The 59,363-nt window shown below is 42.7% G+C and overlaps 1 protein-coding gene across 1 annotated transcript; it reads left to right on the forward strand.

Annotated features, from left to right (window-relative positions):
• Window positions 1-8,390: 8,390 nt before the first annotated feature.
• On the forward strand, window positions 8,391-57,996 carry col8a2 (collagen, type VIII, alpha 2). The gene is made up of 3 exons (XM_085792180.1): window positions 8,391-9,197; window positions 46,212-46,403; window positions 52,554-57,996. The coding sequence occupies exons 2-3, from the start codon at window positions 46,241-46,243 to the stop codon at window positions 54,455-54,457; spliced, it is 2,067 nt and encodes a 688-aa protein (XP_085648306.1). The 5' UTR covers window positions 8,391-9,197; window positions 46,212-46,240; the 3' UTR covers window positions 54,458-57,996.
• Window positions 57,997-59,363: the final 1,367 nt, after the last annotated feature.

A 59,363-nucleotide genomic window follows, 5' to 3' on the forward strand; every position in this document is an offset into this window, starting at 1 on the left:
TCAAAATGCATAAGCAAAACAAGGCAACTGTCATTTTCCGCTCTTTGTGACTGTGAATCAGTCAAATACAGCAGGGAATAAACAACAACAAGCCACAGTGAGCTGTTAGATGAGGAGTCCTCACGCCATTTGCAGCATAAAATCAGATCATGGCTTCAAGTTCTATGTGACTGACTACTTTATTAATACAAGATGAAATTGTTTGGCTGCACCGTAAACAGATTCACTTGTTGCTCCTTTGTTGTATTTCTGACAAAGTACCTCCTCGACCAGTGTTTGCTGTAGCATTAAACCACATTTGTTGTTACCACGGTAACCATAGTAATTCCCAGGCTTGCTTGGCTTCATTATGACATGGCCACATTTCCATTAACTCCCTTTTATGTCCTCGGCCGTTTCTCTTACTTTCAGCTGTTTGTGGCACATCTGTATCTGACTCCTTGTCCATCCATGCATGTCAGGCTCTTTATCTAGTAGCACCCTGATCCAAGATGCTGGTTTTGGTCTTCGTTGCTCACTTGCCACCTCCATGGGTGGTCCTTGCTGCAGTTTTCCTGCTGTGGTGTTTGTACAGTTCACAGGTCTTTGTTTTTCTGGCATGTCTCTCCATGCTATAACCAAAGCCGGAGAGCCTGCTGCCTGTTTTCTTTTGCGAAGCTACATATCTGCAGGCTTTCGCAGAGAAACTGGGCGAAAAGCTGAAAAACAGAAGGAGGGGGGAGAAGCACAAAGGCAGAGAAACAAAAACGCTTTGCCTCAAAACCAAGTTGTCCCTTTGTTCCCAGTAGGTGTATGTGAGAGTGAGAGTTATCCCTGCTCTGCTGATATAAACTGTGGTTTGTTGGCAAAGGCCTGGCACACATGTTGACAGCCTCATTTTTTATACTGCATTTTGACAGCTTGTTTTATGTCATGCACACACACATATTTCCATCCTCGCGTGGACCTGTCTTCTCAGTTTCACAGGAATAAGTCAACTTAATGAATTTTGCATGAAAAAACTGTGTTTCCCCAAAGGGTGCATTATGGATCAAACAGTCACTCAGTCACCAGTGCTTAATGGCTAATTCCCCAGACTCAGAACAAGGTCATATTGTTCCCTATTTATACTCCCAGAATGATCAAAGGTGAAAAATGATCCCTTCCGACAGTTAATATTTCTAAACGTCTCACTGAGAACCAATTTTGTATTATTCAAACTGGTTTCCCAGATGTATTTATCAGGACATATTACCCATTCAGGATTTGAAATTCATGATGTGATATCCACAGACTGTGTGTGAACAGAGCCCTGAGACGGTGAATACAGTCTAATTTCTCCATTTCCTTGTGTTTGGAGGACGGTGGGTGGTGGGACACGTGGAAACAGCTGTTTAGGGAGGAGGTTCCTGTGAGCATCAAGGTCAGGTCACATTCACAAAGCTAGACAGGAAGCCAGGTGGGACAGGACGCCAATATACTGTATATGAGTGTGTATGTGTGTTTTGCACAATGCACGTGTGTATGTGCATGTGCCCTCTCTCAGACAGTACAACTGACAGCTTCACCGTTAAAGCTCAGTGGGAATATTTGGCTATGACGGGATTGTAACACAAAACAAACAATACTAGAAAGTTCTCCAGGGTCAGCAAGTGGTCAAGTGAGTAAATGAGTTTGTTATAATAGGACTAAACTTACAACAGAGGGTTTGAGAGGACCGCACTGACCTCCTGAGGCATTTGCACTGGGAACACAGAAGCTACTTAGTGTGAACACAGAGGGTAAAGGTTAGGAAAAGGATTGCTTCCCCTCAAAAGGTCATAACCCAGGTTGATGGAGGGCCCTGTGAGAGCAGGACCCCCAAGTCTAATACAGCTGTAAAACTTGTCTCAGTGGGATGCTACCTAGGAATTTACAATGACATTCAAGCAGCAGTTTATTGAATGTGAATCCAATGTTGGATTGGCTTATCAAATCTGAACCCTTTATGGGATCCATCTGTGTTTTTAACATTTGATTTATAGGCGATCAATAAAACATATACATGTAATTGAGTGCTGTAACTTTTGTGGACTAAAAAGGTAAAATATATCCTAATATGCATCTCAGCAATTAGCCACGGCCTGAGAATAGGATGAGCCGACACCTCAGTCACTGTTATGAAATGAATTAGAAGTGAAGGCACTGAACTTTTGATGTATTGTTGATTAATCATTCAGTCAGTCGATAAATAGAAAACCTGCTTGGTGATTAGTTGATCAGATGAGTTGTTTATTCAGGCAAAAATATGAAATGTTCTATTATTCCAGCTCCTCAGATGTGATTTTGCTGTGTTAGATATGATTCCAAATCTTAAGGTTTTGTGTTGCTTGTTATGAGATTTGAAGAGGTCACTTCAGGTCATGACACTCAATGTGAGCATTTTTCACTATTTTGATTATTATTTTGAAAAAAGAAGAGACTGTGAAATAAATTGAGAGAGGTTTGACCACTGATGTGATCAGACTCATGTCTCCCTTGTTAAGCTGAGGAGTGACAGTTTAACTCCCTGTTCACTGTAAGATGTCATTGTGCTCACAGTGCTTTTGCTTATCAAGCTTGTTTGGCCTATTATCTCAAGGTCACAGCTGAATTACCTTGTCATTTATCACCATCAGTATCTCAGTCAACTCTGTTGTCCACTGTATAATTATCTAATTATCTTGAGATAGCAAATGTGTATATTGTGGTGTCAGTTTCCCTAAGAAAATAGTTTATATTATTATCTTGAGATTAAAAAAAAAGAAAAAGTTTTTGTCTCGTGATTATAGAACATAATTAACTTGAAATTGCAGCAGTAATTGGTCTTTAAAGTCTATCCATCAGACTGATAGAATGGACTCTGTCAGTGGGAGTGTGAACACCACATATCGTTTAATACCAGCTCATTTAACATTTGTCTTCCACTTGCAGAAATGACACTGGATCTTTCTGTTGTTTCAAGTCTGTTGACTATCAGCCAAGTGCAACTGTGTCGGTGTACAGGAAATTAAATGAAATTTGTCACTACCATAACATATACATCACAATGATTTATTCAAGGGATCACAAGAAAACACCCTGTCAACATGTTTGACATTTTGCTATGATGTCAAACATGTGTGTGTTAATTAATGGGTTTACAAAATGTAACAATTGGCACCGCAACACTGCAAGCTATTATAACAAGCTAATGAGATAATTGGGTCGTGATTATGAGAAATGGTTTGTTTTGAAAGTGAATGAGATAATTACGATCTGATCTCAAGATAAAGGACCTAAAAACATTAGGAGCCAACTTTGTCACTCTGGGCTTCATTACATTTTGCCTCAAATAATAAACCTCCTGCACTCTACGCGCAAAACGTAACATTTTATTGTTTTAGCAGTAATTCTTGAGGGTTAGGACACTCATGAATGAACTTTGCGCATCCTTGGACCACAGTGCCACCCACTCCATCTAACTAGGGTGGAGTTTTTGGAAGTGCCGCTGAGATCTCTAAACTCTGGCAGTTAGCTTTATTTATTCGGACCTGATTGTTTGGGTTAGGGGATTCTGTTGCTCCTGCTGCGAGGGAAATTGCTCTCGTGCCTGCTGGTCCTGAAACGGAAAACGGTTTCAAAAACTATAACAAAACAAACCTTAATGTGTCTCTGTCTGTCTTTCTCCCTCTCTCTGTTTATGAAAATACACCGTACTCATTGCCCTGTCAGCCCTGGCATAGCCGAGATGAGTCTGTCAACAAGAGGCAGGAAGAAAATAGAATTTGAATTGTTGTAAAGCTGGTGGAGTGATGATCTTATCAGTTGAGTACAGATCGCTGGGTGTGTTTGTTTTTGCATGAGAGAGTGTTGGAAGACTGGCAGGATATTGATTCGTTTAGCGGCCAGGGAAATTACAGTTGCAAAGTGTGTTTGTGTTGGTATGCACATTTGAGAACATTACATGAAAGATGAGGAGGAATAAAGACGTTAGTTTTTGGGACTCACTAAAACCTCACAATTGCCTCATAGAATCCGACAGGTTGGCTGTACCTCAAAGCATCGACGCCCTTTTTGGACTCCCGTCAGTGGGCGTTCTGCTAATGCACGTATCTCATAGCCTTGACTCGTGCTACGGTTAATGCATGTTGGTGTACGCGCGCACACTGCAATGAAAGTGCCTGCGTTTGAGATAAAGCAGCACTGTTGCACTCTGGAAACAATTACCCGGCAATAATCTTCACATTCTTTCATCCCACCACCAGCTCAGCTGATTGGGATATTCACTGGTACGCAAGGCTAACCTCAAACACGCTCACACTATTTTCTACCTTACAGTGCAGTACAGTAGGTGCCCTCGCCCCTTCTCTGGTTACTGACCAGCCCACTTCTCTGTCTCATGCTCACACACACCTGACATCTGATTCCCCGCTGATGATTAATGACCCCAGAAGTCTTTCAGCAGGGACCACCCAGGGTCAAAATAACTTAGCCATAAATACAGAAGCAGTAAATTACCACCATTCAGTCGCCACTCTTCTATTTGCACGTGCTGCGGCGTCTTGCGTGTTTAAGTGTGTGCATGGGCATGCTGTGGGTGTGTATGTGCCAGAGCAAGAATGGTGGGAATTACTCTGCTAACACCTCTCAAACCACACAGCCTCTTCTTCATTTTTCTTCCTTTTCTCTCTCCCCCAGTCTCTTCTTGCCCTTTTCAACAGACGGAAGAATTGCCCCGGCTGTCCTCTAATCTCTCCAGAGAGCTTTTTCCCAGGGTGGAAACACTGCCATCCCTTTTTCTCTCCACTGTCCTCCCTCCTCCCCATTTTATCGGTGTCAAATGATTACCCAGGGGGAAACTGAGCTCAGCAACAATATGCGTCAGGTGAGCCGGAGGAGTCCAGCCAAAAACTCCTCTACCCCCATCCATCCCTCCATCCATCCCTCCATCCCTCCATCCATCCATCCATCGCACCCCACCCACACTCTCCACCCATGTGCCAGCTGAATCCAGTGGAAGAGTCCCAAGCCCATCTCACAGGAATTTCCCTGCTGAAATTTATATCAGTTTCAGAGGCCTCAAGTTTTATCCACAGTGTGTGAAAAACTGAGACTCCCCTCTCCCTCTATCATTCACTTTCCTTCTCTTCCCCTCTTCTACCAACTTCCTTTCCCCTCCTGACTCTCCTCTACTCACTCTCCCCCTGTTTTCACTCTTTCTTTCCCCTCAGCTCTGCTCCCCAACTATACATCTCTATAAAATCCACTTTCCTTTTGCTTTTCTTCTTTTCCTTTCTCCTTCACCACCTTTTTTCACTCACCTTAACAGCCCCATGTAGGCACAGCCTGGTGAATGCCAGGCATTCCTTTGTAAGGTTAGAACAGACAAAGGTGGACCACATCACCTGAGAGAGAAAACGGCTCTTTCAAAGCGTCACCCGGCCGGGGCTGATAGCAAAAGAACGAGGGAGTTTAAAAGCAGAGGAGCAAAGGGAAAAGTGGAAGAGAGAAACACTTGTGTTCTTCTGTCCTTGTGTGAACCTTCAACTCTGACCTCAGTTACACGATATGGATGCCTTGTTTAAATAGAAGGATATTAGCTGGAATGAAGTGCTGTAGGTCCAAACTCCACATCTAGTATTGAAAAACAAGGTGTTTTGGAGTTTTTAAGGTGTTTTTCCCAATAAGACCATTGGGATTTAACACTGCCAAAACCATATTAGCTTATTCTATCAGCACAATCACTACCATACAATACTTTACTCAGAGTGCAGCTGCTAAGTTGAATAAACAAGGTCATATTACAACCCAAAAGTTAATTCCAATCAAGCTCACAAACACAAACAGCTCCACCCTCCCACACACTCCAGCCATTCAAAAAACCCACTCAAGGAACATACATGCTCAATACCCACAAATACATTCACCCCACCACCACCTTTGACAAGAACAGACCCCTCCATGTTGACACATAGTGGGTCTATGTTTGGTGACGCTAGGTGTGGCGTAGGGTGGAGTGTATCGGTGACGCCAACCTGCCTTTTCACAGCTTATTTTTGGGCTTTTGACGAACATCAAGGGCAAAGCCTGTGTGATGCAATGCAACGGTTTTCCAGTCAGTAAATGGCTGCTGTTTGTTTTTGCTCTTACTAATGGAATGGAGTGAAGGGGAAAAGTGGAGTGAAAAAAGAGAAACTTATGACAACCAGGTGTTTTTTCCCTCTTCTCGGGAATGTTTCACCTTGTAAAAGCAAGAGAGTGGGAGGGAACCTGTGTACTGTGCTGAAGTGAATGGTTTGGGGATTTTTCAAGGGGTGTGTGCTGACCAAAAGGGGTTATGAGTAAGAATGAATGTGTGTTGTTGTGTGAGAGTATTAGAGGGTATGCTGAGATATTTTTTTGAGCAGCCAGAGGCATGAATTCTTCAGTGGAACTGTACCATAGCCACAACTGGAGGAGGCAGAGGATTATTTTTGTGTGAGTGTGTGCATGTGTGTGCCTCCACCAAGGCTCATTGAGCTACAGAAACCTGTTGCTTTTGTGGTAAAGGGTGTGATCAACAACACTCTCCTCCACACACACACATTCTGAAACAGAAACACACACCTGGGGGATGAATGAATGAATGAATGGCAGGCCTGACTACCACACAGGGCTGCTATTGATGACATCATTGCTGGGCATCTGGTCACTCCACCCTTTCCATGTTCAGAGAGCCATTCAGTCAACCCCTACTGCACTATGGCCCTTTCACAGACATGACGCCTATTGCTTATTTCTAAGAGATTATTCAATTATGCCGGCTCCAGTCGTGAAGAAAATGCTTTTCTCTTGACTCTGATGGCACAATCAACAATCAGCCAAGTTTATGACCCCACATCAGTACAGTTAAGACATCTGCGAGTAGAGAGAAATTAAATGAACTCCTGCCCTGCATTATTCTTCTAACACATGATGATTAATCACATTGCTATCTTGATATTGATGAAACTTGCCAACAGCAAACCAAAGAAACGCATAAAATCCCATCTGCATTGTAAATCTTACCATAATAACACTCTTCAAACAGCGGGTCCCATTAAATATAGTAGTAGACATTATCCAAAAATGTCTTTACAGAGATGTAGCCGATATTTCGCGTGTGAGGAAAAGCTGCGTTCAGCTTGACTTTGGTTCTAATGTTTGGTAAATTACACAGTCTGGGGACATTTATTAGACTTCATGAGCAAAACATGAATGAAAGGAGTTCAGCAGGTCTGCCAGCTCTTGATAACTAGCTGGAATTTATGCAGTGATTGATGTAATGAATTAGTGGATGTTATTGACATGACAGACCTTTTAATAAATGACTCCCAGCTGGCACAACGTGATGATGAGCAAAGTCACAAAAAAAAAAAAAAAACCTGGACAAATGTTGGCTACATGCCTTTCTTTCTCCTCCTTGCTGCAGCGTTTCAAGATCCACTTGGAATCACTGTATCTATCTGATCTCCAACTCTGCCAATGGCTTAGTCCCAGTGGGTCTTTCAGGAAAAGGCTAGGCCACCTTCCCTCTAGCTCGTCCAATCAGAAGCCCAGAACAGCCTGCTCTTCAAGGTCCACTACCATCACACAGGGCCAGCTAACACTCTGCCAATTAAACACAGAATGCTAAGCTTGTGTTGGTCTTACTAGACCTCTGCTCTATTGGAAGTTACCTGGTGAATGATAAGAAACAACTGTAGTGCGTCCAGGTTGTTTGCTAACGTCCAAAACACGATTTCCAATTACCCATGCTGATGAGAGTGTATGCATTTTCCCAGCATATGCTTGGCACGTTTTAAATGTAACCTCTATCTGATACTTGTAATACATCTTGTAGCAATGAATAGCAGGGCTGTCGCAGTGAAAGGTGAACCCCTGTCATTTACTGCTGTGCTTTGGTGATTAACCCCGAGAGAGTGCTATCATGTAATGATTATACGCAAACTGCAGCAGGTTTTAGGTGACGACACAATGCTCCTTTATGTATTACATGTACCCAGTGTTATGTCATGCATAGAGATTATTAATTGGCCGTTGGAACTACAAGGTAAGAGAGGGGAGAAGTTTCTGTGGGAGTTCTTATAGGATTAAAATCTCTGTGGTGTTTCCTGCCAGTATCTACAGGTTAAATTGAATTTGATGATTCGATTAGGGAGCTTGTCTGAGAAGCAAAAGGATAAAGGGCAGGGTGATTTCTTGGAAGGTGAGTTTGGGAAGGAGAGGAGAGAAGAGGGAGGCAGAACATGAGAGAGAGAGAAAGAGAGAGACGCCTCCCAATTCCCCTCTTCTCGTCTCTTTTCGTTCCCTTCCCTCCTTTCATCCCACCCCACCCCTCCGTGCACGGCTGCTACCCCACCCCTTCCTGCTCACTCCCCTCAGTGCAGCCAGCCACAGACACTTGCTTTTTGTATGAAGGGGGTTAACCCAATGAACAATCCTGTCTGTCTTTCCCAAAATAAGCCAGTGGGAGAGGGATCGGCGAGTAAGCCAGGGAGATTGGAGCAGCGAGGTGCACAGCCCCTGGTTATAAGTCCTGGGAGTGGGAGTGCAGCTTGCTGGGACCCACATATACACTGCCTTGCTGCCTGCCTGACTGCCTGACTGACTTGACTGACTGACTGAGTCTCACTCCACTGTTACTCGCTCTCTCTCCCTCTCTGTCCTGCTCCCTCGCTCCTTCCCTCCTACTTTCCACCCTGAAGAGCGAGAGCGCACAGATTGGGAAGGTGCTCTTCAGACCTGCGTCTGGACAGCGTGAAGACGGCACAGAGAGGATTTTTCCCTCTTCTCTCATCTTCTCCCTCACTTTTACCATCTCTGCCAGATAGCACATGGATGAACTTTTTTGCTTTTTGCCGGCAGCATAAAAATAAAAGTTAAACAGACAATTTGCTCCACCTGCAGTTGAAAATATCCATTTTTTAACTTTTGTTTTTGGTTGTTTTTTTTCCTATCCCTCTGCACTTGTGAGCAGCACTGGACCAGTTCAGGGTGCCAGCTCTTTGCCCAGGAGGACACCTTTCCTCTTTTTTGGCTGCATGTTCATTGAATGTCTGATGCCATTGCATCCCATGGGAGACACGCGTGGCTGAAGCAAGGAGGGAGGTAGAAGAGAGACCCACCTGACGCTCGACACCTTCCACTTCCCTTACCCGCTGCATCCACCTGCCCTTTAACGCTCTGAGGAGAGAAAGGTAAGCCCTACCTGCCCTCACGCTGCCTCTGGCTGTGTTAACAGCCTCCTGTCCTGTCATCTCTTGTCTTTTCACTTTTATCACATGTGGCTGCAGTGTGCGTGGCCAAAAGAAACAGAAGGACAAACAGGAAAGGAGGAAAAATATAAAAATAAAAAACAGACGGTGCAATATCTCAGTCATGGGACCTGCATAATTCTTCTCAGTCCTAAACTAGTGTACAGAGTAACAACTTGCAGATTTAAAGGAACTGGTACAGTTTGTTCACAGAGCTCCTGCCAAGACAACGTATGGTCACTGATTCTAATATTCAAGTTGTAGCTTAACAACCTCTGTTGATCAGGGATGTTTCTTTGCACTGACAAGGACCCTGCCTCATGTACATGAACTTTTCGGGTGTTTGAGCTATAGGACACTGTCTATGCATCCATACCCACATGTGTCTGGGACTTCTGCTAGTGATGTTGAAGTGGTTGTGGTCTGTATTTGGCGTGTGTATCCAGGTGGGGCGGTGTGGTAGTTGGATATGCACAACTGGTTTGGCTCTAGAACAGATATTCTCATTATCCCTCTGAAGAGGAGTGTGGAGCATGTGGAGAGATCTTGTGTTTTTATCTGTGAACCATGAGTGACCAAAACCATGACTCACTGTCACATGTTCTGTTGGCATTGACTGTCAGAGAGTTTGTGGTAGATTTGATAAACAAACCTACTGTGAAGTGGATGACTACTGCACTTTTCTCTTCTCTTCTCTTCTCTTCTCTTCTCTTCTCTTCTCTTCTCTTCTCTTCTCTTCTCTTCTCTTCTCTTCTCTTCTCTTCTCTTCCCCCTGTTGCTTCACTCTGTCCATCCACTGTGACGTCTCTGGCAAGCGACGCTGCATTCCATTGTAACGACATCCCTCCATCGCAAACAAAAAGAGAGGAGAGATAGCGGCGACTGCGACTCCTCAGGTACCCAACGTGACAAAATAACAGAGGACGAGACAGATAGGACGAGATGAGCACAAAAATGAATAGGAGAAGGGACCAACAGGAACACATTAGTGAAGGTAAGAAAACATGTCCAAAAAAAAGAGAAGATTCCAAAATTCATGCTTAGATGTGATGATCACATGTGTTTTGGTGCAGCAGCAGCAGGCTTTTTCAGGAAGGAGAAAGAGAGAGAGAGAAAGGGAGAGAGGTATAGCTTAGGAGAAAAAGGGGAGAAAGTCTGGAAAAGACAGTGGGCTGGAGCTCTGAAATCCAAAAACATTTGGCAGCTTCTCACTATTTCACTGGCTCAGAGCAAGAAAAGTCAACTGGATATGTACCTGTGTGTGCATTGATGCACGTGTAGCCACACATGCTTGCTCCTAGGTGACTGAACCTGTGTGAGTATCAAAGTGCGTTACACAATCTTAAAGGGGAGTGGGTGAATGGATACACACCGAAGCGTAACCCCCTCCCCCCCATCACCAGTAGTGAGGTTGGACAGGAGTATTGTGGTCTGCAGAGCTGCTGGTGCACAGCAGCGTCTGCTTTCCTGTTAAAAAGTAGGATCTGCTCACCCTCTTTGGGCCCTCTCTTCTAGATTTAGTGGTTTGCAGTCAGCTTCCCTCCCTCTCTTTGTTTCTACTGATGTACCTGGAGGTGAGGAGATTTATGCCCGTCTGCCTCTGCCAGCACAACTCCCCTTTTTTCATGGCATCAATTTCAATGTCTGGCACAGATGTGATGACAACATTGTGCTGTGACCACGGCAACCCCAGCGCCACTGACTGGGATTCTGTGTTCTGTAGTGGGTGGCGACTGGTCAGCAGTTGGTTGACTGGTGGTTACACACAGCTCAAATGTGTATTTGTGTGTGTATGGTGCATAATTTAACCACAACCAACAGCCTCCGACCGGCTGCCTATTCCAGTCTTTTGATCCTCGTTGCCAAGGCGTGACCGACCATACACAAACACCAGTCACGCTGGATGCACAGTGGCAGACACATGCAAACTTTATGCCCTGTGCAAGGCAAACATCTACATGGATTTAACACTCCTTACAGATATACACACGCACACACACACCTCAAACAGATGAACACACTTGCACTGTCCGTTGCCAAACCGCCTGCTCATATAGTGCTGAGCTTCTCACGCCCCACTGCAGCTACTTTATAGGCCAGAACGTGTTGAAGTTGAGACTTTTAAGACTCCAAACCTGACATCAGCTCTTCCATTTTTTGAAAATATTTGAGGATAATTCCTGCTCTGATGTCAAGGTCAGTGAACAAGGTCCTCTCTGTGTATCTCTAAGCTTTTTGGTGGAAGTTTTCATCCTCATCCTCATTAGAGCAGCAAAAGAGAGAGAGCTGAAAGCAAAGGGCTCAGATGTAAGCCACTACGGATGTCTCTCGTCTCAGCCAGGTGCCTGACTGTGATTCTGGTTCTTGCTTAAACATCTCTCACTCTTTCCTCATCAGAGGGTAAGAGGTGGACTCGCCCTATTTGTACAAGCTGAGAGCAAAAGAGACTGAAGTAGAGCTGAGGGTATTTTAATTGGACCATCCAACCTCTGTTTCACTCTCCTTGGCTTGTTAAAGAGTTTACACTCTGTGGCCACAAGGAGGCAGAATACCAGGCAGTTCAACATGGATACAAACACATAGCATCTTGTAGGTGAGAGAACCTGTTGTTGTTTTTGTGAATACAGAAGGTTTTAAGAGCTTATTAACGTAACTTTCCACTATATTTTCGGTAACACTTTACTTGAATAGGTATTCATAAGATTTACATAACTCTGTCATAACCATGACATAACAGCTGTCATGAACATCATTGAATACTTATGACGGCTGTCGTTAAGTGTCATTCGGTAAGTTATGTCACTTTTAATGCAAAGTTGACATTGTTTGAGATGTTTTTGTTCTGACAACTTGACATAAAGACAATTTGCATCAAAAGTGACATTACTTACCGAATGACACTTAATGACAGCTGTCATAAGTATTCATTGATGTTTATGACAGCTGTTATGTCATGGTTATGACAGTTTTATGTCAATCTTATGAATACCTATTCAAGTAAAGTGTTACCATATTTTCTCATAACACTAATAATGCTGCTTCTCATTATTCTGCCGTTAGCTGTCACACCACAACATGCAGAACTTTATGTATCACTTGCACATATCTACACTGTGCTCCCCAATAGTCCTATACTTTTTGTTTGTAGGCTATCTGTTTCTGTATGTGTGTGGATCTGTCTTTTACCCATGCTCACAGGAAATGAAGGAGAATGCCACTCATTCTCAAGGAAAAGTAAACGCCCATTTATTCCTTTACTTCCCTGGAACACACACACACACACACACACACACACACACACACACACACACACACACACACACACACACACCTTTTCCTTTTGTTTCATGCATACTTTAACATGAAGAGGAAAGAGAGTGAAAACAGGGCACTCCTTTAAGGATCTCTCCAATAAAGAGTGCATTTTCTTCAAGGGCTCTTTTCTGCCAGAAAGGCCATGCCTGTAATTACACACACGCACACACACGCACATATACTGTACATGCACACACTCTTCAGCACATATTATGAGGCTTGCTAACTGGTGCTGCTGATATTCTCAAATGAGGAATTGCCGTGAAGGGCGGTGGAAACAGAATACAGACCCTGGTCTTAATCATTGCCTGGACCATAACATTCAAGATTAATAGACCGGATTTGTTTTTCAGCTCAAAGGGGGGAGAAGAAAAAAAAGACAGACAATAAAAGACTGAAACATTTTCGCATACATTTCCATGAAGATTTGCTTGTTGTCCCCCTTTGCTTCCTTTTGCCTTTTCTGTTTATTGTCTCTAAGCTGTTTGCACATTTCCAGTAGCCATCTTGGCCTGGATGTGCAGCTGATATGTGGTAGTCAGTCAGCTATATGGCAGATAGTGAATCTACATGGCCCTCCAGAGTAGATGGAGGAGCATGTTATTAATCAGGCCCTTGTATTGAAGGACATTGTTTTGGCTCTGTGCTCTGTATGAGCTGTGAAGAAACAGAGCACAGGACAGGCAGAGGTGGAGGAAAACAAAAAACAGTAGACAGAGAGTTTTCCATGATAATTCTGTTTTATTTGTATGGAAAAATTGGCAAGTTGACTTATTTAGCTCTCTTTCTCTGTGTGTGTCATTCTCTGATTCATTTGTCTGTCTCCCTTTATCTGTGTTTATCTGTCTCCCATTTGCACTTTCATTCTCTCATAACTGTGTCTGGACCAAAGGGAGATTTTCCACTGGGCTGGCAGCAGCAGGGGGACAGAGAGAGAGAGAGAGAGAGAGAGAGAGGGTGACTGAGCAGTGGGGAGGCTTGGCAGACGCCCCCTGTTATTTTTCCTCCGCCTCCCATTGACTCTGTCAGCAGTGCCTCAGTCCTAGAAGAGGCTGCAGACGCAGAGGGGCTTGACAGAATGCCCTCTTCAGCTATCAGGGGAAACTTATCACAGACAAGTCAGAAGCAAGAGGAAGTGTGGACTTGCATCATTGCATTGCTACTTTTTCTTTTCTTAACATTACCCATTCTTCTTGAATTCATTCCAGTTGCATCTGCTTCTTCCTTTCTTTCCGTCCTTTTCCATAATTTTTACTGGTGTAGACTACAAATTCTCTTGAATCAAACCCCTGCTCCTCACCATGTTTAAACTATTACTCCTCTAGTAAAGCAACCTCGTTCTCCAATGCCAGACCAAGGCCTGAACAAGGCGCAGTAACTAAGCTACGGACAACACATTACTAAGCAATGCTTCCTGGAGTCAAATCTATACTTTCCAATGGTGTGTTGGAGGTTTTTGGGACGGCAGCTCGTGTTTTCAGAGAAGATCCAACAGGAACAAACAGGAACGAGAGCCCGAGTGCTCATCCAGCAACACTGCTGTTGTTAGTTAATGGGATGTGACATCTTGCGCTCTTCCGTTGAGGCTGAGTTTTCCCTCGTTCTTCTCTGTACGCAATAGAAGCAAGAGTTTCCCCGTGTTCTCCTCAGGATGTGTGTGACCTTCCGCTCTTCGTTTCAGCTATGGGGAAGAAAAGGGGGAGAATCCATAACACTGAGCAAAGGCAAATGAAGATTGTTTGATGTTTGTATGTTCAGGTAGCTGGTACAAATGAGCATGTGTGCACAGTGCATGTGGGCAGGTTTATTTGCCTTTGGCTTTTGACTCTGCTACCTCTCATTCATTACCCCTCAGTTCACCGTCTGGCAAGAATTTTGTTTGGGGCTTCCAAAAGCAGGACGTTGGGCCAACTCTTAACAGGGGTCAACTCCTCAGTATAAAACTCATATTATCCCTCTTTTCATCTTGTTGCAGACGGGCTTCCCAGGCCAACTGTTTATTTTTATTATTTCACTTCAGATGCAGGATGGATATATCTCTCTCTGATGGGTCAATATTGAGTAAGGGGTTGGAAACGGCTCTTCTGAGACTGTTCGAAAAGCTCCAGACTTTGTTATTGTTCAGTCTGAGCTTGATTTAGACGTGTGCGTAGGTGTTCGTAAAAAGAGAAAAGAGACCGGGGTTATTGTGGTGTTATGGTCCCCTCGGAGCAGGATAATAAAAAGCATTTTATTTCGCAGAGCCAGATATTCTGGAGTAGGAAATGGATGCTTACTAAGTGACACATGTGTTGTATGCTCAGACAAAGCAAAGTTTTTCCTAATCCTCAGTAGCAGACATCATCTCTACCAAGCATCAACAAGTTTCGTTCCACCAAATTCCTCCTAGCGAAGCTAACATTTGTTAAAGGAACAGCTCGACATTTTGAGAAATACTCATACCTAAAGAGAAGATCTGACAACCAGCGCCTCTATAGCTCATCAAGAAACAAGAAATACATTTACTTGTTTTCTGTCTTTGTGTGAAGCTAAACCAACCAGCTGTTACTGGTAGCTTCATGCGTGGCTGACCAACATGAACATTTGTTTTTCATCTAACTCGATAAATTAAAGAAATGCATTTCCCATAATGCTCAAATTCCCACAGAAAACTGTGCCTACAGTAAATTTCTAGTCATGTTATACATAAAAAGAGCAGAATTTATTGCAAATTTATTGAATTTATTGCAAATATTTATTGCAATAGCTTTTGGTCATCACCTTATGTAGTTTGTGTGAATATATAAGCACAGTGTAGTGTATTTACTGTACACACCCAGGAAACACTCAGTGTTCAGTTTTATATTTGTTTTGGTCGTCATCAGCGTCTGAGAGAATAATCTCATTTCTTGGTTGATAAATCCACCATGTTGGTGCTGTAGTACAACATTGATTAGTGCAGTCAGTGGAACTTTGAAGTTAAAGGTGCATTGTGTAGGAATTACTCCCATCTAGCTTTGCGGTTGTATATCTCAAGCAACTCGATCGTATTTTTGACGCTGCATTCACGTGAAATTGGGCAGACCGCAGACGGACGACAGCCGCTGCACGTAACGGCATAAACAAGCCTCTATGTAAACAAGTGGTCCGTCAGCACGAGGCAAAACAACACACGTGACAATATGTTGTCATGGCGATGTGGTATTGTTTACCTGACCCACGTTTTACCGGCTTTCTCTGGACTTCTGTGACTAAAATGACATCTGGTTTGTTACTGACGGCCGTCTGCCTGACTGCAGGTGAATGCAGCATCAGTGTAACGCTCCATTCCTCCTCACTGCGTTACCGCAGTGACTTTTCACAGACGCCACCTCCACCTGAGCCGACAGCTCCGGTGTCTCCGCTGAGTTTCCGTGGTTTCCTACCGTCACGCTGCCACTGAACGTAAAAACATGGTGACACCACATGGCAGCCAGCGCCGAGCTTACCCGCTCCATGGAGATATGAATGATATGGATATATCTCTCTCTGATGGGTCAATATTGAGTAAGGGGTTGGAAACGGCTCATTCAGAGCTGAAAGGAACACTTCAGTTTGTTGATGGGGTGATTAGTGATTAATGAAAAACAGACTTTTGAACCAAATAATCGATTTTCGTGAATAGATAACAGGAGAAGTTACACAATGTCCCTTTAACAGTAGGAGGTTATGACACAAACTAGTTTGATAGGAGATTGCAACATTTACTATCATTGTGTTTGTTATGTCCTTTCACATGTTAATCACTGTGGTGTCTTTCACTAACAGGCGATGACAGGTGCCCACCACACGGCTGCAGACATCTGTGAGCCCTCTTTCTTCCAGCCTTTCACGAACTGGCAGGAGTTGCCAGTTTCTGCCCACATAAACACCTGAAGTTTAGCTTGGCTCACACCGTTCCTCAAAAAGATGGATTTAAGAGGACTTATCCCCTACAGTGGACCACCGTGGGCTTTTGGTTTGTTTCTTCTGAAAATGTAGTTATGTCACACTCTATTACATATCCCAAGAGCATATATTACGCCTCTTGTGGGTCATACAGGCTTTGTGTACAGTACATTGATATATTTACCTTGGCTTCAATCCCATGTGAAGACAGCAAATCGAAACAACTAATTAGACCAAAACACACAAATTTTGCTCGAGCCATTACAGTATCCCATGATTGTTCGATGCAGGGTGCCGGTTCACTCAGACTTTATGTTTAAATGGCTTTGGCTTACAGACTTAATCCTTTCTGTACAGACTTTGAGCTCATTGGGCAACATGTGTTTCATAATGCAACTCTCAGAGGCATTAGGCAGCATACAACACAACCAGTCCTTCAAGGCTTTTGTCCTAATCATTTCCTGTAATCAGCAGCAAAGTAGTGAAACGATGAAATGAAAAAGCGACTTTGTGCTCGTTCCAGCTCGTTTTAGGTGAGCACTGTGTGAGATCGACTGAGTGCATTCTGCCTTGTGTGCGTGCGTGTGTGTGTGTGCATGCGTAGTCCTAACTGCAGTTCTCTTGTTTCTGTTTATCCCTGCAATATATGTAATGCTTCCTGAAGTTCGACAGGAGAGAGCAGTGGAGTCTGGCAGCATTCCTACGTGCTTAAAGAAGCTGTTGAAGAAGAATTATTTTGTTTCATGCTCACAAGACAGGAAGGGTTATTGCTCTGCCTCCAGTAACAATTTAGGAGGGATACAAGCAGAGTAGAGTTTCATAGAGAACATTTGAATGCTGTACGGTGAAGAGTAGGATAAACAAACAGGAGACTAATTGGATGACAACCTCACTGTTTGCCTCTCCATCGCGCATTTGCTCGGTTTTGTCTGTCAATGTGAATTTAAGTAGGTAACATAAGTAAGAATGTGAGCAACTGTGGAAAGTTTTTCCTTATAAAACTGGAGTTTAAGTTAGTGGTGCCTCATTAACCATATATAGCGATGACGCTAAGTATATTTACATAGATCAAGTGCAATATTCAGCGCATTCATCCATAATGAGTGAATTGTTTTTACCCTTTTCCGTGCATGGGAACACGATTAAAGGGTTTAGGAAGCTGCTGCTGACTGTAGGAGCACAGCTGCCGTTGCATAAAGCACCACAGAAGTGAACTGTCTTGTTAAAAACTGAGGAAGGTCAAAGATTTACATGAGCCGAGCTAAAACCCGGACGTTGTGTGGATGATAGATTGCAGAGTGAAAACTTCCAACTCCCTCTACCTGACATTAACCATGCAAGTCTGCAGTTGTTTGGACAATGAACGCTACAGAAGGACAACCACTTCTGGGAAGATGTTCATTGACCAACCAACATAATACTTAATTAGTGAGTGCTTTGAATCAATTACCATGGGCTTTCATGTGGTTTGCAGATGTCTTAACAATCTCTCTTCCCCACTTTTTCTGCTCTTTCCTCTGCGAGCCGCCAGCAAAAAAAAAAAAAGTGCGCTGTTGCATTGCCTCATTGCTAATTTGAACCAGAGAAGTGGTCATTTCCTAACAGTGGGCCCCGGTCTGCTCAACAAGCCGAACCGACAACCAGCCCAATGGAGCCTGAGCTGGAGTGCTCCCAGAGCTGGGCAGAAACCACACAAACCCAAGTCTTCCTGACATGTGGTGAAAGTGTGATAGGGATATAGGAAACATCAGGAAGGGTTAGGAAAGAGGGATGGCGATGGATCCATCTGGAAGAGAAGGAAAGATTCAAGTGAGACACGATGAAAAACGGGGATAGGAGAAAGTGGAAGGGGCGATGATTGTGGGAAAGAGGCAAAGAGAGGTGAAAGCACAGGAAAAGATTTGAGGGTAGAAGAAGCAGAAAAGAGAAAATAAGCTCGGTCTGAGGAGCACTCAGTTTGTAGGAACCATGTGGCGTCTTTGATCTGGCCGAGGATTTGAACCAGTGTCAACAGAAACATGCAGGGGCCGTCTGTTTGCTCCCAGACACAGATCATTCCTCCATGAATTACTCTGCTTTCAGTTCTCTGCAACCTCTTTACTACTCCAATGTTTGTTTACCCTGTCGGGAACACCCGGCCCATTTCTCAAGTTGAGCAACAAGCTCGGTAATACCTCAGAACTCCTGCAATCAGCTAAACTTTCTATGCCGTTAATCTCTAGGGGGAAGCAAAAAAAAAAAACTGGGCTGTTTTGAAGATTTAAAAGATACATTTGAGACACAGTGCTGCCTTTATATTCCGTAGTTTACTCAGCAACAGCGTCAGTTCTCCTTTAGCCCTGTATGACAGGATCTATTCATTCTTCTCCAGTCACTGTCTTCCATCACACAAGCGAGGCATGTTCTGTATCCCTGGTAGTCTGGAAGGAAGGGGGAGGGATAACAAGGAGGCGGAGGATGAAGCGGAGGATGCAGACATGTCCGCCAGATCGTTATAGTGAGAAGATGTGTCCTGAATGCTGCATCCCTGCCATATGACAGGCCGCTGATTCAAACCGCATGTTGGGAGCAGAGAGATGGTGAAGAGACACTAGAGATACAGGCCTGTTCATGGTTAGATTGCAATGTCCATCTAGAGACAATATTCTGTAGCAAAGAGAAACTTTTTTAAGAGCTGCACTAAAATAAAAAATGTTTGAAGTGACCCACACAGAGTTATCACCTGACTCAGTTGTTAAACTCAACTCTGCAGACCTTTTTTAGCACCTTTTAGCTTATTGTTTTGGGTTTATGGCCCAAAATCTTGGCTTTCTGATTGAGGTCTCTGAAGCTGGCTTGGCTTGCTAAGTACAAAGTTGGATTATGAGAAATCCAGTGTTTTTGGAGCTTGACCTGTAAAAAGGGTTCTAAAATTCAGAATATCTTGGCCTCTGCTGTATTTATTCCTTTTTAAATCCTCACAAATTATGGAAGAGCAACCCTAAACCAAATAGTAGTTGATATTTTATCATTCTTGAATGAAATACTTGAATTGGGTATGCTTAGATTCAATTCCAAGGTTCAAGTTTGAGCTCTGTCTTTGCTCTTGGATGTTCATATTTTGCAGTATAAAAACAGACATCAGTGTTGTGTGAAAATGGTTAAAATATCAGCGGCATAAGGAGAACCACATATCTGTGTGCTTAGTCCCTCTCTGGGAGTGAATCAGCCAGGACATCTCGTCTTCAGGGATGCTGAGGAAGGCCAGCTGAGACAAGCCAGGCGCAGCGAAGTAGGGAAACGCACAAACAGCCATCCTCCGTCACGTGGAGACAATGACAAATCCAGACTTCTTCAACACTTGCAGGGAATGTGCGTAGACCCCCTCCAAGCCAGCACAGTACACGGGGCCTTTCCCCGGTGGGCCGTATACAATGTGTCTGTGATCCGAAAACCAGGTTCGCGAACATTTCTCTCTGTCTTGTGTCTTTTTCTGTTCCCATGCATAATTCTGTTGATCACATATGTCTTGTTGTTTTCTCTGGAGTTTTGCTTGTCGAAAGGCATCTCCCTGTGAGCAGAGAGCGATGATAGGCAGGTAGTCATAACGCCGAGCTCATCTCAGACAGACAGATAATGCTTCTGTTCTACAGCACCACCGCGGTCTGTCCAAGTGTTATTGATAGTATCAGAGAAGAATCACTTCACACTGCAGAAGGCTGCAGCTTGTTTTCACTCACAGAGCTGCAACTAACTTTTCTCTTTTCACGTACTGTACAATTGACACGATATTTTACTTCAACTGAATCACTGCATGAATGCCATTTATAGAAATTATTGAAAATGAGGATTTTCCAAAAGCTACCATTGTCTAGTCATAGTCGCATGTGACCCATTTCTACATTTCCAAAGAAATGACTATGTGATGCAACTATGGGGACCAAACTTTAACAAAACAAACGTTGCATTATGGGGTTTCTCACTACTGAACTCCTTCTTTTTTTTGGCTTTAATGAATAGTATAGTTGAGACAGACAGGAAATGGGAGGCAGAGAGAGGGGGGAATGACATGCAGCAAAGGGCCGCCCCAGTCGGGATTCGATACGGGGCCGGCTGCACTGAGGACTATAGCCTCTGTATATGGGACGCCTGCTCTACCCACTGAGCTAAACGACGGCCCTGCTGCTGCTCTCCTTCTTGACCACTGATGCATATCAAACAAATGGGAGAACAACGTCGAGGTATGCACTCCATGGAGTCTGCATCGATTAATCTGCTAATCTACTCCATGTGACACTCCTCCTGCCTACGTACCTACCCATTACACTGCTCTCAATACGATTATTCAGAGAGGAGAGGAAAAAGAAAAGCATTAGTTGTAATGCTGCCAGGGTCCAAAAATTGTCCAAATAGTTCTCAGGCCTGCCAGACACAACAGCATATTCACAGTCTCGGCCTGTCTGTGGATTCAATTGCGTCTGGCACATTTTGATTCTGTCTTCTGTTGTGTCCCTTAGCTATTTTGGCATTTTGCTAAAATACTGCCTACATCATCTTGTCTGTCTTGTGTCAAGAAACAGCATGTCAGTGCTGGACAAGCTTAAGTCCACGTTCCCATGCAGCGATTTAAACTTTATGTCTCTTCAGTCCATTACATATCCTGAGCTCTGGGGAGGAAGGGGTCCTGTCATGCCTCATCTGTAACCTCAGATGCACTTCATCCTATGTCCAATCTTCATCGTCTCTCTCTGTCCATGCTTCTCTATTGGTCGGTCATTGACTCCGCAGAGGGCGTGTGGAATGTGTCTGTAATCATTTTCGGTGCATTTTTCTGCAACAAGAGGGAAGCTCAGACAGTAACACAAAGTGTCTGGTGGGTGGGAGCACACAGAGATTCAGACGGCACAGACAGGCAGACAAAGTAATGGATGGTGACGTTTGTTAGCTGAAAAAATCATCTGATCTACAGATAGAGAAATTAAGACTGGCCAGGACAGAACAGAACAAAAAACACCTTTGTTCTGTTGACTTATGATGCTTTGGGAAACACAGTTTTCAACCCAGATGGTAAGGTTTTGTCTCCACTATCAGTCTAGACTCCATTTATTTACACATCTGTGCTCGTGCGATAAGCAAATTGTAGCCATTATCTTATGAGAGTGAGAGGGCAATTGTGTTTTTCTCCACAGTGTGGATAAAGAAGCAGAGGCAGAAAGAGAGAGAGAGAGAGAGGGAAAGGGAGAGAGAAAACGCACACAAGCAAAAATGAGTGTGACCACTGTGGGAGATGTGGTGAACATCAAGAAGTGGGGGTGGAGGTAGAGGTTTGGTGGGGGGAGGGGTCGGTGGGTGGGTGGGTGAAAGAAATTTGGCATCGCCGATGGAAACGGGGTCTGGAGCCGGCGCACACACTCGCGCATAAACACATACATACGCACTCTCGGAGGACGGACACCAGCACCCATCATTCAAACAGCATTTTAAGGGCCATTTAAGTCATTCCAATAAAAACCTCAGCCGTTATAATACGTTGTCCAGGGGAGACAGAGGGAGAGAAAGTTATGGCATGGGCAGGCGAGGGGTAAGGGCTAGTAGAAAGAAAATGCAGGGAAAGTAAGTCAGACAATGTTTGTTTTCAAGTCTGCACTTTGAATCTTTTTCATGTCATTCTCCCGCCCTGCTTCTCTCGGTGAGAGGAAGGCAAGTTCTCCAGTCTGGGAAAATGATTTAGTAATAGCAGGAAGGTGCGAAGGGTTTATATTCCTGTCAGTCTTATCAGTAATCACTCCAGTTCTTCTGTTAAAGCTAACTGTGTGGTATTTCCCACCGGTGTTGTTCTGTTGGCTCGCACACAGTGATTTATCCACAGCGGCCAAATACTGACCCCATGTTGGCAACCTGTTGCCAGGAAACAGGATGTCTGACCCTGTGGTGCATTTTGCAACCTTTTGCTACTTGCTAATACCTATTTATTGATTTACCCTGATGTGTAATCCGTCACCAATATGCTACTGTTGTTTGATTCAGCCCTCCCCTACTGTAAGACCTCAGTCTACCTTCAGACAACAACCTCCTCCAAAAACGTGACAGACCAGACCAGACCAGACCAGCATGTAGCAGGAGAGTGGGGGGAGTTTATCTGTCTGCCTCACGACCTTAAATCTCCATCCAAGGCCAACAACCACATAAGCAGCGTTGCATTCCGACGACTGTTATTTCGGCATTATGTCTATTTGCACTGTTCTCAGTTGAGGGGCTGTGAGAAGCCGTCTAAACACAGCTCTCTCATACCACGCAATCCTGGCCAGTGTTAGCATAGCCGGCCGAGTGCAAATATGGAACAGGGTGATGGAGATGTCGGATAATTGCTGCTCCTTGACTTCATGGGCTGTGTCTTGATCCTTTTTCCTTCAAAACTTCTTTTATCCACCTGTCCAGTCAGTCTCTGAAGCATGCAAATCCTCATACCTCTTCAACCACGTTACAAAAAACATTTCCATACATAATTCTAGCGGTGTCTGGTTGTGAAAATTACCTTCACAACTGGTTTTGCCTAAGTTCTGAGATTTCCATCTCTGAGTTTTTCTGCCTCCAATATATTTCAGCGTTGATGGATGTAGTTTTATCTGTGGTGATTGCGTTTTAAAATTCTGCCCTAACCTGACTTCACCAGAGGCCAGACTCAGGTCACACATCTGGTGATTCTAGTCTTGACGAAATTGAAAAAGACTCTCAGCTCGACTCCAACACTCCTGATTCATGACTTTTACTTGGAATGACATTTGCCAAGCCTTAAGATTTTTAAATGATGTTATAAAAAATGTGAAATTTGACAACAGATGCATTTTTAATCAACCAAACAGCATCCAGTCATGTTGCATGAGTAGGAAGGATATAGATGTTTGTAATGCAGCCCAGCAGACAAACAAATAAAGACTTGGAAGGACTTGGAATAAAAAGTTCAGGACTCTCTTGACTTGGCACTTGTTGTTCTTGACTTGGAGCTTTACTTTGGGATTCACAACCAACACTTTGGACGTATTTGGGACCTACAAAACAATGACTTTGTCCCACCAGCCTGTTAATCGGGATAATCCAGGAAACCCAATATCACAAGCTTTAATGAAACCATTTCTTTAGTAGAAATCAGTTCCAGTATCAACAGTTCACATCAACTTCTACTGGCTATCCAGAGAAATGAGACCCGTGATATATGAGAGGGAGGTTGATATTGAATTTTTTAAATGTAATTTTTCAATTCTACAACACCACAAATATAATTTCATTACCTTGATTGTATTTGATGGCAGCAGAAATTTAGGCTGGACCTATCCATCAGTGAGATACCACTACAGTTATTTTGAATAACAACAGTTTGACTGACTAACCCCAAAAACACCCTTGAAATTGCTGTTATTATATCACAATGGACTCTGGCTGTTCTTTGCACTCTGTAACAATGGTTTGACCCCCTACCTCAATCTGTTTCTCTCTATTTTTACTTTGACCTGTATGTCTGTGATGCATATGTATGCACACACACACACAGACAAAAACATGCACATGCACACCCTCACCCGCGCTGACCCGCTGAAGCCTCAGCACATTTTTACAGCCCATTCAAAAGCCATTACCCTTGCTATACAGAACACGTATTAGCTTGTTCTCGTTCAAACCCACCTACCACAAACCTCACCCTGGACATGAACCACCTACACCTCCAACACACGTAAAGTTTTCTTAAACTCATGGTTCGAGCATGAGTCGATGTCTCCTGTCCCTTTACACAGAAAAAACACATGCACACACACACGAAGAGTGTTGGGGTTTTCACTCCTACCTCTCCAGACCTAAGTAAACACACTGGCTTCCAAACCATACAGAGTCGTGCTAAAGAGACGCGTCAGCCGGGACTCGGGGTTATGCTTTCTCAGCAGTGGATGAATGATTTGAAAGGAAAGAGAGGTTTTGTGGGCAATTTACATACGCGGGACTTTGAGTCATTTTGAGGTCGCTTGCAGGTTGCAGGTAGCCATTCCTGTGGTTCTGGATGGACCATCCTATCTTTGTGTATTAGCCTTGATTCAGACATGCACCACTCTGTTACGATCATGCATCTGCAAGGAGGGAGGATCAAATAAGCAGACAAGGGAAACAAAAGACAAAAAAACTAGTCTAGAATTGGTTTCCATTTTGTAGTGTATACCCCTAGAGCACAGATTTCAGATTGGTTGATGAGTCTGTTACCCACCTCCATTCTCTCTCTCTTGCCCGCTAGCATGATATTGCTCAACTGGAAAACAATGGCAGAAGTCCTCCATCTGGTTGCAGTTTGTATCCCGTGCCAGTTTGAATGGGAATAATACAGAAACCTCCAAGGGGCTTAAAACAACAACAGTTCACAGTCGAGAAGACAAGTTGCATATTTCCAGCTACTGTAGCAATAAACACACACTCTCACACATGCATAGACACTTGTTCATACACAGAGAGACTCAAGTGTATAACTATTAAATTGATATAATTTGAAAATCTGGTGACTGATTATGATCAGGGGAATGGCAGAATGCTATTGAGAAGACATTAAAATTATGAATTGTATGGTGAGACGGAGGGAGAGAAAGTATAGCATGTATTGGGCCCATGGTAAGTGCAGTGGTGGAATGTCCTGGGGTGTTTTAATGGAGTTTGTCTCTCCACACCTGTGGAACTAATAGCGTGCCACTGAAGTCAGATGTCCTATGAAAATATTTGGTGGAATGAGAGAGGGGGAGAAGGGGGCGTGGATCAGTTCGGAGGTTCATACCTAAAGACAGGCGTGTAGTTTGGCCAAGGCCTAGGATTTCCATTAAACGGCAGGTTTGAGGAACAAGATAATTGCTCTAGCAGAGTCTCCAGACTGAACCTCATCTCCTCCTCTGTCCCTGTTTCTCATAGAAGCACTCCATGTGCAGCAGAGTCTCTCAGAAGAAAACACACCGTTTATGAGCAAGCTGTTTGTTGTTTTCAACTTGTAGTCAACTGTAACTGAATTTAAAGGTCTTTAATGGATTGAACAACACGTGTCCCTGAGGTGCACTAAATATTTTTGTTGTCAAATAAATTACTGAAAAAATAAAGGCCTGTCAAGCGAAAAACACTTTTTCACTTCTTTTTGTTTTCAGCCAGTAACAGTGATATGCCTACAAAGGTTTTATGAGGTCAGTGAGAATAAGAAGCCAGAATGTGGTATGGAAATGGGCCTGGTAGCATTAGGGGATTGGTTGAAGCTTTCCACTGATGCAACCACTCCCCCTGTTGCTCCCTCTGTCTTTCTTTGAAGTCAATGATGGCAATAGTTATCTAAAATGATGATGTTCCCAAGTTCCTTTTATAACTGGGGAGTGAATTGTGGTAAGCAGTGCAAAATAAGTATGTTATGAGTTATTTTTCTAAATATCTGCCAATGGGATAAGACATTTTTCATGTGCAGTTGCACTTATTTTGCAGTTGTACTTTGATCATTTTATTAAATCCAGTGATGTTCGATGTATGTCTGCCTTTCAAGCCATCCTAGTGACATTGCTCTAGGGATGGCAGTATCAGTCTGTCAGCCATATTGTTCCAGACTGAAGTATCTCAGCAAGTATCGGATGGATTGCCATGAAATTTACAGGCACTAAATGACTTAATATGACTTAAGATGGTCCTTTGACTTTTCCCTGTAGAACTGCAGTGTTTGTGGTTCTCCTATGTGAAATGTCATAACAGCCATTCCTGCCCCCTTCAAAATGAATGATAATAACTTTTGCAATCTACCTATCAGCATAGGGCCATCATTAAGTCTTACTCTAGATATACATTGGATTTACTGCTAATCAACAAATGTTAGCATGCTAACACACATAAATGCTAAGTATTATACCTGTGAAACATCAGAATGTTAGTATTGTCATTGTAAGCATATCAACATGCTGGCTTTATGGGGTTCATAATATGTGTGATGCACCCATCCGTTGTCTATACCACTTACCCATGCAGGGTTGAAGGGGGCTGGAGTCAGTCCCACCTTGGTGCCCTATGTTGGGCAAGGGGGTGGTACTGGGTACACCATCACTAGTTTATCACAGTGCCAACCTATAAAGACAAACACCACAAACACACTCACATTCACAAGAGTCATTAAATTATCCAGCATGCATGTGTAAGGAGTGAGGGAAGAGGCCAGCAAACCCACACAGGCACAGGGAGAATGCAAACTCCACCCAGACCCTTCTTCCTGGGCGGCAACAGCGCTAATCACTATACAATGACATAATCAATCAATACATTGATTTTCTTTACACTTTTTCATTTTCCAGCTCTGGAATGAGAGAAACAACAATGTTAGTAAAAGTAATTTCCAGACTTTCCTGTCCCCACCCTAGGGTAAGGCCATTGAAAACATACCACACATGAAAGTGTGAATGCTATCTGCATGAATTTGAGTGACAAACACTTAATTCTCAAATTATATGATAAAGACAAAGCCTCAAAACACATTGGTAAATCTATTTCACAAAGCAAAGTCATAAAATTCAGATGTTGCAATCTTATGACCTGAAGAAAATCAACTTTTACCTGTGTCATTTCACAGACAAAAGTAACATAAAGACTAAGAAAGCAATGGATCACTGTTTTCTGAATGTGTATAAATGTAATCCCTTTTGCAAACAGATATACACGTATGTGGTACTGGTAGTAGAAGCAAAGCAAGTGAACATAGACTGACAGAGGTAACAAACGGGAGTGACATTGAGATTTGACCCTCTGACTCTTCCAACTGCTTCATAATTGGTGACATTTCCTGGGTCATAGTGGGTCACAGTGGGTGCACAGTTGGAAGCACGAAAGCAGTGATGGTCTGGTTGCTTTTGACTGGCAGGTGCTTAGCTGTGGGGCAGATGCTGGTTGATAAATGTAAAAAAAAAAACACAGAGAGCAGACGTGAGGTTCAAAGGAAAGCTTAGCCATTTCTTGCTTTTACAGTGCTATAGGGTCACATTCCTCCCAGACACAGGCTTTTAAATCCTTCCAGAGATGTTGGAGCACGAGGTGTGAATGGATAACGGAGGACTTTGCCTACATGAATATGTCATGAGGGGAAAACCGATGAAGAGCTGTCAAACTGTGTTGAATACGATGTGTTGGATGAGAGGAAACAAAAGGCCTCCTTCATTTGCCAGCCATCTTCGGTCACCAGAGCAGTGGGCAGACAGAGGGTGAATAACTCGATGGATCAAGCCCCGTCTAAAAGCTGTGGCAAAGTGCCGGGCTGCCCCATACCACATAGCTCTTCCCCTCACCCAGACTTTAATCTTCATCCCACTTTGATATCAAAGACAGAATCACTAATGTGGGAGGAATGGAAGAAGGGGGGAATGAGGTAGAAAGAGGGGGGAGTAATGGGGGAATAATTGAGGAATACGGTTTCCAAAGCCGTGTTATTTTTTTATGAAGCTGAGGGACGTATTCAAGTCTGGAGATCAAACAGTGTGGTGCTTTTTATGTTCTCAGACCACAGTGAATGAAGGAGCTGAGGTTTCCCGCAGCGGCCTGCTCTGTGTCATCTGAGGAACTCGAGCAGCTTTCGCTTTCCCTGTCTACCTCTCTTTCCTCCTTCCTCTCTCCACTGTCTCTCCAGATCTTGCCATTAAGCTGCTGTGTCAGTTGTTGGAAGTCAGTCCGGACCTTGCTTGGTCTGATGGAAGCCGTTCAAGTCCCTTAATCAGTCAGTAGATGGTATCTACTGTCCTGACAGTTAAAATGGCACACCGTTAAACCTGCCTGCCATGGAGGTCTGTACTACTACCTTTTATTTTGGAATGAAGTAGAAAGATTATCTTTATGAAACATCACATAAATCACAGAATAATTGATTCGTTCTGTGTAGCTGTTGAAGTATCAGGTGTTCAACAGAACGTAAAGCCTGCTGTGTGTAAAATGTGACAGATCATTAAGAAGGGTGTACCCCAGAGGAAATGACACATTTTCTCATCTATGATCCCACTCACACACTTGCACATAGGTTGGAGGCTTCTGCCCGGGCAGGGCAAGATCACACAGTCAGCCTAATCTGACTCACTGTTGCCGACCAGCTTCTGACCACACTTGGCCCGGTTGCTCTCTGGCTTCACGCGTCGCACTTATTTGCCAACTGACAACTTGTAAACAAACTTGGTGAAAGAGGCAGCTCAACACCCACTTCTCCCTTAAATCCCCTCTTCATCCTTGTCATTCCTTATTTTGGCGGGTCGGTCATCTAGTTTGTTTGGAGTAATAACAGTGCAGAGACTCCCACCCTTGGAGGGATTTAGTTCACTGGGAGGACTGAATATTACTTCATGAAGGTATACCTTTCACTCTGTCTTCCTTATTAATGTTCCTCATTTGACCCTTTGTGTGTCATACTGCACAGAAGAGTTATTGTGCTACAATGAATGGACAGTAATTACGCAAACTTTTCTTAAATATGCAAAAAGATATATTTTTGGCCACTTGGGGGCAGCAGAAACAAATTTTATCACTTTTTTTTTTCTTTTTTTTAAATTTTGGCTAGTTTATAAAAAGACACTTACATGTTTACACATCCAGCACATGCAAAGCGAAATTAGCCACCTGGCAATTTTTCCACCAGCGCCACAGACTCTTGAGGGAAATAACTGTCTTTTTAGCTGCCACTATATTCACTTACTAGTCACTAACTTAATATGTCTGTTGTTTGATGTTGGACAGGTAGCATACAAAGCCTGTAACCGCTTAGCTGCCTCACACAGTTCATAACAACAATATCAGCTTTAAATAGAAGTACTTGTAAAGTTCAGACAGTACAACAGCTGCGTCTCCCAGATGTTTCAAAGTTACAAACTATTTTTGAAGAACATGTGCACCTCCAGCTTCCTGTGAAGACAACAGCACCAGTCTCTGTCTTTTTAAATTTATTTGCCCTGGATAGGCTCTGCTTAAGGAGCCTGGCTTCCACCACCTCTCACCATCTCTCCATCCTCCCCCATTGCTCCTTTAGTGTCCAAGGATGTGTCTCATTCTCATGTCTGTGGTGTAAGTTTTATTCCTCTCTAACTCTCATATTCCTCCCACCAATCCTCCCGTCCCCTCGAGCTGCCAAGTGGAGACAAAGAAGCTGCTTCAGCCCTCCTTTGGTCTGGTGATTATCTAAGCGAGGGCCCATCAATCTAAACTAACTCCAGACTCTCAAGAATGTCCCCTTCTCATGGCTGCCAGGTTGGAGATAAACACATATCTGATCTTGAGAATCAGCCCTTAATGAACCATTAGAATCATTATATGCACAAGGACCGATGTAGCGTCCCCCGGCCTTATCATAACCTCCCAAACTGTGCTCTGTCATGCTAGATGCACCGATACAATCTGATTGAGGCACTGAGCACAGATTCCACTGTTCAAAAAAAAAAACGTACTCAGTGTTTCTTTATTTCCACTTAATTTCACCCATTTGCTACATAATGCATAATGAGAAGGTTATTATTGCGTCTAGCATCGCAGAGGCTGAATGTGCCGTTTTATTGGCTCTTGGCAGCCATGCAGGAATTCCATGAGGCAGGTGAACAAGGAAATGGAGTTCATTCAACACTACACAATTATCTGAATGTTTGTTGTCATTAAATTCTCTTCGTTTTTTTTCTCCTCCCTCCTTCCTGATGAACCACGCTCAAACTTTACATTCTGGGGAGCAAACCAGACACTTTTACAGCCCATTAACCATAAATTTGCCCTGATTTTGTTTTGTTTTAACAGCAGTAACAGATGTGTAATTAATTCCTTTTCACTAAATTAAATTATACTTAAGATGCACAGACTCTCTTATAGCATGCAGACATTTCTTTTCAAGTTGCATTACATAACTTCTCTGTCATGTGGCTAAACTGTCCCAGACTGACACTGTCGCCCGACGCCGGCTTTGATCGTCATCATCATTATATCTTGTCACATAGCAACTGGAACATTCCATCGTGTGTCTGTGATCACCTCCTGATGACTGGGCCTAAGAGATAAGAGAGGAAAAATGAGGAGATCTGGTTCTAATATGAGAAGGAGCCCTGATGAAATCAATCACACAAACGGGAACTGAACAGGGAGTCACCCCGATTAGTGTGGAGAGAGCGGAGGGGTGTTGACAGGACGGGAGGGAAGGTCAGAGGGAGACACTGTGTCAGAGTGGGAGGGAGGGTGAGCCAATGAGATAAAAAGGGGGAAGAAAAAGGGACATCCTCCTCTCCGTCTGCGTCGTAAGTTTTTAGGGAGGAAATATTGAGTTAACCTCTGTATCTCCGAGCCACGCTCCGCCTGTCCCGCTCCAATCTTGGACTGATTTATTCCTCCTTTGCATCACCTCCCATACTCCATACTTTTTTCTCTCTTCCTCACTCTCCGGGGTTGAGCTAAACAGGCAGGGTGATGCACAGGATACGACAGATGAGAACAACAGCCAAGACAGATGTAGTGTTAACATGAGATGAAGTTGCACAGTGACATTGCTGTAGCTCTAGTGGAACTGATACAACCAAGTGATGTTCTCAAAGGAAGCACATTTTTGGTCTACGTTCTCCAATGTGAGCTCTATCACTGCCTTTATTTTTGAAAGTGAGTCCGTGAGGCCTGGCTGCAGATCCACTTTTTGTTTCCTCCTCCTCAGCGTATGAAGTGTGATTATTAAAACAAGGTGCAATGCTTCTGGCAAAACCTGCACGTCTGTGTCTCCCTTCCTTCCTTGATATTTAACAAACACATCTGTCGAGCTGTGTTGGATCTCGAGCAAATTAGCAAACAGCACGCCCAATTTGTCCTCTGTCTAAAATCAAGAACATTTCGGTTAATGAGTATAAATAGTTTGAGTATATAGCAAGCTGTGGCAGGCCGAGGCTTTTTTGTTGTTGTTGTTTTTCTCCTGGAAGGTTTATTGTCATGATTTTGCCAAAAAAACAAGTCGGCCTGTTTCTCATTGACTGAAATTGAGAACACTCTGGACTTCTGCTAGGTGACTGATGACATTTTTAATATCCAGGTGCTATTTCTTGATTATGGGAGTTATAACACCACATAATTGAAGGCTGTAGATGTGTGAATTGTTTGCTTCAAGGATAAGTCTGGTGATACTCTGCATCTCATGATCAACAAATCCCAGGAAAGGACCACAACCAACGATGAATTGATCCTACCAACAAGTACGGTCTCTGATACAGCTATTGTTGTCTTGCATTACAGAAAAAGTAACTCAACAATTTGCCACTCCATTGCACTGGCTAATATCCTCCCTCATTATGCACTGCTGTGTATTTTAAGCCAAAACCACATACACTGTTCTATTGTATCAAACTGCAACTGAATACAGAATACTGAATAAACCACAATATGCAGCTCTATTATGAACTTTATTTTCAAATGGAGATGTGTTGATAGGGTAGATTTCTGTCTTTATGGTGAAGAACATCCCATTATTCAGATAATCCTGGCAAACACAGGAGAGTTCTGTATAAAATTGACACTTAAAAAGAGAAGAAGTCATTTTTGTTTTGTTCAGGTAGTTTAAAGGTGTAATAAATCCTTTAAAACTTTGAATAGTCTATCAGACTTTTCTTTGTTAAATCATATTTAGATTTTTTTTTCATCAGTTTCAATGTGCAAAATACATTTGTCAAGCTAAATGAAACTAATTCTGTAAAGCCTGTTAGATAATGCAGTATCAGTAAGTTAGACTACATAAAACATGTGTTCATGTAATTTTACATGTATGCAAGTGTTGCTTTTATGTGCACTTACTGTTAACCCCTTGAAACCCACTGGCCTGCCAGTGGTCCCAGCATGCATTTGAAGCAATGCAGTTAATGTATATTCTAGTACAGTGTGTGCATGAATCTCACTCAGTGTGAAGTCACAGACTACATCAGACATGTCGTAATGTACATCAGTGTGAAATGAGACCAGACATGATCCCAACCCTCCTCTTGTCCTCCCCCTGTCCCGAGTGTCTGACACTTCTCAGGCCTTCTAGTACCGTCTCATCTGACCTGTGCTCCTCTCTGGTGACTCCTATAGGCTTCATGGGGCCCATAATAGGCTGATGGTATTCTAATGGGACATATCACTTGGTTTTCTCACAGCTTTTACATGACCCTGTGGGTGAAAGTCTGCAGCCAAATATCTTCTTTTATGTGTTTCATGCTAGAAAAGCAGACAGAGTGTGACTACACAGATGTGCTTATCACATGCCTGCTCCACCAACACTGAACTGTTGTTTCAACGACTTCTGCTAAAAACAGCTTGGGAAGTCCTAAAATGTATTAAATGATATGCCAGGCAAGGCAGGATATTGACTGTTTATGTGCTGTACTCCACATCTGTGTTGGCTTTACATTGTTGCAGCTGCTTTTTTTAAAAATGTCTTCTCACTTTCTGATGTTTTGACAACTACCTAACATTTTATTCTCATTTCCTCATTTCCATTCCTCCCTCTGTTCTCCGCCTCCATAGACAGAACTTGTACACACACACACACACACACACACACACACACACACACACACACACACACACACACACACACACACACACACACACATACACACACACACACACACACACACACACACACACACACACACACACACACACAGCCATGTTCATTCAGCCCAGTGGTGGATTTTGGGAGGTGTGAGGCCAGAGCTGGCAGGGTCCTTTTACACAACCAGCTCTCTTAGCCAGCAGCTAATAAAGACTTGCATTGATCCTGATGGGTGGGGTGGGCTTTAGTGAGGACCACAGTCAGAGGAGGCTATGCACTGTACGCTGGTGGTCTGGTTACTATGCATGCATATACGTGTGTGTGTGTGTGGGGTGAGTAACAGGCGCTTTGTGGGTTCTTCTCTGTTGGAGACCGAAACACCCAGCGAGGGTCAGCAGTGTTTTAAGTGAGTGATCAATCAAGTGGAGGCCAATGAACAGTTAATGGTCCTCAACTGGGATTCAAACCATTCATTGAATTTCCATTTAAAACATGGTATGAGGTGGAAGAGTGGAACAAGTGATTTTCGAGCAGAGGGGGATTCTGCAGATTTAATTGTGCACTCTACAGAAGAGAAGAAGTAGAGGGAAAGTGACTCAGTTTGAATCAAAATATGTTTCAATTTGTTAAATGTGTAGCAGCAGTTAGATGAATACACTCCCTGTTCTTATCTCTTCACCATGTTATAGTGTCTCACTGCTAACACACTACATAAATGCAACAGTAATCCCTGCAGCCCCACACTACTGAGAAGACGGCAACATAGTTGTGATGGTGTCCAAGAACTCACAGCACATCGCACTGTGTCATCCCGTCCCACCTCCTTATCCTCCAATGGCCCTGTGTCATATTGTCTGAGCCCTGCAGCAACAAGAGCAGGATACATGCCAGCTCATTTCCTGGTAGCTACTTTGCTTCTTTCTCATGATGTATTTAGTGGATCCCTTTTCAGGTTGATTTTCAATTTTCATTTTCACACTCGACAGAGAGATCCAGGAGCCTACAGTTACTCATATTTTGTGGCTGTGTTAATTAGTTTCTCTGATGTGTTTGTTTTCTTCCTATTTTCCTATAACTTGTGAAACACAAATAAGAAACAGACTCTACAAATCAAAGACTGAATTCATAAAGTTTGCTCATTTTGGTGGCTAATGTTAGCTAATGTCAAGTTCTAATCTTAATGATAAACATTTCAATAAATTTATCACAAAATTTAATCGAGACATAATCACACACACCTCACAAGGTGACATGTTTGTGTGCTTGTGTCTCTTGCTCTTACCAGGTTGTGCAATCACAGTGTTTTTAATAGAACTGACTCATGAAAATGAATGGAAATTCAGTGTGCCATTAACTTGCAATTGCTACTTACTTGTGGCCACAGTGGCAGCTTTTCAGATGTTACATAGTCTCACTTTTTAAATGGAAATCCAATGGTGGCATCCTTGGCGCTAAGTGGTAATTTATGAGACCGTTTTTCTTTTTTCTTTCCTGCACTTAGCAGCATCTCAAAGCATGTCTTGTTACTCTAAACCCAAGAGCCTGAATGGCCTGAAATTTTACCAGTTTTATAGTATTTTATTTTGAATGGCTGCTTAAGTGTACATTTATGTTTATGGATTCACCCTCAGCTATTTTATTGTCACAGTCTAAAACTATTTCTAACAATACTCAACGGTTGATGAGGGACGAGTCATTTTTCAGACCACTGAACCACTGAGTCTCATTCACTGATGTTTCCCACAAAATTCAATCGTGCAGCCGATACAATGGATTTACAAATTGCTAGTTCAATAATTCATATAGGAATATGACTCCAAAACCATGGTAGGATGGGATTTCTCTCTTCCTGGTCTATTGTCTGTTTTTTTGGTTGTCCGCTCTGCCGCCTGTGCCAGAGAAGCCCATTCAGATGGAGCCCAGTCAGTCTATAGTCCAGTAGCCTCCAGCATGGAGGCATTTCAGCCCCTTCAGGGGGATTTGACCAAGATTTCCTGCCCCTTATTAAATTATAATCTCCCTTCTACCTTTCCTTCTTTCTCCCCTTCTCTCCATTTCGGAGAGAAAAATAGGCCTCCCCCTCTGTTTTGCTGCCAACTGATGTGTGTGTTTGTGCGTGCGCAATGCGTGCATGTACGTGTGAAGCTGTTTGGGCTGCCAGCGGAAGGAGTGTGCGAGATGATTGGCGGGGCACGCAACTGAAGTGGGTCAACAGGGAGATCAAGAGCTAAAGCTTTTACTTTCTGCTCCCTTTCATTTCTCTCGCCCATCTCCCTGTTTTTCTTTCTGCCTGTCGTATCGACTTCATGTCTCCTTCATGGCTTCTCAGTTCCTCCTCCTCTTGAGTTGCTTCAATTTCGTTTACGGACCTAAGGCGCTTTCCTCTTTTTCTTCCTCCTTTCCCCATCCCTTGACATGAGTTTCCATCTCTCTCCATCGTCACCAGTGGTAGCCATTGACGATGTGATCTGTAATAGCTTAGTGCTTTCATGGAGTGTCAAACTGTGGAATCCTTTGATAGAAACAGACTACAAGAGGACTTTTCTGGGCTTTTCCCTCCTGGAAGTTAGCCCCGGCTTCGTGCAGCTTGGGACTTTTTCCAGTCCTGGCAAAAAAAGAATGGAACAATTGATGGTGTGCGATTGTTCCTGGTTTAGCCTCCTTATTTCAGCGCCCCAGAACATTTCTCACCTTCAGACCGCTCAAATCTTAAATAGACCCATGCACTTCATGGGCTCCACATGGGCTTTGACTCCTCGCCACAGTCAGCTTTGCCTTAGGATGAACTGCCACCATGAATATTTTTGCCACAAAGCCAGGAAATAACGAAGCTTCGTTGCGGAAAAGCTCACTGCAAAACTTATTATGGAAAAAATTGTGGTGGCTTGTTTTGAGCTCTTCTCTTTGTTTTGACTTTTGTCAGTTTTCTGTGTGTTCCCTGGCCTGTGTATGTACTGCACATTTCAGAGGCCCCATTCTGGCAGACTCAAAGCCACCCACTCAGTGAGAGGAACAAGGTAACAGCTACTTGGAGACATGGCACAGAAACTCAAAGACATAACACAGACCAAACTCAGACCAGCCTATTAGAGCCCCATGGAGTCCTGCATCCAATTCCTGATCCTGGATAACACCATGACCTGGCCGTTCACTTAACCCTGCCCTACAGGGATCAGACCACTCATAGCTTTCCAGCTCTAGCCAGACACAATAGGCTTGTAAAACTTTGGATATCTCCAAATGCCAAAATCCACAAGACTGTAACACAAAGAGTTTGGAGAATGTTTTATGGTTTTTGTACCAAAAGTGCAAGTATAATTATAGCAATGGTCGGGGCCGGGCAATTTGAATGAATGAATGAATTTTCAAAGTTTTGAAATTTAGAGGCTTGCAGTAACGCCACCATCAGGATTTGGTGCCTTGCTGGGGCTTGAACCCACAACCTCTGACACCAAGAACCAGCTCCTAACTCATTGAGCTAATTGGCCTAATGTCGCCTTTGAAATAGACTCAGGGAGTCATCAACCAGGCAGCAGTTCAAAGATTCAGAGATTGTCAAAATGTCAGAAATTCTGTTATCTAAACAAAAATCTGATAATACATGAACTGCATCTTGACAGCATGGAAATGTTGGTGATTTGTTTTTAACGATAAGTGTTTTGCTTTATAAGAGAAATGCCATTCTTACATTGACTGCAGTTGTTCCCATGAGAGCATGTTATAAAAAAAATCCGTTTTTGAGAGTAGTAGTCACACAGATCTACAACGATGCAAACTTTAGCCTTAGTCTTTTAGCACACATAATCAATATGGCCATCAACTGCATATTTAACTTTTAGCTTTAACATTAGCTTCTGGTAAGTTCATCTAATAAAATCTGCTGGTGACAGTCATTGTTTCCAGCCACAAAATCCACATATTCTTTTGCTTTTGTTAACTTCTTGGAAAGACTGTTGTTTGAAAAAATGAATGGTTTTTGAGAGATGAATGTGTCACTGACTGTAAACTTTTGTTAAGTGTGTATGTACTGTGCTAGAGTGGAAAGTGTCATTTTCACTCGATGTCCCCTCTCACTTTCTCCTGTTTTCTCTCCAGACCTCTACAGTTATGTTAAATTAAGAATAACAGAGAGCTGGGTATATGTCAGTACCAGTGGACTTACAGAGGGGAAAAAACGCCTTGCTTGGTCAGGTCTTGGCAGCAAACAATAAAAGTATTCACACCAGCAATGAGCAGCACAGAGAGCGGGTGGATTAAGGAGGAGAGAATAAGGGGAATCAGAGAGGAGGAGGAGGAGGAGGAGGAGTGAACTGAGGCTGCCAGTCGAGACAGAGTGATCATTCTGATTTACAGGAGATTATATGACCAGGGGTCCTTGAAGTTTTCCCTTTTGAGGCGAGGTCATCTCCACAGTGCCCTCTACCACACAATCTCCTGTACAGTTGTATATTCCAATGAATGGATCGCTGTTTGTCCTAAGTTCAAATGTTTCATATAATGAGAAAGTGATTCGAGCCAGGCGTGTCCATCTTTGAGAGTGGATGTGTTCTTTCAGTTGCCTCTCTTCCTGGAGTGAAAAGCAGAACATTTATTGCTCTAGAAAGGTGGAAGCAGCTCACCCTTTATGAGATTATTTTTCTTACTCTTTCCTCTCAATTACCTAAGCAGGCCCTCATGTTGGGTTTTGCCGGGTCAGACAGAAAGGTAAAACTGTGTCTGTCTGCCATCAGACTTTTGTTTTCTCCTGTTCTCAGCTCCCCCATACTGCACAGTAACTGGCTTTCTTCGAGTCTAGATCTTTTGCAGACTTTCAATCTGTCTCCCCTCGGCTGTATCCTGAACTTACATGCTTCACAGAAAGATGGGGTGATAAAGCATGAATCGCTGAAGCAGCAGGGGGCCAGTCTGGCAAATATATTGTAATTAATATCCCTTTACTGGCCTGAAACGGCTCCTGCTCCAGGCTGAAGCACAGCTGAGGGTCATCTTAAACTCCACATGCAACTGTACATGTGTGAGGTCCAATAGGTTAATAATCCTGTGACTAATAAGCCTCAGTTTGACTGCTTCGCCCCCCTCGTCCCTGAGTGCACACACACGTACACTTTCATATGCACAATTCATCACCCCCTCAATCTCACGATTAGCACATCTGCTTCTGTACTTAAGTTAAGTGCCCAGGGGTATTGAACGTGTTCCTCTGAATGAAGTCATCAAGAAGTGAAAAACTCTCTATCTGACCTCTTCATTTCTTTCCTCTCCTCGTGTTTTTTTCACACCCTACTAACCTGTCTGGCTCCCCACACTTTCCACCCACCACTTAATTTTACACTTTTACCTGCCCCCTCTTAACCCACTCCAACAGCATAAACTCACCCCTCTAACATCTCTCAGTCCTTTCCACACTCACTCTGACCATCAGGGATGTTAGGAAAACATAGCCCCACTCAGCAGGTACCATTTCCTGGACTGTTGAGTTTCTTTTCCTTTATCCACTCCGTGTTTTATTAGTTTTTCTTCTTTGCTGAAGAAAAATTTTGCCTTTCTCAATCCTGTCTTCATTTCACCCACAGGTAGATTTTAAGCTGTCATCCTCTATTTTGCTTGTTCCCATAAACAAGCCATTCCCATGACACCATCATATCAGTGATAGCATCTCAGTTGAGTCCTAGACAGCAAGCAAGACGGATGACAGATAGATGCAGACATGATTGATTCACAGAAAAAACAAGGGTATGACTAAATGTGAGTCAGACAAAATGTCAGGCGTTGTTCTTACAGAAGTTAATTTTACTGGTCAATTTCCAATTTCAGTTTGTTAGTCTTTAGTATAGAATAGAAATGAATGAAATCTTGCACTCTAGGACTATCAGTCTGACAGTGATTATGACACAAATCTGTTTAAACATATGTAGCAAGATAGATTATTTACTGCATGTGGTTATTTTGGATTTAATACAAGCAGAACAAGCAAGTATATTACTTTAATAATAATAATAATAATAAATTTTATTTAGAAAGCAAATCAAATGAAACATGGTAAGCCTGGCATTGTATGTTGATTTGTTTGTTACTGTGGACTGTAGAGTCTAATCTATCAATTCATGTATAATAGTAACATTATAATTCTGTTTAAGAAACTTAATTGTTGATGATCTGACTGGATTATTCTGTCCTAGTTGAGAGAGAGAGAGAGCTTGACTGCTTGAGCAGCAGCAACAAGAGAGAGAGAGAGCGTTGGACTGTGTCTCAATAGAAACATCTAACCTACACGGTTTCCTTGGTTTCTCCAGTCTCAATAGAAAAATATTTGTAGTTCTGAAATTAGACACTGACCACATATGCGGTAAATCACTGATACACACATTTTGCACAAAACGGAAAGTAACGTGTTGTTATAGCAACACAGAAAGCAGGGGGAAAGCTTGCACAAAGGCACAAGAAAAACGAAATCCCTTGGTGTAATTATTCACTATTCTCATAGACACAAGCACACATAACTCAGGAACTCATGTACTAGGTTACTATCTAAAGAAGAAATTGGCTGCGTGGAAAAAGAGGAAAACAATATTTCTTTGACATATTCAACAAGTCTAATCATTCTGTCTTTTCTCATCTGTCTTCCCACAGGACTAGCTGTCAGGTTTTCTTTTGAACATGTTAATAGTTTCATCATCTTCAGTAGTTTCTGTGAGATCTGTGTAATGCTTACAGACGGAGCGTCATTTAGGATGGGACAGTTGTACAAGGCCCACCCGCAATGCTGCACCTTATGTTATTGCCTGAACAGGCAAATGTTTAATGTGTAAAGGTGCAGAGTGTCTTCTGTGCAGCTCAGATATTCTGTACATCATCATTATTACTATCCAGACAGAGGAGAGAGAGATTGATGGATGAAGTCTGTATGCCTGTGTGGTTTGTGTCTGTCTCTTTCTCTCTCTCTTTGACTCTCCATCATTTTCTGTATCTCCTCTGATACATGAGTATGTCACTTGCTCTATGCTGCTATAACCACTGCTAAATTCTGTAAAGGCTTCCCATAAGGCTTTGCAATCTGTAAAGATTTGCACTCATACATTAGTGAGGTGGGTACTGAGGTTCTGTTCCTCTAGTCTACACTGAACTGGGAAAACCTTCTCTTTATAGATCTCACTTTGTGCACGAAGGCAGTGTCATGTTGAAACAGTCAGGGCCTTCCCAGAAGACGTGTCACATTGTTGGAAGTAAGGCTGAATAATAAATCAAAGAATTATCAAAATTACAACATGGCCAAGTGCAATATCCAAATCACAGGAGCTGTTAAGTGTCACAACATATCATAAAAAAAACACTGAGATGCTACACAGACACCCTGACCTACAAATTACCTACTCCAGGGAACATGCTTGTTAGGTACAAAGCAAACAAAAGTAATAGTCAACCAAGCAGATTTGCATTGAGGACAAAATGGTCATGTTTGGTCAATGTTTTACATTTGATTAAACAATCAACTAATTGAAAACAATAAGAAAATAACTAAGTCTGCTATTCAACAATCCAACAATTCAAATAGTTCTTAGCTGCAGCTGAAGTTAATACATCACAAGTAACTTCAACTGGAACTATATTTGACCATGTAGTGTTTGTATGCACCCATTTCTATACAAAATGGAAAATCTGATTTGTGTCTGTCTAGGGAGTTGTACTGTATAATATATGGTGTAGTTGTATATGAGTAAATGGCTGCTCTGTAATTTACTAATGATTCAGTGGAGCCATGAATAAGAGAACATAGGAGCTTTTATTGTGGAGGTGCAGAGTGGACAACTTTTTCCTAAGAAGCAACCAAACAAAACCTTCAACACACTTTCCAGCTGGAAGCAACTGAAGTAACACATGTTAATGCCTCATCGCATATGTATTAGCTTTGTGCTCATTCACGGACACGTTACGTTAACAGCCACGCTCTTGCCCCATGTGCTTATTTGCACAGTGTTAAGTAATGCAGGGTGTGTACAAAGCCACCAAAAACTGTGACCACCACTCAAATATTACACGCTTTACTGACACCGGAAAGGTGTAATGGCACCAGTGCTACTCAGGCAGGAGGGGGGATTACCTCACAGAAAAGAAGGTGATTCTCTAAATAAAACCCCACATGCTCCATTTCCTCTCCCCTACACACACACACACACCCTCAGACTCAATAGGAGCTGTATGGCTCTGGCCTCCAGCATGTTGAGTAACGGCTGCACTCACTTTCTCCCTCCTCTGTGTTTCCCTTACTTTCTTATGAATGTATAGAACAAGGCGTTTACACACAGGTCAATGGTCAATGGGGCGCTGTGTTGTCTGGGATTACCAGCAGTGTTTGGGCCTGTTTGTGTATGTCTGCAGGTGCATGTCTTTTTCACTGCAAATCTGTAAAATCCGTTAATACTCAAATGTCTAGACTAGATTGAATAATAAACCACAGATGTATAAATTGAATTTAGGTGTATAAATTGAATTTGCTTTCAAGTATGCCTTTCTTCCCCTCTAGTGATGGAAATCCATCCCTGCTGTAAAAGGGAAGTTTCCATTTGCTTGCTGAATTTACAAGAAGAGAGTTTGGTAAAGGAAGTTGGCTGTGGTTGGATAGGTTGACCACTCCTGTGGGTTCATGGTCGTTGTTTAGAATGGTTATGGTCATGGCTGTGGCTTTGGTTTGTCAGGATTTGGATGAGTCAGCTAAAATTTGTGGTCGGGCTTTAAGTGCAGCTGTCTGTGAGACCTGTGGTCATAACCAAACTAACCATCATGGACCTTGGTTGTTGTTGAACCATTTGGTGTTTTTGTAGAAGTAGGCATTACATGGTACATGATGTTCAGGTGATGATTCCTCCACTCAAAGAGCTTCTCAAATTGTCACCACAAAAACAAAAACCCTCTCTTCCCTCCATGACATTAAATCCTCACACTCGGTCTACCTATAATCTCTCTGTGGCACGTGGTTTAGGAAATGCCTGGTAGTCTGGATCCACACATGCACTGCGTAAGGGAAGTGGAGGCAGAGCACCTTCAGCCTCACCTCCCCAGTGCTGTTGATTTCATTAGCGGGTAGACACAGAGCAGTTAGGGAAGTGTGTGCTTGGCGTGAGCTCAGCTGCGGTGTCTGTGTCTCTTCTGCCTGTCTGAACAGGCCACTTGAGATGCTGCTGAGTACGGCTTTGGAGGCTGTTGAGTCTGCTCTGGCTGCCCGAGGCCTTCGCACATTAGCATTTCGGCTCTGTTAAAATGGCATCCAACACATGTTTGAGAAAGGCGAGTTTGGAGTTTGCTTTGTGCTGAGGACTCAGATTACCAGGTGGTTTGGAGGCACATCTGTGAGGTGTATCAAATATGTGGGGAAGTGGGATGTCTATTTTCTTAATGTGCACTTTCCAACATGTGTCTCTGTGTTTGTTGTGGACATTGATGGGTTACTGAACAGGCCTACCAGGCAAAGGCGTAGGGGCCCAAGGTCTGAGGAGGCCCCTTTTTTATATCATGTTTCAACCAATAACAATCCAAAATAGTATTCTCTTTATTTTATTCTCATTATCTCTCTGTATACAGAAGCTACAGCAACAGTGCGTGCACTTAAATTAGTATTTCCAGCTTCCTGCGGTATTGTATTTGTATTTGTATATAGTATTTTGTATAGTGAGTACAGAAGCGTGTCTGTGGATCTGTTGTTGAGTTGCAGTTAACATCAAGAGATGTTGCACATCATTAACCTCCTGCAAAATGTCTCTGAAAGAGATGCAAAACAACTTCAAAGGGAGAAAAATGACCTCCAACAGACAAAATGTCAACAACAATTATACAAGATGACCACAAAGAAAGACAAAACAAATACAGACACAAAAACAGATGACGAAAAGATGCATATTTACTTCAAAGAGATGTAAGATTTTAAAATAGAAGCCAAAAAATTGCTGTGTCATTTGTGATCACTTTGCAATTCTTTCTCTTGCAGCAGCGGGACGGGGTGGGGAGGGACCTTTTACATGCCTTTGACCAGAAGCATACTTTCTCACAGTCTGGCCATGGATGTGGGCGTTAGACGTAGCATTCAATAATTTGACAGCTGTCTGGCAAGGTGTTGACTGTAAGAATGTGCTGGTGGAGTTGGCGTTGCCCTTTCACACCAGAGGGTCAGCCTCGCTGCTATTTCCTCATTAATGCTACTTTTCTGTTCTGCTGTTTCTTCCTTTGTGTATTTTTGGATCTGTTGCTGTAATATGTGTGTGGTGATTTCTTTTCTCAGTAAAATCTGTTTTATATAAAGTGTCACTGGGCCTGCCAGAGGAGGCCTTTTTCGTTGTAACTTTGGATGCGGCTCACGTTTAATGACTGAGGGAGGCTTTGATTCACCATTAGCTCCTCTCTCTTCTCAGACCCCGGGTTTTGCTATGGTTTGTTTTGAATGGACCAGTTTTATGTGAAGATGGAGGGAAGTTAACGAGTTTGAGTGTTTTCAAGACACCCCGTGTAACCACTTACCAGAGGTATATTGTGTTCTCATGCATGCCGAGAGAGTGTGTGTGCCGTTTCGTGGGTGTTCTTGTGTGCGAGGCTATGTAAGAGTCTTGGTCCAGCAGTGGCCCGTGGTGGCCAGCCAGAGAGGATTGCGTGAGATTTTTTAACAATGTCTGCAGAGCTTTTCAGCAAAAACATTTGATAAACAGATTGTGGAGGCCTGTGAACGAAGTTTGTGTCTGATCCCTGTTCATGCACAGCTTCTGTGTTTTAGTGCGTGTTGCTCTGGTTCTTCAGAGAGCTTGACGCCTGCAGAATGGTGGGCATCCAGAACCGCCTGTTAAATTACATCTGCACCAAAACCACAGACCCCCATACCAGACGAGCCTCCCTGCCAGCCAGCCAGCAAGTCGGCCAGCGACCAAACACTGCCCTCCCAGTACTGGTCTCTCTTTCTCCTGTTTATTTCTCTTAACATCTTTGTCTTTGCTTTCCTCTGCTCCCATACTTTGTGCTTCGGTGTGAACATTTTAGAAGTGTTATTCGAGTCATCAAGGCAAAGATTCAGCATACAACATATACACAGCGACATAAACAACCATAAACAGACACCGCAGACACACACACACACTTATGACTAATCCCCCCCCCCCCCAAAAAAAAAAAAAAAAGCTCAGAAACCTAGAGAACACTTTGGTTAATGGCTGTAAAACAAGAATTTGATTGCCTAGCTATGTGGTTGCTAAACAATCACAGACAACAGTGAGGCAAAGCTGTATAACAGATCTGATCTCAGCACACATGGTGGCAATGAACACACCTTTTTCTAAGCACTTGTGATTTGAAGTCCTCCGTGAACTCCCGGATTACTCCCAATACCTGCTTCCAATTAACTGCAGTGTGTGATTTGATCGAATTTTCAAATTGAAAAACGTCGGATCATTTTCAAATTAGAGAAAACGTCAACTGAAGTTGGTGTAACTCCTCCTGTGCCTCAGAGAAAACTCCTCTACCTTACGCAATCCAAACTGGATCCTTCTCCGCAGAGACAATGAAGCCTGTCTCAGATATAAACACACAATAACACGATGAGTGTTGTGTAACAGGAGAGTTTAAGGATGCAAATGGTAATGTGATGTGATCAGATCAGGTATTGGAATGACTGCAGGCCTGGAAACCATATGATCAGGGTTTAAAGAGGAACTAAGCACGATTTTTCCTGTGGCTATGCTACATTTTTACCTTAATTAAAAAGCTCCGGAGTAATTGTGATAGTTAACTACATAATTTGTGACTTGTTACAGTGAGAACGGAGGCTCTCTGCCTTCACCTGGCGTCTCACGGCTGAAAACCAACCTTGCAACATCAGTGTAGTACCTGGCCACCGCCCCGGTGTCCCAGCTCTCGTCTCTGCGGCACTGCAACACAAACGCGCTCCGTAACCTGCAATCTTTTGTTAATGACAGTTAAGACTACACAAACATACACGTCGTAACCTTGTGTATGTTATATAACGTTTTCCACCGCTCCTTGTATTGATTTCGGCTTTGTTGTAAACAAATGCACATGGCTGAGAGGAGGGTTAGCAAAACAGAGGAAAAGCAACCGGACTTGCATAGTTCCCCTTTAACAATAGCAATAAAGAAATTAAGTGTATCTCTCTTGTGTCTTATTTGGGTTGCTAAACGTCACCTATCCCTGTTATTGGTGTTACTTTGACACATCGTCCAGTAGAAGATATTCTACATCAGTTAAATCAGTAAATCCCTGGTAGGTGAATGGAAACAAACTTGCTGTGTGCAGTTTTTCACAGCTATGCTCCATTTCATCCTCATCCTTCGACCCTCTCCATGCTTAATATAAGCGTGACATTTCTGGCGTTAACTCCTGACAGTCATCGGTCCACAGAGAGCTGACGAAAACAGCACAGCTGAGAGCTGCAGTTGAAATTTATGCCATTTTCACACATCACTTCACCACTTAAAGTCAGTCGTGCACTCTTACAGTCGCTCGCTTATGATACACAAACACACTAACTATCCTGTGGCGGTTTCCTGTTCGCACCTGACCACAGTTGTGAAAATATTTGGTGGAGGGTGATGTGGTCATGTCTTCCTGTAGTAAAATTAAAGTCAACAGATCTGCCTGTCGCAGTTGCTCGAGGGCCATCTAGACCAAACACTGGCCCAGCCAAATACTTACCACACGCCGTACCTGTGCAGCAGTGGACAGCAGGGACATGTTACAAGTTATATACATGTGTGCATCTTGACATGAAAGTGCACCAGTGCTGGAGATCAGTGTGTATGGCAGGACACGCTGTTACTCCTGCTTTTGTAGATGCCAGCTAACCTTTTATCCCTTTATATTTGTGCAGACATAGCAAAAGCTTCCCATGCTTTTGTGCAAGAAACATGCTTCCTGTTTCCTTGGTTTGCTTTGGCCAACTGTCTGTGGCTGGCTTGAAAAGGACATAGAGGGTGTGGAGAAAACGCCAGAGCACATCATCACAGCAGGGGAGATTTCATATCACTTCATGCCTTCAATATAATTTTGAAATAAATAAATTCAGTCATAAAAGACAAAATTCATGTTTCACAAGGGTAAATTGCTGTCTTTCAAGTATCGCCAATGAAAACATTTTTCCACAAAGTGTAGTACAGAGTAAAATTGCATCTGGTTTTATATCCCACACTCTCTTTTTCTGTTCCCTTCAGTTCTTTGTGCGTGACACCTGAAGCCTGGGATGCTGGTGACCATGCTTTTGGCTCCTGTCTGTGTGCTACTGATGCTGGGGGGGCGTGCTCTTGCTGGAGGCTACCCCCCCATACCCCACGTGAAGTACATGCAACCCATGATGAAAGGGCCTATTGGACCCCCATTTCGAGAGGGCAAGGGCCATTATGTTGGTAAGTAATTCCAGTAGGTGCAGTATTACTTGTGTGTGTTTTATTTAAATTCCTCACTCAATAACTCTGCCTTGGCCAATAGGTCTACTTAGTCCACTGGGTCAGTAGAGGCTTTCTTTCTCTCATGTTCATTTAGGCATTCACCAATACAGTCATAAAGTAGTGCTTGACTCGAAGTCTGCAAACACTATCTCCTTGTTGTATGTAGTTGGAAAGTAGCCTTAGAACTCGATATTTATCCAGCTATTTGAACTAAAGTGAGCATGATAATTATCATAGGATAATGATCATACTGTACATAGTTTAAAATGTAATTGATATGGAAACCACCCCGTGAACAGGACCACATGAAGCCCCTGGTTTAGTTTCTCTTCAGTTACAGGGTAAATGTGGGTCTTTGCCCTGTGGGTTCAGCAGCCTTTGGCCTGAGTGCCCACTGGCTCAGTTATTCCTCCTGCCATCTGGGTGGTGTTATTCCACTGTTCATCACATGTTCTTCAGCTGTTTGATGAAAGAAAGAGGGTGTGAAGTGATTAAAAAAAAATAGATGAAATGAAAAGCTCAGGCTAGAGAACTGGGAAAGGAAACGGGCAATAATCACCCTGCAAAAATGTGCATGTTTTAATTATCATCATTATCAAGTTTGACTAAAGCTTCAAATACAAAATCTGGATCATATGAAATGTGCCTTGTTTTATCTTCTTCAAAGCAAAATCCAAACCAAATGAGGGGCACATTTTTATTTCAGTATCATAAAATGGTGTTTGACAATGAAATGTTCCAGAAGTTGGATTCAGATCAGATTCAGGCTTGGAATTCATAATTTAAATCCCTAATAGAAACATCAAAGATCTAATTTAGCCAGTCCTAAATAATGCTTTCTGGGATTGGGTGAGAGCACTTCCATGTGCTTCTTGTGAATATAGTGCTTTTACTGCCACTCAGTGGTCCAATGTCCACATTGCATTGCACCACTGAAATGCTCTATCAGACATTTGTATAGCAGTATGTAGCATCCATCTGTAGCAGCTCAGTTGAATATGTCTATATAAAAGACAGTTAATATATGATTTTATCTTTTGATTTCAAGTTATTATATTTACAAGCACATGTCTTTGTGTTTCAGCCTAGTTTAGAATTGTCATAAAATCTCCTGTATTAAGTGCACAGTCGGTATACAGTTGGATTTTTATCAACTTTTACAGATAAACAGAAACATTTTTGTGCTGTTGCAAGAAGTATCATGTCATCAAACAGCCTGTGACTGCAAAATGGAGGCCAGCATACTAGCCTCCAATAAATATCCTGGTTTCCAGGATATTTATTCTACCATTTCAGTCAGACAACTCTGAAATGAGAACAAATAATTTATTGAGTATAAGCATGCAAGCTGAAGCACGAGCATGGTTGCAGCAGGATTGATTGAAAGCATTGCAAGCTGAAGCACAGCATAGGTATCCCAGAGCATGGCTGCAGCAGGTTCGGCGTCAGGCTCTGTCTCAGTTATTCGTTCCCTGAATGATCTGGTTTGCCAGACATTACAGGGAATGAAGCAGACCCCCCCACAGGGAATCAAGAGACAGAGCCCACAGGTGGATGCTGGGGAGGAGGTGGGTTTGCAAAACCTCACGGGCAGCGGCAGCAGCAGCAGCGAGATGTATGCAGAGGCAGCAGCAAGGCAGCAGAGCAGCAGCAGCAGCATAGCCAGGGACGAGCAGGTAAACCGGGGGGTTTAAATAGCCCGCCCTATTTGGAGGAGGAGGGCATGTGACTGATCAGCTGATCAGGATGGGCGCAGCTTGAGTTGTCTGCCTGAACTAGCTCCGCAGGCTTCGCATCATATGTGAGAATTTCCTAGTGTGATAATTTGAAGATATTTCTCAGCCTAGATCAGTGACAAGAATGCAGCCATGTGAAAATGTGATCAGTAAATTTAATAAAAAAAACATTAAGAGAGTTCAAAGAGTTAATAATAACTTAACTTCAAAAAATGTCAAATAATTTAATGAGCTATGTTTAATGTCCATGGCTTATTGCTACTATATTCGTTACAATCTTAGATGGATTGAAGTGAGTATCTTAGCACTGTAAGGGCCTTCCAGCCTATTGGGTGTTCCAGTTGCTTTGCTTTTACAAGAGCATATTTCAAGCAGGCCTATTTGATAGCATAGACACAAGTCTTTAAATCTCAGGCTGCATCATGACAAGAAATCAAGAAGCGTTTATGCCCTTTCACATGTGACACACTTTATCTTTCCTCTTGTGGTGATATACAGTATTAAGGTGGTTTACAGCAGAGCGACATGACAGCGAACAAGAGTGATTACTAATGAGGCCATAATAATAACTGCACATTTGAAAAGCATGTTTTTGATGGATGGATAACAATGACAAAGCATTGTAAAAGCATTGCAAAAATGTGCTTTGGCCAGAAGGTGGCACCCTTACTTATAGACAAACCTCATTGTACAAAATCTGTTGTAAATAAATCAATGTTAAAAGCTGTAAGTCTGCCATTGAGTGAAAACGTGGCCATTCACAATGTACAGTCTATTTTAATGTCTGCCATATTTTCTCTAAGCACAATAAAGTTCCAGGTTCAAGGTTCAGTTTATTGTTGCTTGCATGGTTACGCATTAAATGAAATTTGTACTCAGGACCAGCAGCGTACAATAACAGTGAGTTATGATTTCTATGTATAGATCAAAATAAACAATAGATAAACATAACTAACAAGTATATAACTAATAAATATAAATAATAATAAGAAAAAAAGTGCAGTGATTAAAGTGATATGTTAGAACGGAGCAGAGCAGCACATTAGCAGCAAGTGTATTCAGTGAGGAACAGAGTTGAACAGTCTGACAGCCTCTGGGTAGAAGCTTTGTTTGAGCCTTGTTGTTTTGGTAATAAAGCTCTGCAGCCTCCTGCCAGAGGGGAGGGGTGAGTAGAGTCCCCCATGATGCAGGCTGCCCTGTCCCTGCACATGCTGATGTAAACATCCTCAGTGGAGGGAAGGCTGCTGCAGGTGATCTTCTGGGCAGCTTTGCAGCACCTTCCTGTCCGAGGCAGGACAGTTTCCATATGGAGAAGGGGAGTGTAGTGTCCACCACACACCTGAAGAAAGCTGACAGCACTGAGGTGTTGAGGCCTGCCTCAACCTCCTGCGGAAATAAAGGCTTGGTGGGCCCTCTTTACAATGTTGGAGGTGTTAATTGTCCATGACAAGTGACTGGAAATGTGGACTCCGAGGTGCTTGAAGCTGTGGACCATTTCCACAGCTGCACTTCCAGTGGGGTGTGGTGTAGGGGATGGCTTCTCCTCATGAAACCCACAACCAACTCCTTCGTCCTCCCCACATTAATGCAAAGGTTATTCTTCCTGCACCAGTCGACAAAGTCTTTCACCTCCTACAGGTACACTGACTCATTGTGGGACATCAGATATACAGCTGCCCAGGTATTTGGCTGAGCAGTCGTAAGTGAGCAGTGTGTACAATAGGGGGCTCAGAACACACCGTTGGGGTGATGGGGGAGGACAAGATGCAGTGGATTTTGATGGTCTGTGGCTGGTGCGTCAAAAAGTTCAGTACCTAGTTGCAGAGGGAATGTGTTAATCCAAGCAGCAGTAGTTTGTTGGCTAGAGCCTGCAGGATGATTGTATTGAACGCAGAACTAAAATCCAGAGCCTGACATATGAACCCATGCTCTCCAGGTGGGTGAGAGCAGAGTGGATGATGGATGACACTGCATCTGATGTAGAGCGGTTCTTCCTGTCTGTATATTGGTATGGGTCCAGATTGATGTCAATGTTTTTCCTTATGTGGACCATGACTAGCTGCTCAAAGCATTTCATGACTGTTGGGGTGAGACAATAGTTGTTCATGCATTTAACAGCTGCACTTGTGGGCACAGGGATAATGTTGGATGTCATGAGACACCAGCACCACAGCCTGGGAGAGTGACATGTTAAAAATGTCTTTCCACACCTCTGTGAACTCATGAGACAACTCATAGGTTTGCTTTGTCTGGCTGATCGCCTGATTGTGCACAGATTATGAGCAGTAAGGTTGTGAGTTTAACATAAATAATAGGAATAATGGACACAGCCCCAAAGGTAGGACATATGATTGCCACATAGATAGAAATGGTCTGTGTCTTTGTTTTCTTAAATGCTCCACAATATTTTTCATAATTACAACTACACAAGGAAGGCCTGACACACCATGCTGCTCACATACCTGACTGTTACAGCATATCTAGGAAAATATGATAACTATTAGCCAAGTACTGTTGAGGATCTTTTCAACATTATACTTGAATTCAGGTGTTGATCTTTAATCTGATGATTGATCTTGTAAGGACTGTGGATGGAAATTAGCTCTGAGCTAAATCCGGCACACTTACAGGATGCCACGGTGTTAACTGTTCATGAATGTGCACTGTCCTCAAACATATAAACAATAAATGAAAATGAAAAGGCTGCATGTCTCATTACTAGTCACTAGGGGGAAGCATTGGCCTATGTTTACATTATCAGACTCTATAGGAAATTTCAATTTGTTTGCTTGCTATCTGTTACACAATCAAAACATTTGCATTTACAAACTTTCCCAAATGCAATGAAGCTCTTAAGTCAGCTGCATGGAAAACAGAAATATAAACCCCCATCTCTTTGAACTCTGACATGACAACTGCTCAAGTCCGTATTTGCAGTACAACTTAGGCAGAATACTCTACTTAGTTTGCACTGGGATAGGTTGTAGACGACACAATGCTGTACAAGTGGTTACTGTATAAGAAAGAAAGGATGGATGACCTGTATTGTCAGAAAAGTTATCATGGGTAAAAACGTGGATTCAGAAGACTCTTTGCAATTCACCAGATATAACATTTGAATTTCAAGATATTGACATTTCCCAGGCTTTACAATTACATGTCTTAAATTGGATTTTTAATTTTAATCAGTTTAATGAGGTTGTGATATCAGCTGTCTCTTGTATGCATCTACTTCATTTATAGGGTTGTATCCTTTTCTCTCTCACATTCCCTCTGGCTAGCATAGCTGTTTGTCCTTTACTGTGGACATGTACTCTGACACCCCTAGAGGTAGTTTTTATGGATTTCAAGTTGGTTTCCATTTTTTTGGGCCGTAATCCAAGTCCTTAAATATTGAATGTCTGTCGATACCATGGCTGATCTGATACTTAAAAGTAGCGTCGTAGGTACTGCTTAGTTGAACATACCTTATTTTGAATGAGCCTCTTGGTTAAAATACTGATGGTGAGGATTAAAAAGTTATAAAGCTTTTTATATTTTAATCATTGTTATGATTCGGTGAAAAGTTCACTCAAATACATATGTATGATTAACTTTGTACAGAAGTACAGAAATTAAACTTTATTGGTCAAAATTAGTCTGTAATTGTGTCAGACTCTAATAACACTAAAATAACCTAATGGTGCTGTATCCTCTTAGATGTATCTACAGCGGAGAAGTATGTATCCATTTACAAAGTTTCATTTTCTTTACTAAATGTGGGTCAGACAGTCTCCAAAGGAGTAAGACCCCAATAAAAACATTTACTTGTACTTGTTGTTTTTTATGTTTGTTTGTTTGTTTGTTTCTTGTCTTATTGACCCTCTTAAAAGCCTGATACTCTTACCACTAAGTGGCTTACCATTAAAAGTCTTATGTTCCAGCTGCTTTAAATTCTTACATTAGAATAAAGCCATGTTGCCTACTGTGTAGAAAACAGGTGGTTTAACTGACCTTCTTGTACTTTTGCAATGAATATGCTCATATGTAATGGCAAGGTAGACAGTTTCATTTCAAAATATTCAAAATTAACTGAAATTCTAAACAAAATATAAAGAAATAACAGTTTTCAAGTCATGTCAAAGACTTTAATCTTACCATGATTACATATTTTCTTATCTTATATCTAGGTCTGAAATTGTTGTTGTTAGTTTCAACAATAACTTAAGAAAAAAATTACCAGTTACATAGATTGCAAGGTCAACCTGAATGGAAAACATCATTTACCAAATCCTGCAGGGACACAACATTATCTGTCTGTTTTCCACACTATACCTTTTCGTTTTGAAATATTTTTTCATATTCACAATATGAACATCCTCTCTTTTTCTAGATATGCCACCCATGATGGAAGTAAAGGGGGAACCAGGCCCCCAAGGAAAACCTGGACCAAGGGGCCCACCTGGGCCGCCAGGACTTCCAGGAAAACCTGGAATAGGGAAGCCAGGTCTCAATGGCCAGGTTGGCCCCCAGGGGCCTCCTGGCTTTCCAGGAATTGGTAAACCTGGACTACCAGGTCTCCCAGGAAAGATTGGGCCAAAGGGGATGCCAGGGCTTAATGGTGAGGTTGGCCCTCGTGGTGAACCAGGTCCAAGAGGTCCTTCAGGGCAGCCTGGCCTCCCTGGCCCAGCTGGGCTGTCTCTGAATGGGAAACCTGGCCTTCCAGGTATCAGAGGCCCCCCTGGCGGTCGGGGAGAGCCAGGAATAAAGGGTCTTACTGGCCAACCAGGTGATCGAGGGCTTAAGGGAGAGAATGGAAATGGGAAGCCTGGGCCTACAGGTATAAGAGGTCCTCCTGGACTGAAAGGCAGTACTGGACCACCTGGTATACCAGGAATAGGCAAACCAGGCCCAAAAGGTTTGCCTGGACTGCCTGGTCTCAAAGGTGATCAAGGACTCCCAGGTGATCATGGAGAACCAGGAGAGGCTGGAGCTCCAGGTCTACAAGGTCTCCCAGGGCCAGTTGGGTTAGGGAAGCCCGGATTAGATGGACTACCAGGGGCACTGGGTCCACAAGGACCAAAAGGAGAGGCAGGAATCAGGGGTTCTCCTGGATTTCCTGGTAATGCTGGCTATGGGAAACCTGGTCTGAATGGGCCAAAAGGAGAGAAGGGCTATAATGGGTTGCCTGGACCTCCAGGGGAAAAAGGAGAGCAAGGAATAGTGGGCCCATTTGGAGAGCCAGGTCTTGATGGGCAACCAGGGCCAGCAGGACTTCAAGGTCCAATGGGACTTCCAGGAAAGCATGGGATGCCAGGGCTGAAGGGAGAGCTGGGGCCCCAGGGCCCTCCAGGACTGCCTGGCTTGAGAGGTGACCAAGGCCCCAATGGACCCTCTGGAAAACCTGGCATCCCTGGGGAAAAGGGTTTTCCTGGACTTAATGGTCCAATTGGAAAACCTGGACCCAAAGGTGAAGCAGGGCACATTGGCTTGCCTGGAAATCCAGGGCTGACAGGTTCTCCAGGCTCAAAAGGTGAGCCAGGGTTTATTGGCACTCCAGGCCCCAGGGGTCAGTCAGGTATTCCTGGTCTACAGGGGCCCATGGGTCCCATGGGGCCACAGGGGGCTCCTGGCCCAAAGGGTGAACCTGGACTTCCAGGGCCTCCAGGATTGGGTAAGTTTGGAGATAAGGGATCAATGGGTCCCCAAGGTCCTCCAGGAAAACCAGGCCCTTCTGGGCTTAATGGTAACCCTGGGCCTCCTGGGCCTCCAGGGCCCCCTGGTCCTCCAGGAAATGGCCAAACAGTTGTTGCAGGGCCAACAGATTCACAGTTGGAAGGGGATGAAGTACCAGGGGACAGAAAGGGGTCTGTGTACAGTCAAGTTCCTCTCTCTGCCTCTGTAGCACCAGCCTTTACAGCCATCCTTACCACACCTTTCCCTCCCTCTGGTATGCCAATCAAATTTGACAGGACCCTATACAACGGGCAAAATGCCTACAGCCCTGCTACTGGCATGTTCACTGCTCCATTATCTGGTGTCTACTACTTTGCGTACCACATGCATGTAAAGGGAACTAGCCTATGGGTGGCACTGTACAAGAACAATGTACCAGCCACCTACACCTATGATGAATACAAGAAAGGCTACATGGACCAGGCGTCTGGTAGTGCGGTCCTAGAGCTGAAGGAGGGTGACCAGGTATGGGTCCAAATGCCCTCGGATCAGGCAAACGGCCTCTATTCTACCGAGTACATCCACTCCTCCTTCTCAGGATTCCTGCTCTGTGCCACATAACCCTGTCCTTAAACATGTTCCTGTATTGGCACCTCAGAGCAGCCCTAAACCTAAAATACCTGCAGCCATAATAGAAACACCACAAAACCCATAAATTCTCAATATCATTGCCATCATCTTTAAATGTCTCACCCTCAATAACATGAGCGAAAGAGAAAACAAACTTTGTGAATGAAATATGGAAAGTTTTTTTTTTTTTTTTTTTAAAGCAGGGGATGGAATTTCATACTGTGTTCTTTGTTTCAGTGTCCTTCAACTGTGTGTTTTTGGGTTGTATTTTATGTTGGTGTTTTTTAGCTTATATTATTTTAATTATTATATTGTCATAATTTTATTGTTATTATTTGGTCCTTGTCATCATTGTTGTTGTTGTTTATTGGATTCAGACTATTAAGTGCCTTACTTTGTAATGTGCTAGTAACAGACCTTCCCATGTGACTGCACATCTTGCCCACATGCTCTGACATCATAAGGACAACATCACCAGACCCTGGGGGGTGATTGGTTCCTTCTGGCTGCAGTCGCATCCCCCTTGTGTTCTTATTTAAACCGTGAATACTGACATAAAGAGCAACAATACAACATAGGAACTATAGACAAACATTAGCAAAAGAATGCATTTGGTGCTGTAATACCATTTTTTTTTTTTTACCTTTTTTGGTACTCTAAACAATTGCTACTTTAAAATTATTAATGGGATGAAATCTTTGTTTTAGCGTGAGATATATATTTTTGACATTAAGTATCTGTTGGATGCTTATCTCGCTGCGTCTTTCTGAATTTAGTAGCTGCCCATTTAATATGATGGGTCATTGTCTTTTTTTATGATTTACCAGACTGTCCAGAAATGAAACCCAAGAAATACCATCCAAGAAAATGGCCTAGTAGAATTGTTTATTTTAAATTGCCCTTTTAAAGAGGAGCAACAACACCATGCAAGGACAATACCTTTATAAACTTTGAAGACAATGTAAATTGATGATGATATGTATGCGTTCAGTCTATGTCTACATGGCATAGATAAGATACTGAGAGCAACTAGATTTATAAGGACACAACTACAGCTGGATCAATAGCCAGTTTCCTTGTATTGATCTGGTTTTCCCTATTTGCACTTGAAATCCCATCACCATGTTGCAGGCATCCTCTTTGCATACCCTGAACATGACATCACTGCTTTCTGCTTTTCTATTGGCATACTACCTATTAATAAATCAGTATTGCATTAGCATTCCCAGTCAGTAATCAGTACTGCCATTATATGACAGACCCATGCTGACCACACATTACAAAACCTGTGAAGATGCTGTAAACTCAATTCTGCTTATAAATGCGGACGCTAAATGATAAAAAGCAAAGTAGATCCACTTGTTTCTTCAATGCAAGTCTATGTGCGATATGTTGCTGGCCAAATGAGAGCATTTCTGAAATGTCTGTAGTTCTGAATAAAAAGACTTTGTATTATTTCCCAAACCATTGTGTCAAAAATAGCTGAATTACCATTCAGCTTAATGGAACATCCGTAGCTACACGGACAGGATGTTTCAGAACCGAATAACATCAAAGTATACAGCTGGAAATGAGAATCGATCTGCATTTACTGTATGAATGAATAAGTAAAGGGATTTGACTGAGGCCCACAGGTTGTGAAATACAGGTTGTGTAACTTTTAACAAATTCCTGCCAGATTTCTGGGAGAGGTGGTGGGCCAGAGGTGAGAGCTGCATATTTACTCATTTCTGTTGGATAAGGCATTAAAGACACGCTGTGTGTGTTTGCGTGTGTGTTCTTGTTGGCGTACCTTTCTGTCTGTCACTGTGTTAGCTAATGTGTGTGTGTGTGTGTGTGTGTGTGTGTGTGTGTGTGTGTGTGTGTGTGTGTGTGTGTGTGTGTGTGTGTGTGTGTGTGTGTGTGTGTGTGTGTGTGTGTGTGTGTGTTGTGTCACATTATCCCCCCTGGCATTCAGGTCATGAACAGTCCAGCAAAGATAATAATAAACTTGAATGGAGTGACAAAATGTTAGGAAGCGCTAACAGGTTCTGTCAGTGTTCCACGTGTAATCTGACATTAAAATGTTTCAGCATGCTTTAGGTTTTTCAGAAAGTTCCACACTCTCTAATGGTGCCTTTGCAAAGTAAGGGAACAGGTGATGAATGTAATGGATAGATTATGGGAGACCAAAAAATTAAATTGACAGTATGACATAAGGAGATAACATTTCTGGTTAGCACTGAATGGGCTATTTTGCATGTTGTTCCAGTGAGAGGCCTAATGGTGTGCAATAAATCTATGTTGTACCAAGTCATGAACAAAAGAAAAATACATTGTGGAAAGTGTGCAAGATCTTTATTGAGTGGTTGCAGTTGAAAAGGACAGAAGATAAAGACGTTTGGACAAAATTGTGATTTTAGAATAAGAAATTGGTGCTTAGATTATCACCTCTGTGCCTTTACATGCCTTTGCTCAGACAGGATTCCAATCTAAACTTGTGCGGCCCAACATTTTCATTACACTGAATTTCGACTACCTTACACCCTGATAGAGGAATGTCAATGTACAGGAGGATTGTGCCAAATTTTGAGCTTTGCAATCAGAATGAATGTATACTGTTTGACTGATTTTAAATATTTTCTACAAACCATGCTGTGTCATACATGAACAGTAACTTCTCAAGTTGCTCCATACAAGCAGTGCTAGGGTAAGGCCTAATCAGTATTTTACATATTTGTAATGCAAACAGTGCTCTTACTCTTGCCCTTTCTGTCTAATAACATGAACACACCTACAACTGCTATGTATCATTATTGTTGTGTGAGTCTACAAAACAGTCTAAGGCTCGTTATGTACTGTATGTTGCCTTTTTTTTGTCGCCATCTTTTTTTTGAACATATGAAATGGTGATGTGAGTTACTCGTGGCTAACACTCGCTGTCCTTATGTTTCCATAGACAATGTCACTTGCTTGCAGAGTTTGCCCTGTGTGCAAATCATTTAACAAGTGTCAGTAAGATCCATGTACCGTCTCAATCACAAATTGCTTTGAAGTGTTTTCTGTTTTTCTTTATAAAAAAATGAACAAAAAAAAAAACACACAAAAAAACCTGCCTTGCTTCGGTTCTTAAGGGATATTTGTTTGTTTTAGTTTCAGTAAATACAAACGGCCATTCCCATTTGCACATGAAATTAATGAAGATGTATTTATACATTTATGATAATTTAATAGGGATGCTAAAACCGACCACCGAAGCCTAGAACGTATAAATGGTATTTAACGGCATTGATGAGTTAAGAGCATTTACAACATGTAGTTAGCATTCTAGTGTTGTTTGTGAAGGATTATTTGTGGACTTTTATTTTCTATTTGTGTAATGTACAATGTATCAGCGTATAGGATTTTTGTCATACAAGGCTATTGCGTGCACTCTATGCAATAGAATTTGGGTATAAAATGCACTCTTTTTGATTGAAATGTTTGTCTGCTTATACAAAATCTACAGTACTTGATTGTATTGATACCACATCAATAAAAACCTTCTTTTATGTTTGTGTCAGGCTTCCATTTCTGTTTTCTATGTCTACATATGGATACTATAAGGTAAATCACTGCAGCAACACATAGAATTTTACATGATTCCCTGCTGCATTAAACGTTATCATGGTAGGATTGGTAGTGTTAGTTGCCACTGGTAGTAGTAGTAGTAGTAGTAGTAGTAGTAGTAATCCATACTCAGTAAAGATATCTGCGTGGCACATTTGGTGTATAAATCTGTTGCAGGTAAAGACACAGACACTAGAGGGAGATGTACAATAATAAAAAAATACTGTTCCAGGCCTTTGATTGATCTGATCTGCCAGTAAACCTCACTGATAGGCTTCTGCTCACGACTTCCGATTTCTTAGATAACAGATATGTTAGTCACTTGAAATGTAATTTCTTCACAGATAACATCACGTGAGTTCGCTCAATACGAAAACATCCACACATACCAACTGGACTAGAAACAGCAGATTTGTCAGTTGCACATTTATACTGCCAATCTCCTGTTGGAGACCATTTAACTGATATTAACTGGTCTATGTGCTCTTCTAACCTCTCTCATCAACAGGCTGTGTTTTATTAGAGACTGTTGTATGTGAAAATCCCAGGAGGACAGTAGAAATACTCAAACCAGCCTATCTGCCTCCAACAACCCTACATGGGTGGAGTCTCTGAGAACACATTTTCCCCCATTCTGATGTTTAATGTGGCGCCCCTGACCTACGTAGCTATATCTGCTTATATCTGTATTTCATTATTGCACTGCTGTCACATGACTGGTTGATTGGCTTTCTTGAATAGGCAGGTGTAGGTGTTCCTAATAAAGTGATTATTGGGAGTACAGACAATATCATTCCATGTCCATGTTATGCCAACCTAAAAGAAGCAAGCTCAAAGACTGCCAATGGCAAATTACTAAAGGGGGACTTGTGGAACAGTAATGTATTTTCGTTTTTTAAGATACTGGTATCCATCTGAAATAGTGTGTTTTCTATACACAGACATACTATCACTTAATTAGCATATTAATTTAAAATCTGGAGGCCAAGCTATTACCTAAAGAAAACTTTTATTACCACAAATACTGGGGACCCACTCCAATGTAGTCTATAAGCGGTGAGCCTGCACTGGCAATTTGAGCTACTTGAAATTCAATCAAATTAAACATTAAACAAAATATTTGTTACAAAATAAGCCATGAGCACATGGGTATACGCTTATTTCATGGATGCATAAGACCTTTTCTGGAACTGTCGTCACCATGGTGAGCTGTCATCACGCACCCGGATTCTTCTTACGTCGTACTGACGCCAGACCCTCCATGCTGCGTTTGCGAGATCACGGAAAACTCGAATATCTTGCCTAACTT

Source organism: Trachurus japonicus, chromosome 11 (assembly GCF_045865225.1).
Source record: "Trachurus japonicus isolate A0001 chromosome 11, Traja_1.0".
NCBI lineage: Eukaryota > Metazoa > Chordata > Actinopteri > Carangiformes > Carangidae > Trachurus > Trachurus japonicus.

Bases quoted from the DNA above. Each gene is read 5' to 3' on its own strand.
- col8a2 (XM_085792180.1), top strand. From the start codon at position 46,241: ATGCTGGTGACCATGCTTTTGGCTCCTGTCTGTGTGCTACTGATGCTG. The intron at 46,404-52,553 runs GTAAGTAATTCC...CTCTTTTTCTAG, and splicing joins GGGCAAGGGCCATTATGTTG to ATATGCCACCCATGATGGAA.